The 71,685-nt window shown below is 45.8% G+C and overlaps 1 protein-coding gene and 1 long non-coding RNA gene across 5 annotated transcripts; both read right to left on the bottom strand.

Moving 5' to 3' along the window:
• Positions 1-24,288: 24,288 nt before the first annotated feature.
• On the bottom strand, positions 24,289-52,191 carry LOC125440348. 4 transcript variants are annotated; one of them, XR_007245675.1, is made up of 5 exons: positions 51,384-52,191; positions 29,719-29,883; positions 28,624-29,502; positions 26,929-27,011; positions 24,289-26,073 (listed from the first exon to the last, which is right to left on the bottom strand). It is a non-coding gene; the product is annotated as an uncharacterized LOC125440348 (long non-coding RNA). The 4 variants fall into 4 exon arrangements; XR_007245673.1 differs by having other exon boundaries at positions 24,289-27,011; XR_007245676.1 differs by having other exon boundaries at positions 24,289-27,011; positions 29,214-29,502.
• Positions 52,192-66,110: 13,919 nt separating this feature from the next.
• On the bottom strand, positions 66,111-71,632 carry HAND2 (heart and neural crest derivatives expressed 2). The gene is made up of 2 exons (XM_048508850.1): positions 70,432-71,632; positions 66,111-66,904 (listed from the first exon to the last, which is right to left on the bottom strand). Exons 1-2 carry the CDS (start codon positions 71,011-71,013, stop codon positions 66,806-66,808), a joined length of 681 nt encoding a protein of 226 aa, XP_048364807.1. The 5' UTR covers positions 71,014-71,632; the 3' UTR covers positions 66,111-66,805.
• Between the last annotated feature and the right edge of the window lie 53 nt (positions 71,633-71,685).

The following is a 71,685-nucleotide window of genomic DNA, read 5'->3' as shown; positions in this document are numbered from 1 at the left end:
AGAGGCCCCTGTTTTTTTGTATGCACATTCTTCTGAATATGAGCACAGCACCTAGGTGAGTACAAAGTATCCCTACGAATGGGATATTCTATAGAGGGGGTCCCGCTCCCATTCTAGGGCATTGGCTCATGCATAATTATGGGACCCTGTGGCACTACGAGAGGTTGTTTTTGTCAGAGTTCCTCCAAACATACATTTAGTTCTCTTGAACATCCCTGAGGACACAAGCCTCCCAATTCACAATAATGAGGGGAATGCCCCATGTTCACAAAAGGTTCCATGCACAGGATAAAGAAGTGCACAATTTGTTGCAGAACAATGTTAAAAAAATTCTAGCCCAGCATCCTCGTTTTGCACAGTTTTCCAACAGTTAGTGTTCAGAAGCATACTGTTTGTAAACGTGAAAGCATCATCTAGCCATCTGGCTAACAGTCACTGATAGACCTATGCCTCATCCATTTGCCTTGTGTGCTTTTAAAACCATTGGAGTTAGTAGTGATGACTACATGTTGTGGCACTGTATTTCCATAAGTTAATTACTCTTTGGGTGAAGAACTATTTCCTGGTCCCTCCCCCATAAATCTACTGCACAGCAACTGTGTTAAGTGCCCTTAGATTATACTTCAGGGGTCCCCAACTTTTTTTTTTTACCAGCAGGCACCTTTGGAATTGTGACATGAGGTGTTGAGTGCAACTCCAAAATGGCTGCTACAGGAGGGAGTACCAAACATCAAATGTCCGGGAGTGTGATTATGCATAACTCATATAGTAACTTTTCAACATTTCAGGGAGAAGCTCTGTTTAATAGGATGCTTTACATTGTTCAGACACAGCATACCTTCAGGAACACTGTGGAGATCCTTGGACTGTGGTGGCAGCTGCTGCCCAAACAACCTGAAAAATTCTGTACAGCCAATCAGAAATGTTGTAAGGCATAAGCACTACCTGACCATTTTCTAAAAACTCTGGTGATTGTCAGGAATAGTGTTGACAGGTGCCAGGGCACCTCCAGATACCACATTAGGAACCCCTGTTCTGAAAGTTTGGATTTATACCCCAGTTTTCTCAACAGCAAGGGTAGTTTCTACACAGTTCTTTGGTGACACTGATGTGGTAGCAGTGCAAGTTAGAGATCCCTTTTTTTAATCAGTGTATCAGATCCACAGAATAAGGGAAAAGAATGTAGGCCAAGAAGATACAATATTTCTCGGTTGCTGGCATTCATCCCACCCTCCTGTCTGTTCTGTGTGCCAAGAAACATATATCCTGCCATGGCCAAAGGTAGGTTATATGGAAAACCTGGCTGTCTGGATACTTAAGCACCATTGGCACAAACTGACTGAGGACTTGGATAGAAGCATTTGAATTAAATTTCATGGGGAATACTAAAGCAAATGACATCATTCTAAAAAAAATTATATTAAAACAGCCTGAATCAAGGTTTCCTGCATTAGTAAGGCAACAGTAAAAAGAACTAATGGAACTGGATCATAACAGTGAGCATTTGGTGTCCCCCCAAGGGGAACATACAAACCCAAAGTAATATTGGAGATGTGCTGCCACTGAAATCCATGGCAAAACTCTCACTGATTAGATAGGAAAAGTAAAATGACCATTGGGGGGGTGTGGAGTCATAGGACCCAATCCAGAAAAACACTTGGATGTGGTTGCCTAAGTTTTGGCTTCAAGGTGTGAATCAGCAGAGCAATTTGTATGCAAACTGAATAAATGCACATTAGGTATACTTTTCCACTATGCCTTCATAATAGAGGTCCATTTGACCAGGGTCACAATCTGACATGATTGGAAGTGGAAGGACAGAATATAAAAGGTCAAGCATCATACCACTCTGTTTACTCTTCAGATAGTATAAATCCAAAAAATCAGACCAAAACCCATTATCAGATCTTTAACTGAAGTGACTTCTACTGGGTCTATGTGTGAATCATGAGTTGGAAGGAAAAATTGTTACAAAAGTACATACATCCTGAATATTTGCATAAGGTTCCCTTTCAAGCATTTCATTTAGTTTGAATTAATTTGTGTACAAATGATATTTTCTGCAGCATTTTTTTCAGTTAGGCAGGTGTAGGTAGTATCAACCCATTCCAGAGCATTGTTATACTTGTTTCAACACTCAAAATCAGCTCCAGCTGGAGGAATGGACTGTCCCTTCCTTGAATATAATATTTTGAAGAAGAAGAAGAGGAAGAGGAGTTTGGATTTATATTTTGCCTTTCTCTGCTGTAAGGAGACTCAAGGTGGCTTACAAGCTCCTTTCCTTTCCTCTCCCCACAACAGACACCTTGTGAGGCAGGCGGTGCCGAAAGAGTTCCAAAGAACTGTGACTAGCCCAAGGTCACTCAGCAGGAATGTAGAAGTGCGGAAACACATCTGGTTTACCAGATAAGCCTCTGCCACTCAGGTGGAGGAGTGGGGAATCCAACCTGGTTCTTCAGATTGAAATCCACCTGCTCTTAACCACTACACCAGTGATGGTGAACCTTTTCGAGACTGAGTGCCCAAATTGCAACCCAAAACCCACTTATTTATTGCAAAGTGCCAACACGGCCATTTAACCTGAATACTGAGGTTTTAGTTTAGAAAAAATGGTTGGCTCCAAGGCATGCGTTACTTGGGAGTAAGCTTGGTGAAGCTTCGAACGGGTGAATCATGACCCTAGGAAGGTTTACTCAGAAGCAAGCCCCATTGCCAGCAATCGAGCTTACTCCCATGTAAAGGATCGCGCTTTAGTTCTTCCCATGAAAATCAGTGGGGTTTAACAGTGCTTAACAGGGTTACCTATACTGCTTCCCCAAAACTAGGTCTTAGGTTTAATGCTAATAATCTCCCTGAAATAATTACACTATTATCACACTGGGGGCCTGGTGCGGGAAGGGGGAGGGGTATGGGGGGAGAGGGAAGGAAAACTTCCACTTTCTGAAACCCAATAACCCCCCCCCCACACACACACACACAAAATAGAAGTAAAAAGGCAGTCAAGGAAGGCAATCCTAAGCAAGAATGTTGTGCAAGGGGTGGGATAACTTCAGGAAATCTAAATTGGCAGAGCAGCCATCTGATCTGTGGTTTTTCCTTCACATGTCATCATAGCACTTGACTTCCCATAAAAATGCAACAGGAACAGAAAAATAAAAGCAGCTCTAGCAAAGACCTTGCACTGCTTTTAAAAAAATCCTAAATGCATCTCAGTTCCTCCACTCTAGACTTTATCTGCCCAGGCGATTGCCAAAAAACTTGGGTCTAAGTGTTTCCCCGGTGTTTGGAAAGGCACACGTTTTGTTTGTTCAGTCCCTCGAGCAGTAGCAGCCAATCTGCTCCAGCCTCCAGCAGGTCCTGCATGCACCCACCCCTTTGCCCTGAGCTGCTCCACCGCCTCCGCCCCACCCCTCTGCCTCTGCCCCACCTGCTCGTGCAGGGGCCAATCTGGTCTAGCCTCCAGGAAGGCCCACACACATCACTCTGCGCCTCTCTAGTATCTCCGCCTCTGCCTCCTCTGCCCCCCCCCCCTTGGGCAGCAGTCACCTGGAGCACAGGCACCAGGCCCACCAGCTGAGTCCTCCCTGCTTGCCACGGTGCGTGCACATCATGCCCAGGCCAGCCTAGATGTGTGTGTGGGGAGGGGTGATTTCCCCCCCACATGATTCCCCCCCCAATGAGAGGGCTCTGAGTGCCACCTCTGGCACCCGTGCCATAGGTTCACCACCACTGCACTACACCATGTTTGTCTAATCCTCATTTAAAGTCACTTGCCCTTGCCTCTTCCAGAGGCAGTGAGTTCTATATTAAGTGAACTGTGTTAGGCAAAATATTTATTCTGCAGCGGTTGCTGCTGCAATCACAGTCATAAAATATAGAAGCAGATTAACTCAAAGAATGCCCTCAGTCTGCACAGACTTTTTTTGGAGGGAGGGGGGTGTTGGACAACTATGCATAGTACAGTACGAGTGAAGGCGACAGCATGTATCTATCTAAACAATCATTAGCTGTTCAGAAGAGATAATTTCATTTCTTGAAGACAGATTATTAAAGACAAATTAAGAGGTTACAGCTAATGTTAGCTTTGGTTTATGAGGTACTGGGACTGCTAGGCACTGTGATTCTCTCCAAGTTGGATTCTGTCCCAGGGCATTCATTAATGCCCAGCTTTAATTTGCAGTCAATTTCCAAAATGTCTTAAAATGCAATTGGATTACTTAGCTCATTTTGAATTTGGGGGATTTAGGTTTATTCTTTCTTGAGTGTTTGGCTGGGACTCAGCCCATGATTGTATCTACTCATGCCATAGACTTTCATACAAACTAACACAGGGAAACCTCACTGCTTGACCATATTCTATCAAAACTCTTGCATTTTGTGTTTCAGAGTTCAGAAAGATGCCATTTTATGGTTTTATTATTTGGGCCATGCACTTCTTTGCTAAGTATATTGCTAAGTATATTGCTAATTAACAGTTCAGGATAATGGTCTATTGTTTCATCCACATGAGCTAAAGGCTAAAAGATTCTCTCCTGGGAGCTGGGGGTTTATCTTAAATTTTTGAATGAGAAGATGATATCACTCCATCTAGGTGGAAGGAGTCAGACAGCTGACAAATTTGTAAAAGTCTGCAGTCTGAGACAGAACTGAAAATGGAATTTTTTAAGCTAGAGTTACTGGAATTGGTCGTGTAGTCTTGTATGGGGTGTGTGTGCATATGTGACAAGAGCTGTCTTTATTTGCTGAAATAGTGTCCATTGTGTCTACTTGTACATTTCTAGATAAAGAAAAAGATTATGAAGACACAAAAAATTCTAATTGTCCTTCATCCAATGGAAAGCAAACTCAATATCACTGGCCCAAGTAACTTCTCACTGCTTAGAGAAGCAGAGAGCAATATAAGCCCTGATACTATTGTTCCCTTCATAAGAAGAAGAAGAAGAAGAAGAAGAAGAAGAAGAAGAAGAGTTTGGATTTATATCCCCCCTTTCTCTCCTGCAGGAGACTCAAAGGGGCTTACAATCTCCTTGCCCTTCCACCCTCACAACAGACACCCTGTGAGGTAGGTGGGGCTGAGAGAGCTCTGAGAAGCTGTGACTAGCCCAAGGTCACCCAGCTGGCGTGTGTGGGATTGTACAGGCTAATCTGAATTCCCCAGATAAGCCTCCACAGCTCAGGCGGCAGAGCTGGGAATCAAACCCGGATCCTCCAGATTAGAGACACAAGCTCTTAACCTCATACGCCACTGCTGCTCCCTCCAAAAGCCTCCAAAAGAAGGATATGCGAAGAAACTTGAGAGCAAAGATGTCACCAGGGGACTAATATTGCACCATACCTTGTATATTATAGTCAGATGTGGTATAGGATGTTGGGGGATTAATATAGGTCAGGGTTGTAGCTATCTTTTCTCAATTATTTCTGACTTTCCTGCAAGTTTAAGAATCTGACATCAATGCTGTATGGCAGTGTACTTCTAAAGCTAAGGTTTCCTTGACATTGTTTGGTATGACAATTCAGAACCAGTAAAGAAGGAAAAATTGTGGAGGAGCTGTAGCTCAGTGGCGGAACATCTGGCTTACATACAGAAGGTCCTAGGTTTCATCCGCAGCAACTCCATTTAATAAGATCAGGCAGTAGGTGGTATGAAAGACCTTGCCTGAGACCCCGGAGAACTCTTGACAGTCAGAATGAACAATGCTGACCTTGATTTACCCACGGTCGGACCCAATATCAGACAGCTTCTTGTGTGCAAAATACAAGCCATGCATCAACGCTCTATAGGTTGCTCTCAAGTTGACCATGTAGGGTAACCAACATCAGACAAATGGGGCCAAACACTATAGAGATAAGTCACTGTGGAGGATCCCCTTATCCACAGATTTCTGCTGCTGTGCACATATTTTCAGCTGGGAACTAGAAGTTTAAGCCTGCGTGTCTTTCTATACCATTTTTGGGATAAAGATGAAAGGGGATTTGTGAATTAATCTGCCATTTCCTGTACATCATTGTTCTAGAATGTTCCGCTTTGGTCCTAGTGCCATGGGGACAGAACTAACTAAAGACTTGGGACTGAGGAGCGTTCTGGAAGGAACAAAGGAAGCCCAAAAGAGAATAGCCGATGGATTCACAAATCCTCCTAGTCACCGTTATCCTGAAAGAGGCATAGTTGTTTCTTTTTCTCTGAACAGAACACTGTATTTGGGGATTGTCCTTGTTTCTTCATTGTTGCTCATAACTGAGCAGAGAAAAAAACACTTCAGAAAAGGTAATTTATTGGGGGGGGGGGCTATTATTGTCCCAAATGGTGCTGTCAGAGATTCTTATGGCTCTTAACTTCTACATTTCCCCAACGTTCTTGCAGCAGTATACAGCCCAGTTGGTAACACATTGTCACTCCTAGTTACTTTGAGTAGGGGCCAGCAAGTCAAGTCCAGTGATCTCTTTTCCCCTTCCAGATCTTTCCCTTTCTCCCCTCCCCTGCTTTTGAGTTGACTGAAAGGCCTAATGAAATGGGGGCTGGTGGCGGTGAACTTAATTGTGTTGTGATAGGTGCACTAATGGAGCAAATGTGTTTGATCAAGAACACCTCGCATTTATGAGTGGGTCAAGTCTATTTCCCCACCTCTTTTCAGGGTAGACAATCTATTAGAAAGGAAGTTGACAAGACTTTGGGCTTTAACCCCCCCCCCCCCCCCCCCCGGTGCGCTTGTCCTACTGTGACTGCCATTGTAGGTTCCTGTTCTCAGTAAATCATCTTTTGGTTCATTATTCACTTCGGAGGGAGGGCTCGTACCACCCACTCTGTTTCAGGTTGGGCCCCTTTTCCTTGACTCACCTATTGTTCTGTATCTTTCTTAACCCTGCTCTGTTACTGCAGAACTCTACCGCCAGCAGGGAGGGTGAGGAAATGGCTCCCTCAAGAGCAATTTATCATGGTCATAAATGTTGTACATTTTACTGGGAGGCCATCAAAGGTCACCGACAAGTGGAAACAAACCAATCATTCCTTCTACTCAGTTTTGCTACATGATATTCTGTACAGACACATACAAGCACACATGTCTGTTCCTCAGCAAGCAGCATCCCGATGGAACAATCAGGATTGCTTTAAATACTTTATACCTGTTTTTTCTGCGCAAAGCAAAATGCATGGCTTGTACCTGGGATTTTATGGGTGACCCTGCTTCCTTGTCCCCTCCCCGCTCTGCCCCCGATGTATTGGTTTTAGTTGATTGGCCCATACAGACGTCCACAAGGTTGGGACCAGCCAGGTACTGTTCATTTTCACTTCCTATCTTTTCTCAGATGTCAGCCACTCTTTTTTTACACTGAACAAGCAAAATTGTAACTCCTGCAATTCATTCCAGGAGCTTTGCAGCAATACTTAATGCTCAGTGCTTTTTGTACAGCTTTTTGTGCTTTTTGAGAAAATGACAAAGCCCCGCACTAGATGGTGTGATGCTTTTCTATTGTATTTTAGTTGGTGACCAACTTCTGCACATTTTGCCTAACAGTGCACTTTCTAATTTCTTTGGGACATGGAAATGTTCCATGCTTCATTTCATTCATGTAAAAAAAAATTCTGGGTAAAAAAGCAACTGAAAGCAAAAGTAGATGTTCATATTTTTTAAGAGTTGGGTTTGGGATCAGGCTCAGAATGCCATGGTGGTAGGATGGCCAAGTAGTGGGATGCTGCTGGAGCGGCTCAAAATACCACTGAGGAAGAAGGAGGTGGTTCCTTCTCCCCCCCCCCCCCCCCCAAAAAAAAAAAAGCTTTTTCCTGGGGCTGAAATAGTGCTGGGTGGAATTATTGCCCTGTTTTTACTATGTGAAGCAGCAAAAACAGGCAAATAAGCCCCCCTCCCTGTGTTATTTCAGCACAGAAAAACTGTTGGGGGAGGGTATGGGAGCAAGAGTCCCTCCTCCCCCAGCATCCCAAATGGGCTCCTCTTTATTATTTTTTTAAAAAGTCATTCTTTACAGCTGCTGTTTAGCTGAGAAGAATCTTAATTCCCCAGACCCAGCTCTTTAGAAATCCAAACATTTAGCTTGACTCTGAATCTTCCCATCACTAAAGGAGATTTCATATCAGTTTATTTAACAACCTTATCTGTTTCCACAGATTCTTTTTTTTAAAAAAGTTTGCTCCTCCTTTGATATAGTTTTGTGTTCTCCAGTTCTTCAAATGGTGAAACATTCTTGGAGTGGCACTTGGAAAGGAAACTACTGGAGATTTATGGAACATTAATAATATTTGCTTTATGTACCAATGTACAAATAGAGCATAAGTAGAGAAAAGCAGGCTCTCCTCCAGGAAAGCAAATCTGTACCTCTCATTCAATCAGACAGAGACAAATCCTGCACCCTCAAGATGTTTCCAGCCAAACTCACAGCAATCAAATTCATTGGTGCCATCAGCAGACTCAAACTGGCCTTTGACACATGAAGCTGCTGTATGCTGAGTCAGACCACTGATTTATCATAGTCAGTATTTTCTGCTCAGACTGGCAGCAGCTCTCCAGGATCTCAGGCAGAGGTCTTTCAATCACCCACTTCTTGATCCTGCTGACTGGAGGTGCTGAGGATTGAACCTGTGACCTTCTGCATGAAAACGTGAGCGACAATCCCTCCACTATGCCTGTACCCCCTTTTTTTTGCAAATGTAACCCCCATGCTCAGAATGGGTTGACCCAGTAAGGGGTGGAGACTCAAAGCAGCAAGAAGCTGTAGCTCATGTAGTTTGGAGGAGACAGAAGGCCTGCCGGACTCAGGACCTTGGTTTTGTATAAGCCCGCCCAACTTGCCTTGTTAAAGGTAGCTGCAGTATGTTGTTGGGAACTACTGGGAAGAGTAGTTTATTTTACTTCTCTGCTGTAAATGTTGGAAGTTTGTTGTTTTAGGGCTTCTTTTTGCGTTTGTAATGGGTGAGAGTTCTCCTGAGAGCAGCTGTCATGGTAGAATATGTTTCCTTGACCACTTCAGGAGTCTTTTAGGAACTGAAGCCACTTGCGAAGAGGAATTTGAGACAGCAGTATCAGTAGACTAAATATAAGGACTTGAAAATGCAACCTGAACAGGACCTTGAAGTGTTATGTTAAATGTTAATGTTTGATGTTATATGTTAAGAAAGTAAACCATTTTGTTTTTAAAAATTGTTGTTGCAAACTCATTCCAAGTTTTGCCCCACAGAACCCACAAGCTGAGGTTACACAAACACACACATCTGCACAGCAGGGAGGGGCTACCTCCTCCAAGCTCTGACGAGAACTCGAAATATCCACAGTTTTTTGGTCAAATCACACACAGTAATTAAACGGTCATTTTGCAGCAGTGTCATAACTGAAGCAGCTGAGCCCATACCAGAGTCCAAAGGAGTTTCAAAGAGAAGTGTGGCACACAAGGTGAATTATCACCAAATCTGTATTCTGTTTCCAAGGACATTCTGTCCACACCTCAGAACTCCATGCTATAAAGTCAGAACACATTTGGTTGGAAGAACAGGAGACAATGACTGGTTCCTCTCTCAAGAGAAGATGTCCAGGAGAGGGAGTCCCTGTTTGTTGCAGGCATTTGACAGCTGATGCAATACTGCCTGGAGAGAGCTGATATAAGAAAAAAAATTGCATCTCAATATTGAGTTTCCCATTTTTATTGGCTTTGATACAAAAAGGGAAAAAACCAGCTGACAAAATGCACACTGAAATTTTCCTTCTGCCCACAACCACCCATCTGTGATCTACAAAAGTGTTTAGTGTCTGCAGCAGTTTTCCTTAAAAACCAGGGGAATGAGTGTGACTTTGTTCTTAGCGTATTCTAAACTTTATTATGTTCTCAGGATCAACCTAATGACCCCTTTTCCCACCATGATGTTTGCATTTACCCCCACTGCGTGGTGAAGAGCAATGTGGAACACACTCTGAGCAGGGTGTCTGATGACTGGCAGGTACATTCAACAAATTGGCTTAGCTGGACTGGCTCCTTGGTTAATATTTACATTAGAGTTACACAGTGATTCAAGGGCGCAGGCGGTGCGACATTCTCATGCGTATTGTTAATTTGCCTCTTTTTTTTTAAAAGTATGTTCGTTAACATGGAAGACGGGATATGTTACTTCGGAGCCTGAAGGAACATACCAGATAAGTTCATAACCTAAAATTACAATCCACTGCTACAGAAAAATCCATCCATCATAATTTCTTTCTTCATAAAAGAAACCTTGGATTGGCAATTTCCTTTACCATATTCATGTGTCTTAATGGCATTAGAAATAAGCAAATTCAAGTCCATCACTATTTGTGGAGTATACAGATACTGTGGATTCCCCCCCGCCCCACCCCACACACACATAAATGTGGGTTATAGATAAAATCAAGCCTTAACTGTTCCTAGAAGTTAAAGTGATTAAAACCAAGACTATCATACTTTTGTCATATTGTGAGAAGATGAGAGTCACTGAAAAAGACAATAATGCTATAAAAAGTTGAAGGCAACAGGAAAAGATGAAGACCCAGTGTGAGATAAATTGACTCTTCAAAGTAAGCCATGGCTTGAGCAAAGCTGTTAACAATAGAAAGTTTTGGAGGGCATTAATTCATTGGGTCATCGTAAGTGGGAAGTGATTTGACAGAATTTAACACACACATTGTGGAGTATTCAGGTTGTAAAGACCTGTTGAACATGCATGAATCTTCTTTATACTGAATCAGACCACTAGGCTATCAAGGTCAATATTGTCTGCTCTGTAACTTCCCAGCCTTTCAGGTAAGAGGTTTTGCTTAGTATTCTTTCAAAGCCGCCCTGTTCTGGAGATACCATGATGGATTTGGAATCTGAGACCTTCAATGGCGGCGAAGATGCTCTAGCACTGAATCATGGCTCCAGTGTTAAAACAGGAAAAGCAAAGTCAAGGTCTAGTACCTGGGAAAAACAAAATAATACCTATCTGGTAGGTGTAATAGAATGTGTAATATGTAATAGAACAGCCTGCAATAAAAAAGGTAAATTGGACCATAGTAAAATTACTAAAGTATATTGGCGAAGTTGAGGCACACTGTCTCCAAGAAGTTTGAACATACACATATTGACAAACTGTGCAGATAAGTCTATACTTGAGTATCAGAAAGCTAACCTCACTGAGTTGGGACTACATATATTACTGGATGAGAGGCCTCATGTGACTTTTGTGTACTCCACCATGACAGAAGAAAGATGGGATCTAAATGCCATTATAACAGTTGATAATAGCTGACCCTTGTCTATGAGGCCAATGATGCTTTAGATTGACTGCAGACTGTGAAGCAGAATTTCTTCTGCATTCAGCACTTCCCTATTCTATATATCTAATTCATAACTGTGTCCCCTATCTGTGGATTCTCAAACCTGCATATAGGGGGCCCATTTACGTCCTAAATACGAAAACTAAAATAAAAAAGTCAAAACAAAACAGGAGGTTTAAATTTTCCCAAAAATAAAAAAGCACTCCCTGTAGAGAATGCACTTACTCCAGGCTGTTGACTGACAGTGCAGCCCAGGAGCCTCACTGGGCCCAGCAGCAGTCAGTGTGGGTGATCTACCAATAGAAAAACAGAGAGAGAAGGAGAAAAGCCTCAGCGCACCTGCCCAGAGCAGTCCAGACAAGCCTCTGGGGTGAAGCCTCAGCACACTGCTCTGGGCAAGTCACCAAGAGTGGGATTGGGTAGGGAAGCCTGCAGAAAAAGGGGATGGGGTGAGGGAGGAATCAAGAGGGGCCAAAATGGGATGGCTGCTTCTGCAAGTTTCTTACAGGACCCCACTTGCAACATCTTCCCTGTAACTGTATATTAAAACTGCCAGTCATCCCCCTCACACACCCGGCAAGATTGGGGTGGAATTGGGTGGAGGGATGTGAAAGTTGCTGGAAAAAAATCCCAAAGCCTCATTGGTCCAGGGACCTGAGAAGCAAGGGCAAGGACAGCATCATGAGGCCGGCTTCCTGGGCCTTGTAACAGCTCAGGCCAAGGGAATGCTGAACTTCTGCACACTGTTATGTACAGGTCCACTTTTCTTACCTACCCAGTTGATTGGGTGTCACTTTTTGATAAATCCAAACCTGAGTTTACACACCCTCCGCCCCTTCACCTTCCTAGAAAGCCTTCTAGGAAGGCAGACTCACTCACTTTAACCCTTTACTTGACTTCCCTTCCTCTCTCCACAACACCTTGTGTGGTAGGTGATGCTGAGAGCATTCTGGGACAACACGGATGAGTCCAAGGTCACTCCGCAGGCTTCATTTGGAGGAGCTGGGAAAGAAAACCAGTTCACCAGATAAGAGTCCACCGCTCATATGGAGGAGTGGGGAATCAAACCTAGTTCTCCAGATAGAGTCAACCTGCTCTTAACCACTACACCACACTGGCTCTGGAATAATAAGCATGCTCCATCTACCTCATTTTATTAATTGGGAAGTTTTTTTCAATAGCACTCCAGAAAGCCAGATTTGCTATCCTTGTTGATCAATTCAACTTTCATTTGGTTTGCTGCTCTGACTAATCAGCTGAAGTCCCTAGAGTATATCCACAGGTATCTAAATGCAAACATTGGACTGTATTTTTGTTTTGGGGAAACTTACAAGTGTGAGGCTGAACTTGTAAAAGTGGGGAAAGACAAACATTCAGCACGCTGGTTTGCTTTGTAACCAATAAAGGGTATAGAGATTGGAAATATGCAATGTGTGGGGTTTTTTTTTCAAAGCTCCCCTATTGTTGACATCATGGCTGTATTCTAGATAACCTCCAAATCACTGGAATTTTCTTTTACAAGAGCAGTTCATTTTTATTTATCATAGAGGGACTGAAGACACACTGAGCTGACTCAAATAGATGAAGATGGTGAAAACTTGTATGAATGGAGCAGAACTGTCGAGTCAGTTTTGTCTTTACAAGAAGCCAAAGAGAGCAACTGTTTCAAAAATAGGATTACTCCCAGCAAAGCTTTTGAAAATATTCAAAATACTACATGATTTTAAAAAATGCTAATCATCTCACCCTTTTAAATACTACACTTTATTTTATATACAGTATGTTTTATTTGCATTTATAAATACCCAGAAACGTCATTCATGTTCTAGACACATTAATTTCTCTCTCTCTCTCCACAACTTTCTTAATTGGAAGAAAGTATGTTGCTTCTGATTTATGAACTTCAGTAGTGCCAGGGATCATTTTAAATGTTACCGCGGCGCTCAAGTGATTTAAAGCAGAGAGTATGAGAGCAGGTAAGTTGTGTCATGGTACGGTACTGGTAATATCACATACAATACATTTCCTTGTAAAGGTCACAAAAACGGTTCAGAAATGTAGGCTCAAAAGCTAGGAGCATGACTCATGGTTCGGGTGATAATCTCCAAATAGCACGTTGCAAATGACAAATGAAGCATTCTGGTACTCTGCAGATCAGGCTTCCCAGTTGGGAGCATCATTGAAAAGGACGGGCGAACTAATCATGGAGAAGTATGAAGTGGAATGTAGATGTGCAATAGGAATGGGTCTTCTATTCTTACGCTCTAAGTCTGACACTCATCAAACAAACGATAGGTTAAGACAGATATGGTTTCAGAGGGTAGCCATGTTGTTCTGCAGTTGAAGATCTGGCTTTGAGACTAGTTGCACCATAGAGACCAAGATTTTCAGGCGTAAGCTGTTGAAGGTCAGAGCTTCATATCTGATGAAGGGCGCTTCAGTTGGGAATAAATATAAACACAGACTTTTGAGGGACGTCTCAACAGTAAAAATCTCGATCTACTAAATACAGAGTGGAGAATCAAATGATGCATTCTCAAAACTTGTTCAACAGCACTAGAGACGGGGTTTTTACTAGACTCCCTTTCATTGCTTTCTCGGCAGGAGGAGAATTTGCATTGGTACCCTTGTGAGTAGAAACCAAAAATTTCAAAATAATCTAGCTGTTCCCCCCTTTGAAAACTAAACTGATTTTGCTTTGGTCAAAATCCCTTTTATGGTGGTTTTGTACAGGTTTTTTTTCTGGGTAATTGCAATAGGCTTTCCAATAGATAAGACTGCAAAGCACTTTGTTGCAGGGCTCCTCTGCAAGCTAATTGAAAGCAGAGTGGTAATACCTGAGCTGCCAGATCAAAGGCTGTTACCAAACCTCAGATCTTTCCAAGCTAGTACAGGTATACTTTGCTGAATCTCAGTTAGTCAGTTCAGATCAAAGAAAATGAAAAGAAATCTTGCAATGATTAATTTGTTTGCCAGTAAGCTAAACAGGAGATGCGTATGTTAGCGTTTCAGAATAGAATAAAAAAGATTTTAATCTATATTGTGTCTTGGACCATGGATTACTTTGTGTGATTCCCCTTAAACATGAGAGTTGTTACGGCTGTAATATGTCGCAGTTGGGGGAGGAGTCTGAATCACTGACCTCCTCCCCTTTAAAAAGTAACAAATAGGCTTATGATTTGGTTTAAGCTTTTTTCTTCAGGTGTTTGAACTGTGATGTTGTGCAGTGCAGGCAGCATCCTCCCTCATTCCTCCAGCTCTGACTCTGGAGGCTGGTTTTGGAAGTCAGAAGATAGATAAAAGTGGCTGTGTAACTTGCGGTTCTATCCCTCGGAGATCCTACAGAGTGACTGATAGAGATTTTATAATGAGGATCCCAGCAGAAAGCCTGAGGCTGTTGTTTAAAAGTGCAGACATCTCTAAGGCTGAGTGCGTACCTTGGTTGCTGGCTGTTGTACTCTGCTTTCTCCATTATCCTCCCCCTCCTTCTCCAAACAGATCTCAGCTGCCTTTCATAAAATGCAAATGTGATCCAAAAATCCTATCAGTCTGCTTGGCCTGAGAGCTGGCAAAATGATATGCAAAATAGACAACGCATGCAAGTAAAGGAAAGGCCGTGATACATAGGAAATTATTCAGACACAACCAACCTGAAAGGAAGTCAGATAAAAATATTCCGGGTGTAAAAGTTCTGCAGAAATGAAGATAGATTTCATGGACACCACTTCAAGTGCTTTTCTCCCACTGTTGGTGTGCTTTTGTGAAGAACTGACTTGCCTTCTTAATGCATGTATATCAGGCTTTTGAAATGGATCTGTAGCCATGCAGAAAGATAGATTTTCAATCTCTTTTTAACTTTCCTGCTTTCTTGTTTGTGTGGGTTACTGTGAACTGATGTATTCTATCTGAAACACATTTTCAGCCTTCACTTTAACACTTTTTCCACAGAGTTGCACATTTTTGAAAACCTTTCCCCCCCACACATTTTAACCTTTTAAGTGTGAAGGGAAAGCCTTGGCAGTTTCACCAGTGCATATTTCCTTTACCCCTTTCTTGTAGCCCAATAAAACTGACAAGCTCCAGGAAATTCTTGTTAGTTTCACGGATGCTGGGGAAAGATCTGCCATTTTGCCTTGCCTCTATTTTTGCTGCAGTGCCAGTGGTGTGAGTTTGTGTTATTATTAGTGTTTATGTTGAAGTTGGTAGAGGAGATACTGTAAATACTTCCCAAGATAATTTCTATTTCATCGCGAAATGCTGAGCTACTCTGTGCGGCACAGTTGTTTCTGGTCCTAAAGTGCTGATTCATGTCTTTAAAGGAGCAGCAGTGGCGTGGGAGGTTAAGAGCTCGTGTATCTAATCTGGAGGAACCGGGTTTGATTCCCCGCTCTGCCGCCTGAGCTGTGGAGGCTTATCTGGGGAATTCAGATTAGCCTGTACACTCCAAACAGAACAGGCTGGAAGACCTTAAAATAGTCACAGCTTCTCGGAGCTCTCTCAGCCCCACCTACCTCACAGGGTGTTTGTTGTGAGGGGGGAAGGGCAAGGAGATTGTAAACCCCTTTGAGTCTCCTACAGGATAGAAAGGGGGGGATATAAATCCAAACTCTTCTTCTCCTCCTTTATGACCTGAGAAATTAAACATTCAGAGGGACTATCTCTTCTGGTATCACTGGACTGTGATACATGCTGTAAGCAGCCTTTGGCATTCTTTTTAGCGGGAAAGTTACAAATATTTTGGACAGTTAAATGTGCTAAGCTACATTTGGAAGAGGAAGGAATATGAATGGTGACTTCCTGAAGGAATCTAATTCATTGCAGTTTTGCTATGGAAAACAATACAGTAAGATTGATAAGGTTTTTCTGTACAGAAGCATAGCCTTCAAGAATTTTAATTAAATGATATTGTGTTAACTTTGGAGACATAATTCATAATTATCTAATGGAAGTCTAAAAAAGTAAAGCTTTAAAATGAATTGATCCATTCATAAAACATTGCTCCATTAAATTTTAAATTTTAAATATATCAGCTCTGACAGGATAGTTACTGAAGGCCAACCAAAATGTTACAAAACCATCAGTTAGATTTGTACAATTCTTCCTCAGGTTGTATGTTACATTGAACAAAAATAGCAAAGAAGGCATTTTCAGACATGGTAGAAATGTTCCAGTGTAGTCCAAAGCATAATTTCAGAAATTCAGAAAATATAATTTTCTAATTAAAATAGAAAAAATGATTTTTCGCAGATAGAGGGCCATTTCTTAAAATACTTGGAGTTAGTAAGGTAGCATCACAGTATCTGTGTGGGAAGAGAAAGCTGGTATTACAGGTTTGCACTGAGCAAAAACATAAGTGGGCTACTAATCCAATACTGAACTGTCCCAACTGCCAGTTTAAATCGATGTGTGAGGCTTTTATGTCTGTTTTAAAGTGGCTGGTGCTGGCTCATATTGTATTTATTTAAAACATATTGTGTATAAAAAGCTGTCTCTTGAGTCCATAAAGGGACAAAAGTGGCTAATAAATATTTTAATTTTGAAAAAATAATTTTATTTAAATTGCAAAGTCATGTAATGTTTAGGGTATTGCTGTGGGGGGCTAGAATGTTGTGTTGTGTGCCCCCCCCAATGTATTTAGAGCTGCCAGTGGGAGACTAAGGCACCTTCCACACATGCAGAACAATGCACTTTCAATCCACTTCCACAATCGTTTGAAAGTGGGTTTTGCTATTCTGCACAGTAAAACCCAGCTGCAAAATACATTGGAAGTGGGTTAGAAGAGGGTGCATTACTGTGCATGTGCAGAAGGGGCCTGAGTGCATGGGGACATGAGGGTGGTCATTGGTAAGGACATGATACCACTTCCAGGAAAACCACAGAGTTTTCACCAGTTGATTCCTAGAAGGGGGGACAGATGAGCCCAGCCTGAGTGGGTGGGGTGCCACACTGCTGCTGCTGCAGGCTGTGAGGGTGAGAGTAGAAGCTGGGGAGCAGGACCACTTCAAGACATGTAACTAGACCAGTGGTTCTCAACCGGGGGGTCGGGACCCCTTTGGAGGTCGAATGACACTTTCACAGGGGTCACCTAAGACTCTCTGCATCAGTGTCCTCCATCTGTAAAATGGATAAATGTTAGGGTTGGGGGTCACCACAACATGAGGAACTGTATTAAAGGGTCGCAGCATTAAAAAGGTTGAGAACCACTGAACTAGACAATCCGATCCTTCAATTATGCATGAGAGAAGCGAGTCAGTTTTGTTGGCACATTCAAGTAATGTTACTGGCACTGTCCAACAGGAGCCTGTAACATTTGTGTTACCACAATTTACACAGCACTGTAAAGGGATGATTATGATATGACATCCTACATTTAGAGAAGACCAGTTTCTTCATATAATTAATCATTGCCTTTATGTAAGTTCCTACTCCTTGTAGTTTCAATTATACCAGATATTTACAGTATGTGCCACTAATATAGCTTTACCTTCTATATTTATTACAATACAATTTATTGCATGCAGCTGTAGCATGTGAACTATGCTGCAGAAAACAGAGGGAATAGGTAGAGTAGATTTGCACTTAGAAGTCTTCCCAAATTGCAGGAGAGTTGGAATGATCTTCCGCAGAAGCCTCCACCAAAATCTGTCTGGGTCAAATGCTGAGAATGGTGCTAGGGAAAAGCCCTGGCAGCAGAGATCAGTAAACAGGTTCATGCCTTCGACCACCCAAGATACGAATCAAGTAATTTCCCTTCTGTGCAGACATGAGAGTGAGGTTGAACCATCTCCCTCACCCTTCAATCTGAACTAATCTGAAAGCTGGGGCACCTTGCTCTCAGAGGACACCAGATTTAATTGCCTGTTCCCAAGGCAAGCCAAGGACCTAAGAGGAGAGGAAACAAATTCCTTAAAAGCTACAAATCCCTGCACTCCTACTAGGAGCTGAGTTAAAGAGTATAAGAGTATCATTCCCTGAGTAGAAGTTTTGGGGAGTTGGTATCATTTTCACTGTATGGGGTGCATCAGTGAAGACAGTTTGTGAGCTAAAAAACCCTTCATTTGCTGTCTAACGTTCCCCTCCACAAGCTCTTTGAGCAGCTGCACACACCCCCTCCAATTTACCTCAGCATTTTCCCTATATATGGCTCTGTTGCCATAGCAAATTTTGGCTAGAGGCAGATAACAAAAATGTTCTGGATTAGAATCTTCTTTTATTTAACTTGACAATGAGAGAAAAGAACTGGTTTGAAGGTATGCAGCAGCAGATCTTCTTGGGACCGTCTTGAGTAGACATACTCATTTATTATTCAGGATTATTGGAGTTGTATTTTGACAGCCCTTAAGTTTAAGATTTTATTCAACACTTCCCAAAAGCACTCCCTTTCCATAACCAGTCTTTCTGCAGAGGCTACGTTTATTTATCAAAAAAACTGGTTTAAAGTGGGAATGTTTGGCTTAAGGGATTAATAATGCATCGTTGGGCACTAACAGAACTTTCTTCTTTCAGTCATGAAGGATAACACAGAATTGATAGGTTTCAATTATGTAATTGCTGAAATTGTAATCTAATGTTTCATTTATTACATTTTTATCCCACCCCTTCCCCCAAAACACAGAAGGCTATACATATCCCAACTCCCATTTATTCGCATGAGAGTGTGCATGAGTATAATAAAGTTTAAATATGGATCTTTTTTATCCCAGACCTTGTGCTCTGACACTTTTACAATCTGGCTCCCTATATGATTAGGTGGTATCATGGCACTTTGGATATCATGAAATAAGAAAACACAGCCACCAGATTAAAACAATTACGACTTGCACTTTTACACATTCATGGGGGACACATGAACAAACTGAGTTTCGAACTCTGTGTAATGCATAAAAGTCACCCAGGACTATTTGACTGCAGTCTCCCCCTTCCTGTGCTGTTCTTTTTACTCTTGAGAAACGAGTCCACCAGAGTGTGTGAAGGTACAGGCCAAATCTGGGACGCTCACATCTACAGATGTGGTTTTAAAACAAACAAACAAACCAAACCACCTTCTCCTGGCTGTTTCAGATCTTCAGGTTCCAGATCCAACACGCATTCTCTGAATTGTGTGAATAAAGGATCTGTTTTCCACTGAGCTTCATTGAGTGATAGTATATTTTTGCAGTCAATTAGATGAAAACTACACTTTTCTTCTCCAGACTTTCTGCGTACCTGGAAGGAACCATGAGGTGGTTGGGGAGGAAAATGACTGAGAGAATATAACTAAAGGAGTTGCCAACTCCTATGCTTGTAATGAAGGGGATAAGACTAAGAAGGAGAATTAGGGGGTTTGGAGGATGGCAGAACTTCAATGAAGTACAATGCCATAGAGTTCGCCTTTCAAAATGCACCCAATCTCTATCCACATATAGGATGGGTTAGAACGGGAAGTCATAACCAACCATATATAGAACAGAAACAAAATACCAGATTATGCTAAATATTCTACAAAAACAGGGTTGTTGGGGACTCTACTATGGTTTCATTATTTGGCATTTTCCAGTGCAAGAAGATGTCTATCATGTTCCCTCCATCATGCCCAAATAAAGGTGCAACCACATGTAAAGCATACAAACAATGAGCAATAAACAAACAAAAATACAATGTAATACATATGTGTTAGCTAGATGGCAAGCACAGAATAGTCATTGTAAACAATGAACACAGCGAGTCCTGGTACATGCAGTCTCAAGGCAGGACAGATATAGCATTCTCATGTGCAGTGTGCAAGCAGGTAGTGACACAGGTAAGTAATTTTGGAAAACCCATTTCGCTATCCAGCAGCTTCATCAGCAATGTGTATATAACAAAAGCTTTCCTGTAACAGGGATACCAATGTCAAAGCATAGGAGCTATGATTACAATATAAGAAAATATCAATTAGCTACTGTGAGTTTAAATTATACATATATATTCATAATATCATGTAGCCTCTACATTAACACTTATATATAAATTTAACTCTTCTATTTCCAGTTTCTGCAAAAATTCATGCATTCGAAGACACATGCATCAGGAGATTCTCTGCTTTATGGCTGGCTAGCTAGCACATGTGTATTGCCTTGTCTTCTTGTTGGCTGGCTTGCTGTGCATTGTCTGTATGCTTTACATGTGGTTGCACCTTTATCGCACATATAGAATGTTTGGACACTATTAAACCAAACTCTTTCTTATCTTCATTGTAGTGTTGGTTGGCATTTTTGTAGTGTGTAGTCCTGGTGTAGCTGGCTTTTTGGGAGGGTGTATTTTTCTGTGTTCTGCTACATCCCTCTTCCTTCTCGGTATATACATTAAATGTTTTACATATATATCTAAAATGTAAGACTTTACAGATGCAGGAAATGCTAAATAAATTTAATAATCAACTTCAGAAAAAAATTCTTCATTGTCAGTTTTGTCAGGCCCCTGATAGAACCTACCAGCTGAGGGCATTGACGTTATTTCCTGAAAGCCCCTTTCCACTTTGTAAATGGGCCGTGGGTTGCATTAGGGCAAAGTCGCGTCTCTTTCCTCTTTTTGCATTCACATTACATCGATGCTTGAACAGCGATTGGAGAATGTGGAACAGTGCGAGGTTGCAGTTTAAGCTGCTTCGTGGAGGTGCATCTGTTTTAATTTACCACCCACCAATGCATAGCTACACAGGCATGCACAAATGAATCCCCACAACTGTCTCATGATATGACCCTTTGCACCCACGTGGCTATGCAGATGTAAGCTGGGAATTTTTTTTATTAAGGAAAGCATAGCTGAATAAAGGGCCTCCTGCCTGGCTGTTCGCTTGCAAGAGGCTTCAACCTGGGATTTTAAAAAAGACTCGTGGATTGTGTGATTCTTGGAAAATCCAGTTTGGGGGCAATAACATGGAGCAGACTCACTGTAGGGACAGGATCTGTGCAAAGTTTCCCCTCAAAACTGTTTTTTTTTTTACCGTCCTTAACCCGTGTTTATTGGTCCATGCAGAAGGGGCCTCTGTTAGAATGTGGGCGCAATAGTTCCTGCAAGTGTATTTTTGGTGCCAACTTCCTTCTTCCCCAGAGTATGGCTCCCCCAAATCCAAGAGGCAGCCTTGGCTTTTCACTACCTCACTGGGGCTGGAGGTGCTTCAGAAGAAACCAGGAGGCTTCACCTTCATATCTGCAGGGAGCACAAATACAGCAACAGCTGTAAGAGGACACTTTGCTTGACACTTCCCAATATTTTATGGTTGGTTCCAGCTCCTCCTGTCCTGCCCCAGCTGTTTTGTCATTGGCTGTGGCTCCCAATAGCAACTGTTATGTTTTTGTGCCCATTCAGTAGTGCTCTCAAAATCCCCATAGTGCCTATTGACTCAACAGGATCACCGCCTCTTCCCCCCGAAAGTATAATCATAAGTCAACTAAAAACATGGTTTAACTTATGTGGTGGAGACAGTTTATAGTGACGTTGTGTTTCCAAAATAAGAAAGAGAGAAGAATACTGGACTGTTTAATGAGGATTTCTTGGAGTGGAGGGGATTTTTGTGCTGAAAGCCAAGGGATAAAAGTATTGCTTTGTATGCTGAAAAATACATGTAATTGCTTGTTATAATAGGGAAAGTGGAATATTTGACTGTTTTAAATGCTTAAGCCTTAAGTACTGTTAGTTTAATTTTTATATGGCATTCTGATTAGCAGTGCACCACTTCCCACCTGCTTGAAATCCTTACGAGCGGTTTGTGGTCTGAGGACTGGATGCCAACTAGCCAAACACACTAATTTGATCTGGAAGTTGTAGGGGTGGGTTCATTGGAAGCTGCTTCGAAGAGAAAACCCTTTTTAATTGGAAAAGTGTGATTTATTTTCCTAAGAAATTTGATGGGAATATAAACCCAAGCTTTTGGGAGACCCTGCACTGTGAAAATGTTTGCAAAATGATGTCAATGTATCAGGAAAAGGTTGAGGCTTTCATAAAGAGAAGGTGCGTGGTTTGAGTCCCTCAAAAATTTGAATATGCCTCTGAGAATGTCAGGCCTGCTACCTGCAGCTGGAAGAGCCTTGCTGTAAACTTCCTTTCCTCGGTCCTTCATGCCACATAATCAGTTACATGGCTAACTTATTGCTAATTAATGCAGAGGAAGTAGTTCTGCATAATGGCACAAGTTGTTTGCAAGTTTTCCTTGCCATTCACTTTTATTTTAGATAGCAACTCTACATGCCCTTACCTGAAGAAAATAGCATATGTGTAGACACTGGGTTTATTTTGTGTTAGGTGGAGGTCAACACAACCCATTTGTCAATATTGTTATTCTCCTACCCATTATGTACTAAGATGCAACCTTCTCTTCCTCATAATGTTCTTGGTCCCTATGCTGGAAGACCTCTGCACAACAAAATCAACAACTGTTAATTCCAGGGCAGTAGATTACTATCTTTCCAGAGTCCAGGCCTCAGCAATAGTTAGGTCTCCTCATATGAACATAAGAAAAGCCATACTGGATCAGACAAAGGTCCATTAAGTCCAGCAATCTGTTCACACAGTGGAAAACTAGGAAGCCCACAAACAAGACGACTTCAGCAGTATTATCCTGCCTGTGTTCAACACCTGATATAATAGGCATTCTCCTCTGTTCAAGAGAACAGGTATGCATCATGACTAATATCCATTTTGACTAGTAGTCATGGATAGCCCTATCCTCCATGAACATGACAACTCCCCTCTTAAAGCCTTTCAAGTACTTCCTTTTGTCTGCTTTATGTCTCTCACCTTCACTTCAGCAGATGACCCCACATTCAAATACTATAACAGCAGAATAAAAGCTTCTCCCCTATCTCTGTCTCCATTCCATGCATAATTTTGTAGTCCTCTATCATGTCTTCCCTTACTTGTCTTTTTTGTGAGCTAAACAGCCCTCAGCATTTTAACCACTCCTCACAGGGCAGTTACCCCCTGATCATTTTGGTTGCTCTTTTCTGTACCTGCTTAAGCTTAGCAATATCACTTTTTAAGTGTGGTAACTAGAACTGTACAGAGTATTCCATCTTACTGACACTTTCAACAAAACTCTAAAAGATTAGTGAGACAGGATCTATCTTTGCAGAAGCTACACTGGTTTCTGCTCAGTAGGGCTTGGCCTTCTATATGCTTGACTATTCTGTCTTTAATAATGCTTGCCATCAATTTACCTGGAACAGATGTTAAGTAAACTGACCTGGACATTGCATTGGCCATTCTCCACTCCTCTGGTAGACAGAATGATCTTGGGGACATGTTACATACCATAGTTGGAAGTTCAACAATTTCCCATTTGAGTTCTTGAAGGAATCTAGGGTGAATGCCATCTGGTTCATTTTAGAAAGAAAGCGAAGCTGCTCTAAGTTATGCTCCTTCAACGCAGAGACATAGCTTTATAAAACAGCACCTAGGGTTAACCCTGGATACCATGCCCCCCCACCCTGAGAGCTGCACCTCGTCCCAAACTCCACATGGAGATCAAGGTGGGGTGAGTCTGGCCTGCTCCTGAGCTCTGTGAGGAGTTTGGGGATGGGGTGAGCCCAGTTCGCTGGCATTCAACTGCAACCTTGCCCAAAACTCCACTGGGAGTTTGGGGATGGGGCAGTAGTGGTGGGGGCCCCAGCCCTGCAATGTACCCCCAAGGATGTGGTGCCTGGTGCTCCAGCCCCCCATGTCCCCCCTGACACACCACTTCCTAAATAGCTATAACTGAAACTTGAAACTGTGGACCTATTATGATGGTATTTTTGCAATGCATGTGAAGTTTTCAAATGGTCAATCTCATATTTGAAGCTCATGGGACCTTCTCTTTCCAGAGTTTTTTGGATCCCAGAGAGGAGTAGCATTGGCTTTGCAAGTAGCTATATTATTTCTTGTCTCTCATTATCTCTTTATCTGTATGTTACTAATGGGACATGCACAATGGTAAAGATAGAACAGATCCTTGTATGCTATCAAATATGGATTTATTTGAGCAGTTTAATTGCCAGACTTTTATTTGTTTCACAATTATCAATAGATGAACTATCAATAAAACAGTTCATAAAAACTACAATTTCAATATTAAAAATTACAATAAAATGGTAGCATCATGTCATCAGATCCTCAAGAACATCAGATCCTCAAAAATTACAATAAAATGGTAACATCAGATCCTCAAGAACAAAGCAACCAAAGCATGTACTAACGACCTAGACTCTTGTATGAATGTTTGCTCATCCATCTGTTCTCTTTTCCACCGCTTGTCGGAAAGTGCTCCTAATTTAATTTGCATATCCATCAGCAACCTCCCTCCAACTGCTGGTCCTGTTCTTCATCAACCCAGCATGATATGTTTGACTGAGGCATGGGAAGTCTCATTTTTCTAACGTCTGGAGATTTGATCTTCCCTTGAACACTCTGAATTTGCATTCTTCTGTGCAGTTTGAACTGCGGAAACTTGCAGCTTTGTACTTCTCTCCCGAACGTTTCTAATCTGCCAGCGGAACTCCTTTTCCTGCAGCGCTGCCTTCAATAGAAGAGCCCACTCGGGAAAGAAAATTACAGTAAGTGGAATCAAAATGTGAACGGTGAAATCAAAAGCTTGCAGTTTTGCAGTAAGAGTCCCTGACCCCGGGTTTCTGCGTGGGCCATACAGAAATGAAGCTAAAAGACTTTGGTAATATATAGAAGCATTGATCATGTGAGGTGTGATGTACTCAGCCTCTTTTAGCATTAGCATCATTGGTTCAATGAGGTGTAGAAGTAGCATTGAAAGTACCACATAAACAGGGCAACCCACAGAACTGTGCTTGCCATTCATTTCTTTGTTCTTTTTGCTTCTGTGTTGAACAGTGAAGAGGCTGTTGCATCACATAGTTGCTCATTGATCAGCCAAGACGAGTAACAACTTTAGGCATGAAATTCAGCATTCCCACATGACTGGGGTGTTGTTGACTGTAAAATGTGAATCATTGCATGGAAAAAAGATCCTTAAAGTCTTCTTTCTAGCTCCAAGCACTGTTTTTGGATGTGCTTCAAAGCATCTGTTATTTGGTGTTTTCTTCTATCCATGACATATTTTCAGCATGCTCCTTCATCTTTTCCTCGCCCACACACATACTTGTGAAATTGAATTATTATATCTCCACTCAGCTTTCAGAGGTGATAGTGGCACTCCCAGAGGAAAGCTGGAGATTTAACAAAACACACGCACGCACACACACACACACGTACACATGCAAAGCTTCCTTGTCCATATGCACAATGTTACATTTTTACATAATTCAACAGCTACGAATGCCAGTGACTTTAAAGGCTTCTCCACATATGCTCCTCATCTTTAGCATAATGTAATAGAAGGGTGTATGTTGCAAACCTCAGATGTCCCGAGAAAGCACTGCTCTGCATTTGTGTGATAGTCACAAATATCTTTTTCTTCTCTTCCACTCCTCAGGCATCTCCCCCGCTACTGAGATTTAAATCATAAGCTCCTTAGATCAGGAATCTGTTATTAAGGATGCTCAGATGCTGGTTCGGCTCATGTCCTGTTTGCCATTCACAAACAGGGAGCCAATATTCAAGGGTCACTTCAACTATCTGTTGATCAGTGTATGGCTCTTCTACAAGCTAGTTCACTGTATTCCTTTCTAACAATGCAGTACAGCATAAATGGTATTTTCCTGAAGCAATGGCCACCTTTTTCTCTGTTGCCTTTGGAGCTTTTTTTTTTTTTAAAAAAAACAGTGATTGCTACTGAGCTATTGCAACCTAGTGCTCTAACAATGTGTTGACAGGATTGCTGAAGTCCCAGCTTTCATATGAAAGAAAAAGGAAAGAACCATACATTGTTAGATTTTTGGATTGTTGGATTGCAATAGCACAATAATAATTACTGATTTGTCAAAACAGAAACCTCCAAAAACCTTGTAGTGACATGGCAGGTGAAAAATGCTGGGGAAATGGTGGCTTGATGTGCAGACGTAGACACAAATAAATAAAGGTTGCCCCCCTGCCCCCAATCCTATTCTTCAGTGTTCACTTAAGCAGTCCTTAGTTAATGACAGCCAGTCTGCTTGGATCAAAAGAACTTTGAACACCTATAGTTCTCAAAGACCCCCCCCCCCCAGTTTTCCTCTGCTCATCTGTAGTGGTGGATGTACATGTGGAAAACCATCATATGGAAAGGAGCCAATAGTGTATATCCACCAGCACCTTCATTTACCTCATTTTACACTGTGGCAGGCCTGCCAAGGTCAATTCCCAGTTAGCTGTGCCTAGTATTGTAGTACACAGATAAGAAGTAATGTAAACAAGTAGGCTGCCTATATGAGACATCTCCCCAGTCAGCTGTCTGACTTCTTGTTCGATGCAGAGAGGGGCTATGCAGAAGGTCCCAGGTTCAACCTCCAGTTAAAAAGGGCCAGGCAACAGGTGACATAAAGGACCTCTACTTGAGTCTCTGGAGAACCACCGGCCGTCTGATCAAATAATACTGGCCTTGATGGACTGATGGCCTGGCTCAGTATAAGGTCTGTGTGTGTGTTTGTGTGCATTTAGAGCTTGTCTATTAGCCTGTATAAAATCCTTTCCCCTTCCTTTCCCCTTAGTCCTTCATACTCTGCTGGTGAGGCAGGATCTCTGCAGGGGCTCATAGAAAGTCACTCACCTCTTTCGGGAGTCTTCAGAGAGCTGAAGGGATATTGTAAGGTCTTTCTTTGTTTTGGTTTTATTTTGTAACCATCAGCTTGCCTGTAACATGTAAGGAAATGTCATTAAATGCCATATTGAGTATGCACAATGTGTCTCTGCTTGGGCACCCTGGTCGAATCTGAGAGCAGACTCTGGCTGGCCCAGCCTCAGAAAGTAAGACACCATAATAAACAGACTGTGTGATTAGCTCACATCTGGTTCTCCCCTTTGAACCCAACAAATTCAGCTCTCAAACAGATTTGACACAAAAATGGTTTCATCCCTACTTGTTACTCTATAAAATGTTTTGTACATTCATGATGTTTGCTATTTTCTTTACTGTCAAGTCACAGCCCATAGGTTTTCAAGAAAAGAGATGTTTGGAAGTAGTTTGCCATTGCCTGTCTCTGTGCAGTGTCCCTGGACTTCCTTGATGGTCTCCCATCCGAGTACAAAGCCAGACTAACCCTGCTTGGTTGCTGAAATCTGGCAAGAGTGTGCCAGTTCAGGGTGTTTATGATATATGTAGGTTTCATTTGTTATTCAATACATACCTATTTGGGGAGTGAGGAGTGAGGGGGAACTGCGCCCACGGCACGCGTGCCTTGTGCCCCTACCATGGTGCCCTCTGCCCCCACCCTACCCCGGAAAGCCCCCGCCATGCCCCCTCCGCTGCTCCACCCGAGACATTGCGCCCCACCCAGCCCTGTTGACGCTACACCACTGGGTGGTTCACAAACCTTTGCTAAAGCAATAACCCTAGGTATGTTATTCTGCTGTGGCTGGGGATGCTCTGATGTCTAGAGGCAGCTTACACAACGTTTATGGATTTTCTTCACTTACAAGGCTTCTTTAGCTCTGTTAGTGGAAAGAAGAAGAGTTTGGATTTCTTTCCCCCTTTCTCTCCTGTAGGAGACTCAAAAAGGCTTACAATCTCCTTGCCCTTCCCCCTCACATCAAACACCCTGTGAGGTGGGTGGGGCTGAGAGAGCTCCGAGAAGCTGTGACTAGCCCAAGGTCACCCAGCTGGCGTGTGTGGGAGTGTACAGGCTAATCTGAATTCCCCAGATAAGCCTCCACAGCTCAAGCGGCAGAGCTGGGAATCAAACCCGGTTCCTCCAGATTAGAATGCACCTGCTCTTAACCACTACGCCACTGCTGCTGCAATCTTAGATTCACCAAGAGACATGCATGAATCTATCCTTCACACTGAAGTGAAAGGGAAACCCATTCATGCAAGAATTCTGTGCAGGCACTATGTTTAGGGCCTGAATTTAGATCCTTTTTACTAGTATTAAACCCATACATCAGTTGTCTGAATGCTACAACTGGTAAAAATTTTAAAAAATTAAGCTGAGTGATAGGACTAGAAACAATACACTTAAAACCATAGCTTATGATTTTAGTCATTGTCATAAGTTTTGAGCAGTGACATCTGGAAAGTGGAAATCACTCCCCTTTCCTTGTTCACTGCCTCCCCACTAAGATTTAGTCAACATAATTTTTATTGTTGACACATTCCCTTTGCCAGTTTAGAATATGGATATACAGGCATCTAAAACACAACTTGTGTCTGGGAAAACATTCTATCGTATGGTTTGTATTTTTCAGGATTTGAAACATTGACTATTAAAACAAATAAACAAAATGTGGCATTTTTATTAAAACTTACCGAGGATACCACTCCCTTGAAAAGTTCTTGTGGTCTCTGGTTTTATCGAGAAACATGTGCCATGTTATTGAAAAATGCTGCATTCTAGCTGTTCATAACAGCAAAATGTTTTCCACATCACAGTTCTCATGGCAAAAGGCTGGCTTTCTTTGAGAGGAATGCATAGTATGTGTGTGTCTGTGAATTATACTACCATGCTGCTCACACATCTTCCAGGTGATATACAGAAGTTTTCTGAGCCGCTAGTCCATATGAGCTGTTCTTTTTGGCTTGTATGATGGACTCATTAAAATAAAAGTTGCTGAAACTGAAGAAGGCAAGCTGTGATCTTGAAGCCTTCCCTGAAAATCAAACTAAATCCTAAAAATGCCTGCTCAAAAATGTTGAATTGTTCTTTGTAGGTTTGCTAAACTGAGAGCAAGTGTTGCTACCTGCTTACATTCTCTGCAGAGCTACAAATCTGTTCATGCAAAGCCTATAAATTAAATGAAGCCTCATTTTCAACCTGAGAAAACAATGTTACCACAACACATTTTGTCTACTCTAAATCTGTGAACCACTTAAAAAAAGGATCCAACTGCTTTACCCACCCATGTCTTTCCAGTATTCACTTAATGGAAATGTTGGAACTGTGAACTCTGTTTTGAGCTCTTTCTTGCCACTGAGCAGAACAGTAATGGTGTGTTTACAGCTTTGAGCCATTCTGCTTGATCTGGAAATGGCTAGAAAACACGTTTGGCCAGTAAACCCCTTCAGTCTTGCCATGTGTGTTCCACATTGTGCCTGATGGATGCTTTGATGTTGCTTCCCTGCACAGGCATAAAGACATGAGGACAGAGTTTTTTCCCAATGCAGTGGTTTGCAAACTTCCATAGGCTTCTGTTGAAGAAGACAGGTTGTAACTGTATAATGAATCAGAGACATTAGAACATTAAAGGTATATGGAGGCTCTCCCCCCTCCCCCCCCATGCATTAGCACTCTGCAAGCAAAAAAAGAGAATCCAGTTGAAGGGTAATAATTTTACTACATTTATTCTTGCAATTTCCCTCTTTGATAGATTAGACTCTGGAATGATGATTTTTGTTTTTTTTTACCAGCAAACATGTTACAGCTTCAGTCAGCTGGGAAGTTTTCTTTCCATTGCAGAAGACTTTCCAGTGGATTGGCCTGGACTTTGATCCACTCCTTAATGAGCAATGTCCATTCCTTTAACTACTTTCAAGTCCAGTTGTATAACGTTCAGTGAGATGGTTCCGTTCCTGCAGAAATACAAAGGAATCTTCTAGCACCTTTAGGGCCAACACTATAGGGCTGGAGCCAGCCTGAATTTTCTAGTGGCAAAATTGAACTTTCCTGTCTCCCCATTCCACTACAGTCCATCTCCAGGATATCTTGCTCCTGAGGTATAAGGAACCGTGAGAAACAGTGCTGCATTATCCATAAGACTGACTAGGCTGAAGCCTAGAAGTCCCACAAGGACTAGGGGCCAATCTTTTTTACTTTTTTTGCTGAGGCAGTGTTATCAGCTCCCTGGGACTCCAATGCTTAAAGGCACTTTGCACTCAGCTGAGGTTTGTTTTGAGGCAAGGGGCGGGGGGGGGGGGAACAGCAGGCCAATAGCACACTAGCATCAGGGTTGTAACATCATGCTGCTTTCTCCCTTATTACACCTCCATGAGAAATACAGTCTAGTCATGACCTTGATCGCGTGTGCTCAAAGGTTCCCACAAGCTGTTGGGACCAGCCAAAAACAGTTATTATTTATAATTTTTTAAAAAAAGAACAAATGACAGCCAACACGTAAAAGCACAAGTCAGGATTTCAAGAGACAAAAGAAAAGGAAAAAAGATTTCTCTGTAAGAAAAGAGGTCAGAACTTCCGGTATGAAAATAGCTCTGGGTGGACCTGTCCGGAGCTGCTCCAGATAATGAAGCTCAAATGTGCAATCCTGAGGACTGCTTAAGCCTCTCTGGATGAAGCAGAGAACAGAAAACAGCTGCATGAGTCACCCAGGTGATCTCCTCTAAGTGTGATCACAGGGAAAACACCAACTGTTGTGATCCCATGGAGTTGGGAAGCCAGAGCAAAGCGGCATTGCCATCTTGGCTAGTTTGAACTACTGATCTTCCCATGGAAAGAAAAACATTCAAGCTGAGTACCTCTGAAGAAATGAATGAAAATTGAAAAAGATTCAAAGGGGAAGTCCAATCACCACTGCCAATAGCCTAAGGGAAAGTATAAGATCTTCCTAAAAGGTACCCAAATGATGGGAAAAGGGAAAATTAATGATGAGGAACCAAACACTGATATGATTTTAAAATAAAAAGGGCTTCCAGTAGAAAAGATGTTGGACAGTATTAAAAACCAGAAAGACTCCTCATCCTATCTCCTTCCCAACTGGCATGCTGCCAAAACAAAGACCAGAAAAGAAGAATGATATGTCACCAGCTTGAAAGAGAAAGGAAGGGAAGTAGCCTCTGTCTGTGTAAAGACTTGGGTCCCTTCTGCACATGCAGAATAATACACTTCCAATACACTTTGCAGCTGTGCTGAATAGCAAAACCCACTTGTAAACAATTGTGCATTATTCTGCATGTTCATCAAGGAGTACCTGGAAGTCCCAGGCCCAAAAAGCATCAGGCTGGCCTCTATGAGGGCCAGGGCCTTTATGACCCAAGCCCCCATTTGGTGGAACAGGCTTCTGAGGGGACTTAGTGCCCTATGGGACTTGAAGGAACTCCACAGGGCCTGCAAAACGGTCCTGTTCACCCAGCTTTTCCATCTGGCCAGCTGGGGAAACTATAAAGTACCGGTATACCATCTGTTGCCTCAGCCTCTCATGGGCTTAGTGGGAGGGGTGGGCTGGCTGCCATCTTGTTTTATCTGTTTATCTGTTATATGTTTTATTTAACGGACCTTTTATTGAAATATTGTATTGCCGTTGTGCTTCTTGTACGCCGCCCTGAGCCCTTCAGGGGAGGGTGGGTTACAGTATAGATGTAATAAATGAAATGAAATGTGCTGAAGGGGCCACAGTTAACTTTAGCAAGCTGTGGAATCAGCGACGTCTACTGAACAAAAATGGCAATTACAAGCAAGAGCTCAATCATGGAAATTACAGAGTTGTCAAATAATTTGAAAATAATAACCACCAATCTGCAGAGTCTTAGGCCCCTTCCACACATGCAGAATAATGCACTTTCAATTCACTTTGCAGCTCAATTTTACTGCGCAAATCGCAGTAAAAATCCACTTGCAAATAGCAAAATTCACTTGCAAATAATTGTGAAAGTGGATTGAAAGTGCATTATTCTGCATGTGTGGAAAGGGTTTTAAAGTAGAAGTGGACTCCATGGGTGATGCTGCTAGTATAGATGCATAACTACATCTGTCTTTTAATAGTAATTAAAAGTATCCTGACACCTGTGTATTGCAATAAATCATATTGACTTCAGATTCAAGAGACCTGAAAAATGTAACAGATTTTTTTTAAGGGACCAAAGGAAATCGATTCTCACCCTGCCCTTTCTTTCATCCCTTTGCCAGGATGATGAGTGCTGAAAAACTGTGATCTCATGGTCAGGTTGGTCTGATGATGAGCAGAAGGAAGGTGGAAAGCCGCAGGGACTGGAAACAGACAATTATCTGCACAGGCTTCATATAAAACCTTCCCACCTAATTTATGATGTGCTTCTCCAAGCTGAAGCTGCCATCCAAGCCTCATGAAGAGGATGAAAGACAAAACCTGTTCTACATATTGGGGTAAACCACTTACAGTCTGAGTCTATACATCATGTGTTTCATGGAAGATCAGCAAAGCTTCCCTATGCTAAGGAGGTTTCTGATTATAACTAACTAAAGTGGCTCTTCATCTTCATTTTTTATGGGAGATTGCTGTTCAGGTTTGCATGTTCTGTACAGACCACCATTTGGGAGATGGGGGTGGGGGATAATGGTGGTGAACAAAACCTCTTGCAGGTATCACTGGCCTTCTCTTGTAGCTTCACTCACACATTTTAACTAGTTCCATTTACCATCAGCATCACAGATACACAATTAATACAATACAATAAAGTACTTCGAAGCACATACAGGAGTATTTTTCCTTCACGACAAAACAAACGTAGATTGTCCTCGTACATATGGAATTAAAAGTCCAGGTGTTCCCTTTCAAAAGCCTAAGCAAAACCCTTGACTTCCTTTACATTTTTCTGAAAACACATTTTATTGGTTGTTGTTGTTTTTGATTCTTTAAGAATATAGTTGTGGTGGTACTCCTGTAAGGACTTCTGACAGCTGCCTTTTTATTTTGTGGTTTGATCTGTCAAAATTCTGTGAGGCAGAGAATTACCGAATTTTACATTAGTTTATCTAAAAGAGGAAGGTGCTTGCTTCAACTGGAATCATTATGGGTCCTTTTAATTAACCTGATAACAGTTATGTACATAAATAGCTGTTATATGAATTCTTTTATGATTAACTTTCATTTTGTTGTTTAAAACTAAATTATATAATGGAAAAAAAACATTGGGAGTCATTTGTTATGTGCCATTTGGCCTCAATGGATAACTGGAAAGAGCATCAAGGAGAGACTATGTTGATGGTTTTCCAGATCAGTTTTAAGAACCATTCTCTTGCATAGGAAGATGGATGGCTCTGCATGCAGTAGAGTACAGCATGTCCTCTAGGACTCAGCTGCTGAACTGAAAGGCCCTCCTATTCCTCTTGTACTTCTTGCTTGGTTTTTTAAACAACAGAGTTGGAGCGTTCAGCAATGGAAGTTTCCATAGCAGTTTCAAGAATTGAAGCTTTCACTAGCAGAAGTTGTGTTCGGTAAAAGAAATCTGGCTTTTAGGCTTTCTTACGAACGAAAACTTTTGTTCTTTTCTTCTGAAATCAAAAGCTTGATGTCTAGAGTGGTGTCTAGAGTGTCTTGGTGTCTAGAGTGGATTCTGCAGCTCATATTTATAATGAATTGCAATCATTATAAATGAACTCATTTATAACAATTGCAACTCATTATAAATATGCTGTGTGGAATCACTCTATAACAGCATTCTGGAATCTGAAACTGGCAAATTCAAAATTGATTGTTCTTAGGGGATTTTGCAGGCTTTGAATTTTTTACAAACACACACACACACACACACCATTATTTATTTTCTCCTGTTGTCATTTCATTCAAGTCAAGATATATTGGTCACAAAGAACAGAAGGTGGACAAAATAATGCACTTTATTGACACAATTTAAATTTGGGTTGTATATTTAGTTTCATTATATTCATCAGTTGCCTTGATGGAGTTCTGTGAAATTCAAGAGCTCAGCTTGCTCCTGTAGCAATCTAATTACGGGATCCATTTTGTCCCAGTCCTCAAGGTATAGAACTTGACTGCCATGAGGAGCAGCCACAGCCAGCCAGCTGCTGTGTCCTGTGTGACCCAGCTACATGGGGCAGGAATGTCAACAACCACATACATACCTGAATGCTACTGGCAAAGGTGGCTTCACCCTACTTGCAACCCCACTGGCACCTGCTCTCTTTCTTACTATCTTATGTAATGGATCAGCTTACTATCTTATGTAATGGATGCTGGCTTTAAATGAGGAAGAGGCAAGTTCAAATCGCTCCTCAGTTACCTCAGGCTAATCATGATCAGATTAACTTTGCCAAGTTGCTATGAAGACAAAAGCAAGCTATATATGTTCAACCACAAGTTTTACACAAAATTATGCCAACATTTTACTTATTTCTTGCCGTATACCTGATCAGCCATGATGGTGGCTGGCTTTCAAGGAGAAAGAAGTCTCCAGGCTTGCCAATCTGCAACTCTAATTCTCAATGAGGTAGTTTACAATGAACTACACAACAGGTCCCTGCTGGCTGCAAGTCAGGCTGCAAGTTCTCAGCAGTTAATGCACATGTGGGAGGATGTACCACTTCAAACTGCACACAGAGGCTAAAAGGAGAGAGAGAGAGAGAGAGAGAGAAATCCAAGGTAGAAAACTAGATGTAAGAGGCAATGTGTCTCTCCCTGACACTTTAGCTTTCTATGGGAAGGTTTTTGCTGTGTTTGCTTGTTTGTTTAGTGAAGAACATTTAATCCTATAGCCCCTTCCACAGCCTGAAGTGTTGACCCCGCCCCCTCGCCCCAAACCCCCCCCCCCCCACAGGCCTTGACGCTATCCTAGGCAGAGTTGGAGAGCTTAAACAAAGGAATTACCACACACTCTTCCCTAGGCTGAGCTGTTAACTCTGAGCCTTTTACTGCAGTCAGCTCCTTGCTGCCATAAACCCTGATTTGCAGAGGAACCGCATGAGGAGATATTTGTTTTGTTTTGTTTCCCCGGCGGAACCCGTGTCTTCTGGTATTTGGAGCAATTATATCATTTTCTATGGGGACGATCTGTCATCAGCTTCTGCAAACAGCTTATTCGTCTTCATTAAGGCTCGGGCGATATGTCATTCCGGAGAGAAGGAGGGAAAGAGGAAGCCAATTTGGCTGGGATGATCAGTGAGCGGGGTCACGCTGCTAACGGAAGGCTCCGTGGGTGTGAGAAGGGGTGAGGCGTGGGCCCGGGCCAGGGGTGAGCCTGGTGTCAATAGACTCTCCACCCCTGGGAACCGAGCAGCCCCCACCCACCCATCCATCCCTCACGCCTTCGCAAAGCTTCGCTGCCGCCCAATCCAAAGCCTGGAAAGGAGTGAGGCTTCCTTATGAGGAGTGAAGGGGGCTACTTCTGTGTAAATGGGCGGGAATGGACTGCGGCAGCAGCGTTCAAACAGAAGAAATAGGCTGCAAACCAAGTCCCTTCGCTTGGCTAGAGCATGAATCCGGTTACACCAGCGTAGTGTAGTGGTTAAAAGCAGGTGGACTCTCATCTGGAGAACCCGGTTTGATTCCCCACTCCTCAAGAATGGTGGACTCTTATCCTGTGAACCAAGATTGTTCCCCCCACTCCTACATTTCTTGGCCTAGTCACAGTTAGTTCAGAACTCTCTCAGCCCCACCTACCTCTGGTGTCTGGTGGGGGAGAGGAAGGTAAAAGAGTTTGCAAGTCCCTTTGAGTCTCTTTACAGGAGAGAAAGGGGGTAAATCCAAACTCCTTTTCTTCCTCTTCTCTTTAAACAAGCCTGAGATCCCAAAAGACAACCTCCACACGCCCCGCCCCGCCCCCCCCAATTGGACTGCCTTCTTCTAAGGCAGGGGTAGGGAACCTGCAGCTCTCCAGATGTTCAGGAACTACAATTCCCATCAGCCTCTGTCAGCATGGCCAATTGGCCATGCTGGTAGGGGCTGATGGGAATTGTAGTTCCTGAACATCTGGAGAGCCGCAGGTTCCCTACCCCTGAATCTAAGGGAAGTCTGATCCCTGATTTCAAGACCATTGTCAGACATGCAGAGAAAGGGCAGCGAACCCATGTTACAAGGAATTCACCCTTTCGTTCCACGGGTCTCTTAATTCTCATCCCGATCCCACCACCTTTTGAAGTGTTCTGTTATGTTAACATTTCATTTTATGCCTCGATCCTAAACTAGTGGGACTCATTTCTGAGGCACGCACTGTTGCACTGTTGCCAGAATTTCGTAAATCGCAGCATCTCTCTCTCTCTCTCTCTCTCTCTCTCTCTCTCTCTCTCTATATATATATATATATATATATATATATATATATATATATATATATATATATATATATGTACATATATATGTACATATACACATACATACATTTTGAAGGTACAAAATGAAGAAAAAGGCCGGACAAAACAACTGTTGGTTCTGTAAAACTTCTAATAAAAAATATAGCTACCAATTCACAGACAGTAGGATCAGAGTTATCTAACAAGAAAAGAAGTCTACGGGAGTCTGACATTTCATTTGCATACTTTCATCTGTATACTTTTGCATACTTGGGGCAACAAAATAATTGGTGGGTGAGAGTTTCAATTAGCCCTTCGTTGCAGGTACGCACCCTTTTGCTAATTTCTAGGTTGTTAAATCTGCCACATAATATGGCAGAGGGGAAGACATTGAACCGAGCAAGTGTAAGTGCTCTTCTTTGAAATTTGTTTTTTAAAATGCAGAAAATAAGCCATCCTATTCTGTTGGAACGGAATTAGGAAATATAAGGGTGAGCATGTTTTCCTGGCAGCCACGGTTAGATCCCACAGATGTTGTGGCGACAGGGTCTTTTGAGGTGATTACTGGAGTCCATCCAATGCATTTCCCATTCAAATCGCTCTCTGGAGAACCCCTAAGATCTTCGGAGTTGACAAACTCTGTGGTTTCGAGCCCGGCTTTTGGCGGAGCCAAAGTCTTCTCGGTTCTCTGCCGCTGCTCTTCTAAAAGCGAACAGTGGGTGGCGCTCGAGTTCCCTCGCGTCAACCCGACAGAGGCTTAGGAGCCGCGTGTTGCGGGTTGGCAGAAGTCTCTGGCAGAGACCACAGCTAAGGACAGCTGGGAGATTTATAAGGAAACAAAACACAAAAGGCAAAGACTGCAGTCCCAGCAGATAACTGTTATTAAAAATTGTTAAAATTTTTCTTCAGATTATCTCTTTCTCCCCCTCGCCCTCTTCTTCCGCTTCTCCTTCTGCGGTGTGGGAGCTGAAATTCGAGGAAATGTTGTTCTTGGGTCAACTTAATATATAAAACCCGTGAGAAGAATATATGCAGTGGACTGGGATTTATGCAGGCTGCGATAGCAGCTCGGGTTTGGGGGCCGGCGGGGGTGTTGATGGGGAGAGCGCTTTGCATTCATAGGATGCAGCCTTCCCTCGGCTGAGGTGTAAGTTTGTGAATTATAGAGGAGAGAAAGCAGAGCAAGACCAAACGGAATAAATAAATCAAAATTGTGAAGATTCTGTACGCTTTGGAACCATTTAAGAATAAACCCTTCCATGCACTCATAGACTGTAAAATTGTAGACGGAAGCGCTTCAGGGTCCAGGCACGTAGAGAACTGAGCAGGTCTACTCGGAAGTAAGCATCATTTTAATCAATAAGGCTCTCTCACAGGAAAGGGCCCTTAGGACAACAGCCTAACACACTTGGATTGTTGTATTTATTTCCAGTTTTAAAGTCACATATTATATGTGAATAAGATCTCCTTAGAACACTAATTATTTATTGTGCACTGGAATTTGTACTGGCTTATTCTAAGTTTTATGGATGGTCTATGACTCCCGTAAATAAACTTCTTCACTTGGAAGAGGCCCTTCACTTGATGTACATACAAGGACTTGGGGTGGAAATATTTTTGCTACGTGTTGGGAGGATTCTTACAATTTATTATTCTGTGTAACACAGAGATCGGCCATTGTTTTGCGAGTTGACCGGTTCTTTCCCCCACAATCCTTACATTTCCCAGGGAAACTGTTCTGAGATCTCTGCCCACCTTTCTGCCCCGCCATGGAGACATTCTTCAAAGAGATCCAGCAAGTTTCGTTTCCCCATCAGCTCGCAGCTGATTCATCGGGAAATTGTCACCTCAGTTCAGCAAACTGTCACCTCAAAACCCTGTGCAAGACACTCCCATATAAAGTCACATTTTACGCCAAGAACTTCCAAATAGTGTCTCGGGGACAGTTTGCCACACCAAGGGCCACGAAGCTGGAATTCACCTTTTCTTAAGATCCACCAATAACCACACGATTAATGTGTTGCCTTGATCCTAAGAACCTCGCAAGCTTCAGGCTAATAAAACTAGCCCACTATAACAGCCGGCGTGAACCTTTTGAAAACAAGTCAGCGGAACAGCCAGCAACTGGAACATAATATGATTAGGAATAGGAACATCTGACCCAATCTCCTGCACTCCACTTCCGCGCAAGGATGAAACGGCGGAAGATGCGCCTTGTCAATTTCGCTTGCCTTTCTGGAAAAAAAAATGCGGAAGATCTTACTTTATTAATTTCGCTACTCAGCCAGACTAACTCGGGCTATTTGGCGTCAGGAATGACCCAACCAGAAGCCCGGTTGCGTCAATACCAGTCGGACAGTCCCAGGATCAGGAAACGAGCTGAAAGTGATGAGCTGGAGAAGGAAATCCAAATCCTCTTTTCAGTACTGTCTGCCAGGTTTTCCTTTCATCAAATCTCAGCCAATCAGGGCGGCAGATGCAAAACCGAAAGGAGCTATTTGGGGGGGATGGGGGTATTCAGCTCAGAGGTTTTTATAAAGTTGCCTCAAGTGTGTGTGTGTGTGGGGGGGAGTTCAGAGGATTGCCGGTCATTCTCAGGGGTGAACATTTTCTGAAGTCTAACTTCCTCGGACCCAATCCAGTGCATCGACTCACAGGTTCGCCTTTCTCCTTGGCCCCTTCTGCACATTCAGAATAATGCAGTTTCAGTGCACTTTGCAGCTGGATTTTACTGTGCAGAATAGCAAAATCCGGGTGCAAACAAGTGTGAAACTGGATTGAAAGTGCATTATTCTGCATGTGTGGAAAGGTCCAAGCTTGATGGCCTTATCAGAGTATGTCCTGAATTGGGGACACTTTGCACGGTGGACATTTCAGTGTCGTGGATAATAGAGACCTTTGTTCTGGACGCATGGCCTGATTCTTGTTTGGAGAGCTGGCCTGGTGGGCTTAGAAGTGCAGAAGCAGCCCCGATTTAGATCCCCATGACTGGCCAGCTGCTTGGATCAACTCTCTCCTACCGGCATCGTCAGTACAACTGAAGCCCCGAGCAGCCTTAGGAGTCAGCATCGCTGGGCGAGTTGGGGTTTATTTCCGAATAAACCGCAGCAGATTGAACTCGGCTGGGCTGTTTCCCAAACCAGTTTAAAGGCATTAATTTTTACCTCCTCGTAAACTGGTGTAGCTGAATGGGCGCTCGCGTTGTAAAAATGACCCCAAACACCCACGCTTACCCTTCAAGACCTTTTATCTGCTGCTACTCACGAGTCAAGTCCCAGCGATTTGAAGCGCAGGGCCTTTGGCTAAGACCTCCACCCTCCTTGAATATCTTGGGTCGCTCCTTTGTTTCAGGGCCTCTTTGACTAGCCCAGGGGTAGGGAACCTTTAACACTCAAAGAGCCATTTGGACCCGTTTTCCACGGGAAAAGAAAACACATGGAGCCGCAAATAATTTTTGACATTTAAAATAAAGATAACACTGTATATATTGGGTTTTTTACCTTTTACTCCGCTCATTCTGAGAAACGCATGGATGCGCCTGCCCTGCTGCCTGCAGGGCGGGCAAGGATGGGGCTGGCGGCTCAGTTCGTGGAGCCGCAGTGCAAGGGCAGAAGAGATTGCTCACATGCTGACTCTTTGAGCCAAGCCAGGGTTCCCCTACTCCCTGGACTAGCTCCAAGGCTTCACGGCCAAGAGGCACGATGCATACACCATCTCGGGCGTGGCAGTCAGCCTTCGAGCAGGACTTGACGGAGGCCGCGCAAATATGCCAGTGGCAGAGATCTCAGTCCCCCCACGCCTTTCAGAGCTAGAAACAAACTTCAGCTTGGAGCCCACAACGGGCCTGTGTGAAGATCCCACTCACATTTTACTTACAGCGGCCCTTTCCGCACATGCAGAATAATGCACTTTCAATCTACTTTCACAATTGTTTGCAAGTTTGCAATCCACTTTCACAATTGTTTTGCTATTCCGCACAGCTGCAAAGTGCATTGAACGTGTATTAAAACTGCATTATTCTGCATGTGCGAAAGAGGGCAGCATCCCTAGGGAGTATTTCTGCCTTGCGCGTCCTTTTTCTTAGTGAGCGATTACTGCCCTTGAGGTGCGCTCTGCCCGCAAGAACAGGATCAGACCCAAAGAATGGCCCCAAACCCATCCGATGCATGCCCGTGAGCCTGAAACACCCCACCAACGTGCTTGCAGAAGGAATACAAAAAAGGTACCCCCCCCCTTTTCAGTAGTGACACCCTGATCCACAAACCGAGCAGCCCCTGTTTCAAAACCACCTGGAAGTTTCTGCCAGGACACCCCTCTACTCCCCTCCACCTCTGGCCTATGACTGTAAATAAACTTAAGGAACTGTTCTCTCCTCCCATTTCAAGGTTAATATAGAATAATGTATTTCTCCCAGCTCTTCTACAGGGCTGGTTTAGCAATTCTCCTATGTCGGATAGAATGTGTCCATATTGTCCAACTCTTATCGAAACACCTGAACATATTTTCCTCAGCTGCTCAAAATGCAAGCTTTTTAGGGATGCTTTGTTACTAGGGACCATATGTAACAGTTCTCCAAAAGCGAGTATTGTAAAACTACTGAATAGTAATGATCCTATGGTGCTAGGGAAAACAACCCAGTTGCTATTGCAAGTCCTGATAGTAAGAGGTGTCTAACCTATTTTGTCTTGATTTATTTGTGTTTCCCTGCTGTGACTTTTCTGGTATTCATGCCTATAGAAGGTTCTGTTGTTGTTATTGTAATAAAGAATTTGAGGAAGGCTTTTGTGTGTCTCAAAAGCGGGAAGGGGTTGTCTGATAAGGGTATAGTCATATTATGTTGCTTGTGTGTATGTGTGTGTTTCCTCTTCATGGACTCAGAAGATTATTGACATTTGTTCCGTTTGTGAAGTGACATTTAAATGTCACCAAATCCAGTTTGGTGGGTGTTTGAGTGGAAACCAACAAAAGCCGGTCTGACCCTTGGAACCGACCAGTCCTCAGCCTTCTCTCCCCCCCCCCCACCCCATTATTATGGCATTATCTTCCTGTGGGAGTTTTAAACCGACTGCAGGTATTCTCTGTCTGATTTTCACACACTCTTCTTTGTGAGCTGGATAGCCCGGAGGTTGGTAGGGTGCGAGCCGCTCTCTTCACCTCACTGAGTCCTCCTTCCTCCTGTAGCCCTGCAAGGGGACATATGGTGTCATATGTCCTGGGGCGTCCGCCATTTAGTCATCTGGGGGGCAGAAAATCACTCCCACACTTCTAGCCTGCTGCCTGGCTGGCTCTTTCCCCTGGCTGGCCTGGTGGTGGGCCACATGTGTGCTGCCTGGAGGGGCGCACTGCGCAGACTTGGGAGCCCAAACTCTCTTGGGCACAGCTTGTAGGAGCCACCCCTGGTCAGGCCAGTTACCTGGCTGGAGGCCTCGAAGGGCCTGCTGCTCCCTGACCCAGGTCAGAATCCTGCTCAGGTGTGGGGCTTACTCCCAGAAAAATGTTCTTAAGATTGCACTGTTAGTATGATATGATGTTGTGATGATCCTGACTTAATTGGCCTATTTGATATTCATTTCTAGTTTTAAAAGTCCATACCTCCATTTAATGGTCCAACATGGTGTGTATAGAATAACTGTTACCAATGCAACATGTCTCATTTGGTCCATACAACAAGCCGTGGGAAATGGCATTTTGTTCTATCCTACATGTTACGGTTTTTAAGGGGATAGATCCCAGCTCCTTCTCACTTGTTTGCTTATGCTTGTATAGTACAAGAATGCTGGGCTGCAGCTTTTCCAGAGACTGGGAGATATATGGGCGATATCATTTTGAGATCGCTCGAAACATTCACTCAGCATGTGAGTTCTGGTCTCCATATCCCTGCATAGCCAAGTAGTCTATAACGACATCTTTAGTAATTTTGTACATTGTTATTTTTTTGCCACTTATCAATAACAAGCCACAGTTACATAAAAGTTTAAGTACAGAAGGGTATTGTTTATATCCACATTTTATTGAAGAGCCTATCTAGATTGTACCGTTAATTCCAGTGGGCCTCATATCCAGATTAAGAATGAGGATTTGGAAACTTGGTTCAGGCATGCATGTGGTTTATGTTTGTTTTTGGGTGTTTGCAGTTGCTCCTAGTAAACTTGACTGTGGCAGCTATGAAGTATCAGTAACATTAACACAAGTTGTAGTTCTAACAATATGCAAAATTGTAAATTGTATTGCACAGCCAGTCATGAATCAAACCACTGAGAAAGTTAAAGAACACCTGGAAATGTGCATGTTTTTGAATACATTTCTGTGCTCTTCTTTATAATAGAAGAAAATTAGTTTTTATGGCTTCTGTATTGTGAGATTTTTTCATGAGTTAACTTTCTTCTTTTAATGAACTGAAATCATTCAGGATTCTTTGTAAAGTAATTAAACGGAAAGCTGAGTGAAATGGCCCCTATTCTTGTGACAATTCTTGCAACTTCTGAATAGGGGCCGCTCTTTAACAACTTTTAGTGATACCGCCAAGAGTGTAAACATGTCCATGGAGTTGTCCCATTGCTAGGGCTTCACTGCCATGCTGTGCTGCAGAAGTTTCATTGTCCCCGCCCCCCACCTTCAGCATAGCAAGATGGTAAATGCCACCCCTGTGTTGCTTAGGCAACCAGATTTATGCTATTTTGTTATAATGCATTTTGAATGCAGGAGATTGTTGTATTGTGATATGACAAAAAAGATCAGTTGCCTTGGTAATGGGTGTGATGGGGGGGGGGGACTTCAGTTAGCTTGTTTTCTTCTCACTGGCTCTTAACCACATTTAGTTGCCTGTGTGGCTTCATGATGATGTACTGTTTGCTACATGTGATTGCCCAGAGAGTTAGTGTATCTTGCACCTTGGAAGTTTCCCTTCTGTTAATGTTAATATATGAAAATTGGCAAGGCTGTAGTAAAGGGTAGAAGGGACTTCCATACTCACTTTCACCCAGTGGAGCACCCTGTCCTCCCCAGATGAAAGCATGGTGACTTGCCTACCTGGTGTGAAGATTGTGATCATCACATTCTGTCTATACCAGGGGTAGGGAACCTGAGGCTCAAGAGCCGCATGCGGCTCTTCTGCCCTTGCACTGCGGCTCCACGAGCCGAGCCGCCGGCCCCATCCTTGCCTGCCCTGCAGGCCGCAGGGCGGCCGCACCAACTGCTCGCGGTCGGATGGGCCGCGCTCGCGCCATGGCTTCCGGTCACTCTGTTGGAGGCGGGGAAGCGGAAGGCAATGGCAGGGCCGAGGCGCATCCATGCTGCCTTCTCAGAATAGAAGAGCGAGGAGTAAAAGGTAAAAAAACCCCAAATATATATAGTGTTATCTTTATTTTAAATGTCAAAAATTATTTGCGGCTCCAAGTGTTTTCTTTTCCCTTGGAAAACGGGTCCAAATGGCTCTTTGAGTGTTAAAGGTTCCCTACCCCTGGTCTATACTCTGTCTTAGAAAAAGATGTTAGTACGGGCAGCTGAGGTGTAGCGGCCGAGAAAATTGTATGCTTCTGCATTAGATTATAGTCTCAAATGAATATGAGAATTATCAATCATTTTTTACATGCTACTCTTGTCAAAACCATTATTTTGTGCATTATTGAACATGGTACTTTGATACACAAGCATTTATAGTTCATTGAATGTTGTGCAGGGAAAAAAAGCAGGGCTAAGAAGGCTCTAGGACCTAGCTGGAGCATTCTATAACAAAGAAGGTCCGGCATGTTGAGTTCTGTGGTGAAGGAATATACAATCCTACTAACATCTTTTTCTGAGACAGGCTATAGATAGCTTGATAGTGCTAAGGAGGAGTTAGCAGTCATGCTGGCCACCAGTGCTGTAGAAATGGAAAATGGGGCCCAGGGAGAAATGGCAGCTGCCCCCTTCCAATAGCCCTCACCTACCTTTTTAAAGCTAAAAAAGCAGCCTGCTCCAGTCCATGGGGGCTGCTGTGGGCTGCGGAGGCTGCTGCGGGTCGGAGGCAAACTGAGGCAGCCTGTGGGGAGGGGTGGGGAGCAATTCTCCACCCCCCATGCCTGCGCCTGGGGCGTTTGTTTCCATCCTGCCCCATGGGCCGTGGTAGCTCCACCAGTGCTGGCCACCATAGGGAAATATTATTGTGTAGCCCTGGAGGAAGAAGGTAGGTTATTAGGCATAAAATTAAAGACCAGAATCTCAAAGATGGCATCCTTAGAACTTATATCAGTTCCATGCACAGATCCACTGGATAGACATAGATCAGGGGTCTCAAATCATGATGAGGAGGTGATGCCAGGAGGAAAGGCTTAGATTTGTTAGGCACTGGGGAACTTTCTGGGACATGCTGATACTGTGTAAAAAAGATGGGCTTCACTTGTATTCTCCTGCATTGGCAAGTTTGTTGGAGATGCAAAATGCCCTTCATTATTGCGTGAAAAGCAGTTGTTCCACAATGGAGTACAGACAACCAAAGAAAAAGGAGAGTGGAGCAGAAGGATGGAAGAGACGAAAGTTGGCAGTGGAGGAGGCAAAGAGATCAAGCCAAGTCCTCTTGACCTTCCTTAAGAAGCCCCAATCACCTTCTTTAATGCACTCTGAGGAGTCACTAGGTCCTTCAACAAGTTTCTTAGTAGCACTGGTTAGATCTAGTGTAGCATTCTCAGAAGCAGAGAAGGACATGAAGATGGCTACATCAGAGGGTGTTGAGATGACGGAAGATGAAGAGACTTTACCTGGGGAGACAGAACCTGTGGAGAAAACCACTTCCATGCTCTAAATCCTCCTGGACTCCCCCACCCCATCCTCAGAAGACTTTGCTGCAGGCAGCCAAGAGTGTGTGGGGAGGGGGAAACAGAATAGGGTGAAATTGGGTGCAGACAAATAGTTCTGATTGACAGTCCTGCAGTCCAATCTCAAGCATGTTTGTCCTGAAGTCAGCCCCAGTGTCCTCAGTTGCACCTTGAAACAGCCAAGATTACTGGTACTCCTAAAGAGCTGCAGCAGTGGTTTTTTCCTAACATGGGAAAGGTGGCATGAAGATTTTGGGGCTTCAGTTGCCAAAGTGTCTGGGTTGTCTCTAGTTGTTGGTCCCTTTGGCCTAGTTCAGGTTTCTTCATTACATCCAGTGGGGGAGGGGGAATGTAATGATGTTTTAAGTTGACCCTGGAGGGCGGGGTTATTTGTTTGCTTTGTTTTTGTTTATCTGTATTGCATTTTGAGGACATTTACATTTTATACATCTTCTGAAGTTAAAAAATGATAGAAAGAAGGAGGTACTGGGAGACAGAGGGTGGTTGTTCATGTGGCTTTTAGGACAATCAGCTTCGTGGTTCTACTCAGGCGGGAAAATAAATTCTTTGGAACTGAAGAAGGATCTTGATGCTACTCTGACCTTTCCAGGCTTGGCTAAGTGACTAGACTGACAGAAATGAAACCTAGAAGTGGGAACAATACGAAATAGAAATAAATGATATCAAACCACACCCCAAATATGGAATTGTTTTTTTAAAAAAACCCAACCCATCAAGACAATTTAAATAGTGTTGAAAGATTTAACGACCTCCAGATAGGGACCTGTTCTTTGTTTCTAAATTATGCTTAGCCTGTGATGTTTCAAGTGGCCAGGTGACGTGATCGTAGCCACGTGATATTCCTTTCCAGTCCAAGATACAACTGGGAGTAAATTCTACCGGACGTAAACGCTGCTAATCCGCCTTAAAGTATAGTCTGTGATTTGAGAGGTTACGAACTGCAGGTAGGAAACTGACAAGAACGGCATGAAAAAAACAAGAGATCTGTCGGGAGGAGACGAGAGAGGGTTATCTCGCCTTTCTTTCCCCCTGCAGAGGCCATCTCCCGTCCTGCTTAAGAGCAGCACGCATTTCTCAGGAGTTCTCCACAGTTCACACGATCCTGGAGTTCTCAACAACGCTTCAATCCACAGCATTTTACAGTGACAAAAGGCAGTCAGCGCTTCTGCTCAATGCACAGCTATTCTCCCGCCTCCTCCCCGTCTGCGGGGCGAAGCGGTTCCTCATCTTCGTATTGTTTGGATTTACAAACCAGAACTGAGCTAGAGATGGGAAGATATTGGATTCCGAGCTCGGCGCTCAGCCAACAGCTCCAGAGAGTTGATTTCGGGTCCGCTCGAAAAAAAATCAACAGAAATATTGGGAATTATGTCCAAATAAATATGCACAGCAGCGTGACTGGAAACTGGGCTCCTTGAATGCGCAGATGTTCGTTTTTCCGCGAACTAAGGTCCAGTTATAATGATCACAAACGCTTTCCCCTTGGGCTCCATTCTTTGCCCGCCTTTAACTTGCACGTAGGTTTCAAATGGAAATAGATTTTTGACGACAACAACAATATCAAAAAGTTTTGCTTTTATAACAGCACCTGTAACTGTCCCACGACCTGACCAAGTTTTATCAGCGCGGAGTCAGGACTTGCGTCAGCCGGCCACGACTTGATCCACTCACAAGGCTGCCCGGCATTTAGCTGATGCAGACCTCGGTTAAGCAGCTACCGTCACAACTGCGGCCTCTCTCGAAGGGAGCTGGTGAGCAATGGCTTCCGCTTAACCTGCTGCTCACTGGACCAGTTGGGATTCTTAGCCGCTTGCCTGAACGCCCAGGTCTTCCTGAAGTCAAGGGCAATTCTGGCAAGCTCAAGATATACAAATGGTTTTACAGGTGTTGTCTAGCGGACTGGGACTTTAATGTCTGTCTGTCTAAACGTTGTTTAAACGTTTTTTAGGTCAGCAATGTCGGAGTAGAGGGGATTTCCTGTCTTGGCTTGACTGTCTGCAGCACAAGTAAGGTTCCCTGCTCTGTGCGGTGAATGGAGAAAAGGAGCGGGCCTTTACTTTACACTGTTGGTTTAAAGATGTTCTGTTTTGCAGTTTTCTTCTTTACACCAACTTATCGGCGAGTTCCCCACACCACCACCCCTCAGCCTGCCTGGTGTGGGAATGAGTCATTGTGTGGGACGAACACAGAAATTGGGGTGCTGAATGGCTAGTTTAGGCTCTTGACCTCTGCACAGCACCTCACCGTCTCCAAATCGGGGCCCTCCTGCCTTCGCACAAGCAACGCATGCAGGCAGTGAACGTGTGAATCAGTTCTCCACGGGGACAGCGCGGGAGCTTGCAATAAGGGGGGCTCTTAGAGCCCGTTTGTGTGAACAGGAAACTGAGCCGGGATTACTTCCAAGCAGATGATTTCACATTAACAAAAAGGGAAGGGGGATCAACTCCTCCGAAAGTCAGCCCAGTTAATATCCACTTGAAAGATCCTACTCTTTCAGTTTAACGGGCACCTTGATGTTAAGCACTCCTGCTCGGATTAAATGCCATTAATTTCGTTGTAGCTCGAAGCCCCGTGTGATTTCAAAAGGATTTACATCCGAGCACGTAAATCCGAGCCCTACCCGCGGCAGCCCTGCTGCTGCAAGCTGGTATTTCCAGCTGCTTCACTTGCACGGACTGCCTGTCCCTCTGGGCTCAGCCCGTCCACAGAAAGACCTTGGATTTAATAGCAGCTGAGGAATAATTACTCAATCGCCCTGTCGACCGTCAGCCTTACTGTTACCCGAGGAAATGGTCTTAAAAGGCAAGCAGCTTGGTCTTAGCTGCCTTGTGGACCGGATGGTACCGACTTGATTTCTTCGCAATGCCTGCAAAAATGTTGGGAGGGGGGTACAGAATGTGGGCCTACACACAGCCCACACGTCACGCACAAAAAGCTTTAAAGGTCGCATTGTAAATTAGCTGTCACCTCCTTAAGGCAAACCAAGATCGTTCGGGATCCTAGAACCCTCCGGGGGGGGGGTTAGAGGGGTAGAGTGGGAGGAGATTTCATGTTTTGGATCTGTGAAGAGGCTGGACTGCTAAGGGGATGGTGCGGCGGTGCGAGGCTGAGCCGGAGGCCCGGGGGATAGTCGTTGGGGTGGGCTCCAAATTGTTTACTGTTTCCTTGGGAGGCCACCAAAGACCCCTGCAGGCTCCTTGGAGCCAGGGACTTTGATGAGAGCCCGGCTGGACTAGGAGCAGAGCTCTCTGGCTCTGACCCGTCGGCCGGAGCCACTTGGGAGGTCTGCCCGCTTTACGCAGCCACCGCTAACTACTCCCAACCAGAGACTTCATAGCCCAGCTCAGGGTCACAATTAAAGGCGAGCGCTTGGGGAGAAAAGGTTGGAAAGGGGGGGGGGGGCTGAGAGGGAGAGTCTAGCAAGTAAAGCCCTTCCATTCATCCAAGGCCAGGCAGGCCAAAGCCCTGCTCCGCCCCACCCGACAGTTTAGAGGGAGCTTTTTATGGCAAAGGAGTGTATGGCAGCGTCTATGGGGCTCCTGCCTCCCCTTTCAGCCATGCCTTTTGCAAGCGACCCACGGCAAGAAGGTAGAGTAGCAGACATCCTCTGAAGCAAGCGCTACTGAGTGCCACAGACGCTGGATCGGGCGAATTGAAAACAAGATGCCCCAAAGCAACAGTTTGCCTGCGGGGCGGGAAATGACCCCATCCGCCTTGTTTGGGGCCGGAAGCGGGTCTCCACAGAGAGCTACTTGGGCCTCAGTCCGCAGAAGTGTTCTTAGGGCTGCACTGTACAAGTCTGATGCGTACCTTTATCTCAGACACAAAAGAGACAAAGTCTGCTTGGCGGCAGCTTCGCACAGGTTTTGTGGAAACAGTCAGTCACGCACATGCACCGATATTCTCCTGATTTGGACTAATGCCAATGACTTGGGATGATGCTTCAGCTAGGGAAGAAGCTCAGCCCCTATGTCCGCTGGGATCGCTCCAGATCCGGGCTCATTCAGATCTCATTCGGGATGCCAATAAAGCCTTTCTTTTTTGTACTGTGGAAGGCTTTCACGGGCTGTATGGCCGTGTTCCAGTGGCCGTGTTCCTAAACGTCAGGAGAAAATGCTACCGGAACGCGGTCATACAGCCCGGAAACCCCACAACATCCTTTTCTTCTTTGCTTTGTCAATTTTACGACTCGCCCGCAGCAAAATCCCCAAAAAGGCCCGATTCTGCTTTCCTTGTTCAGCCAAAGAAATGAGTTAAAACTCTTGAACATTCCTCCATTTCCTTTCTTCTACCGCGAAGCGAACCAAGCTAGAGAAACGGGCATCTCTTCAGTTTACTTGGGGGTGGGGGTGGGGGTGGGGGTGGACCGAAGGAAAGATAGACACATCCAGGGGTTGAAAATGAACTATATATAGACTGTGCGATCTTACTATGTTTCTAAGTCAAGCCCACGGAGTACAAAAAAGAATTCTGCACAACTTGATCTGCCGCCTCCCTCCTTTAGTTGAATTGGGGGGGTGGGCATTTCTGACCTGGACAACGGGGGATGGGGGTGGCATTTTAAACCCTGAGCTTTTCTGCAGTCAGTGCCCCACTCCAAGCCCTGTTGCCCGGCGGCTACACTTGAAAGCCCGGCTGGCTGCTTGTCTGAGTGTCCGATCAGGAAAGTCCAGCGTGACAGGGGGCTGAGTTTTTATCCCCGAGTAAGCGCAAAGAAGAAGCGTTCACGACATAACTCTAAAGTTCTGGGGGTGCGAAAAGTACAATGAGGCGGCACTCTTACGCACATTTCCTAGGGACTAAGTTCCACTGAACTCGGGGATTTCTGAGTATGCATGTTTAGGATTGCACTGTCAAACAGCCATCCGATTACTTGGAAAAGGTCCCACTGGATGCCGTCGGACTCCCACCCCCCCTCCGCCCCACAAATAAAATGTTTCCAGGGAGACCTCAGCGTATATTTGCAACGGACGCCCACTGGACTTACTTTCAAAGGCTCTGAGGATTGGGGAACCAGAGGAACAGTGCAAAAGAGGGAAACGATTCCGCAAATCTACGCGACAAAGCCAGCGCTGAAGTTCGCAGAGTCGGAGCGCTGAGAAGGTTTCACAATTAAGAATACTTCCTAAATACTAAGATGTTTCCAAGGCGTTGTTGGACTTCGAGTTCAGTAAAAAAACAACAACCCACCACCCTGTGCTTCGGGGTCGCACTCTAAGGGGGTAGGACCTGCTTCGAGCAAACTCGCTCGAAAAAAGCCCCTCGTTAGTCTGGATAGGATAGGAGCAATGACCCGCTACACCTTCACAGCTGCTGGATTGGGGTGCTTCAGCAGCCAGATGAAACAAAGGCCGGGCTCCTCTCAGCATGTTTACTTGGGAGTAACGACATCATATGATGTTTTTCTAATCCACGCCCTCTCTGCCCCACCCCCTAGATCAGGAACTGCAAAATACTCCTGTGGTGAGAACGACTGCCAATCACGACTGCAACCCAAAGCATGCACATTTCCAAAAGAAGAAAAAAAACCCAAAATGATGATAATAAACATGACTGAAATCAAGAGGGTTTACTCTCGAGTAACAGCCGCATCCGGCTTTCCCAATTCTCAGCCTGCACACGAGGTGGTCCTTGAATCCTTCTAGGAAACCCCACTGGAACAAGCGCACGATCCCAAAGCCGGCCCTCCCTCTGGATCTCACTTTGGGGGGACTGGAGCTGCAGTGGAGGCGACTCCCCCGCCAATCCGGCGGGCAATTCGAACCGAAGCGGGGTCGGGGGGCTGCAGTCAATGGGTTTTGCTGGATTTTAGGTCAAGGACTCCCTTAGTCAGTGGATTCCGAGGTCAGCCCTCGGCTTTAGCACTTGCTCTCCCAAGGAGAGAAAACAGACATTCCTCCATGTGGCTCCAGTTTCCACGGGGCAGAAGCAAGGAGCGAGCCCCCATCCAATCCGGATTTGCATTTTCAGAGCTCCTGTTTCTGGATGCTGCTGCGAAACTGGGTGATCTCAGGGATGAAGTGGAGAGACCAGACTCTTAGGATCTGTGACTTGTGGAACCCATTCACCCGATCCTCCCCCTCTTTTTCATGGGCTTGGCTCTGAGCTCTTGCTCCGGAGCAGCAGATCAGAGCGCAAAACACGAGCCCTGGGGGCTGCCTTTCCTCCCCCCCCCTTCTCCAGGCCAACCCCCTTGGGCCTGTGCAGAGCCGGTGGCGGCAGAGGGCGGGAGCCAGGAGGTGAAAGGCCGCGGGCAGCCGAGAGGAGCAGCCGGGCAAGGCGAAGGGGCGGGGGGTGGTTACCTGGGATCTCCTGCAGGTGGCTTTCCCGGGCGGGCGGCGATCTCGGGGAGCAAAGCGGGAGGCGGCGGCTGAGCCCCTGGACGCCGGCCGAGTGGTCCTGCGGGGAAGGCTGCCTGAAGACTAGACGGCGCGGGAGGACAGGCGGGAGGGCGGAAGGAGGCCAGGCCGAGCCGGGGAAACTCAATCTGCCTTACAGTAGCGCTGGAGTCTGGGATCTGTCACGGCTGACAAGCAGATTCGGCTGGGCACACCAGCCGCCTGCCTCCCGCCCTCCAGGCCCGCAGCCCGGGAAGGGAGGGAGGGAGGGAGGGGGCGGCTCCGAGGCCTTGCTGGGCGGGGGGGGGGGGCGCCCGGGCTGTTTGCGGACGGACAGCCCCATCCTCAGAAGAAGGCTGCGGGGACCGAACCCCCACCCCGCGCGGATGGTCCGGGGCAGCGGCGTCCTGGCTCCGGGCCGGACAAGGCCATCGGCTTCAAGACTCCCGGGAGAGACTTGCAGGAATGCCTGCGAAGACCAGGCGGCTGGATGAAAACCAGATTTGGGGAAAAACAGGGGGCGGGGGGGGGGCTCTTGCGGGCCGGCCGCTTCCCTGCCTCATTCGAGTCCAGGCTATTCCTTTGGGCCAGGAAAGTCGATCTCGGGCAGGGGGGCTTCGTCCTCCCGCACCCCGAGTCTTCTGCACATTCTCCGAGGACCTCTTTCTTGGCTGCCGACCGAACAATAAATCCCGCCTGCGATCCCTGACTTCCGGCGGCGCAAGGAAGAGTTTTCGAGGCTTACATCTTTTTTGCTCCAGAGTAGCCCAGTGCAAGCTCATGGGAAGGGGAGGGGTTCAGGTGACGAGGCGGCTCAGCGCCGGAACCTGTTGGGGATGCCGCCTCTTAGACTGGGATTGGATCAGTGCTGGACGAGAGTAAGGCGATTCTGGAAGGAGTTCCGGTGGAGGCCGGCTGAGAGCGTCTCTCCCGGGCCAAGACTTAATCTGGGTCAACACAGCAGGGGTGTTGTTTATCTCCCTCCAGTTAGGGGCAGAGCTCCTCACTCGGCCCAGCATCGATCCCAGCTGGAGAAGCCGGAATTCCACACTCCTCTCACAAAATTAACGAAGGGGAGGGTAGCCATAGCTCCAGTATCTTCTCCTGCGAGATCGAGACCAGCTGGGCACTGTTGGATGTAAAGGACTTTATGCTGTTTCCTGCCTCAACCTACAGAGGGGGTTTTACTAGATAGCCAGTGGCTAGATGGGGACCTAGGGATTGACACCTTTACTCTGTCATGCTGGTTCTATCCCTGTGATATTAGACTGATACTCTCAGGGACTTCCTTCCTTCCGCCTTCTTCTCAGACTTCTCCATCTTACTTTCACCATGCCTAGAGGAAGGTTGGGTGCTCCATGCATCCATCTCCATCCAGCTAGAATAGGATAGTTTAGTGAACCTATCTACCTACCTTTCTATCCAAAATGGAGTTCACGAATAAATACTCTTTTTATTAGATTAGAAACTACAAACGACTCCAACTTTCTTTTTTGCCTAAGCTCTCTCTCCCAAGCTCACACACACAAGTGCCCTGGTAAGCTTTCATTGTGTTTAGCCTTTGTACGCTCTGCTCGTTGTGCAACGGGAAAACGCACTACGAGGTGGTTTCTCCCTTCACGCCTGGCTCCTGTTTGGAAGCCCATCTGACCTCAAGACAAATCAGCGGCATTTATTGGCAAGGGCGTGTCTATTTGTGGGGAAGGTGTCGGGGGTGGACTTGCTCAGCAGCACCTCTATGTACAGAAGTTGCACAGTGTATTAAACAGGCGGCGAGGGTAGCCTTGAAAGGTTTCCTAGGATGGGCTGATTCCTTGACGCTGTTCGTTCGGAAGATCCGGAACGCTTCGAGGCGGACTCGCAGGTGGCTGGGCCGGCCGTGCTGGGCTCTGTCGCACTTTAAATGCTGGGCGAGACCAGACTGACCCCACCCCGCTCAGTTTCATTGGATCGCTGCTGCGCAGGTGAGGCACGGCTATGTCACCCTGTGCTGCAATTTGCATATCCAACAGAGGGCATTTATTTGGTTTTATACAGAGCCCCGTTGCCAAACTAGTTTGGGGTTGCAGTGCCACAGATGAGGGGGAGGGGAAAGGAAGGAGTTATATTTATTTGAAACATTTTTATACCGCCTTTCCAACCGATCAGGGTCCCCAAGGCGGTGCATATAAAATACACTGAAACACTGGAGATTCTAGGGATAATTATCACCCCCTTTTCCTCACTGTCATCGGTTGCTTCCAGGCACAGCTACTGTGAAGGATTCCTCCATTCTGCTGGAAAGCTCAGCGGAATCTCTTTTCTTCTGAAGCGCCTGGACAGGCCTGACTACCCCACAGGTAGGCAGGAGAATCTAGTTTTGCAAACGAAACTGAAGCGGCTTTCTCGTTGGTTCCAGGAGGCATACCAAAGGTAGTTCATAACAGAAGCAGAGCCCATTCTGTCTGGCGGGAAGCAACTTCATGGTGGCTTCAAAACAGCAGCTTCAGGTGGCATCGTCTGGAAGATTTGGGTTTTGAAACTGGCCAAGCAGAGGGGTCAGAAAGCCCGCCACTATTTTGCCCGACTAGGGATCAGGAGCCTGAAAACTGCGACTTCTGCTTCCTCTCTTTTGGGTGCCTCACCCAGAGTCTCTATTGCACACCCCCACACTGGCCCCACGATTTTTGCCCTTTTTGGGGTGAAAGGGGCCTACCATAGCGATTTGGGGCTAAGGCTGCCATTTAGGTACAGTATAAGGACCCTTGAGTAAAGGCTATAGGAGTTTAGGCTGAACTTACACCGCAGGATCTCATCTTATTCCTTCATCCTCGCGAGTTCACTGGGGCTTCAGTCAGCATCGGCACCGTTTTCCCCATCCCGCTGTCAAGTAACATCTGATTTATGGAGACCCCTAGTGGGATTTTCAAGGCAAGAGACCATTGGAGGTGGTTTGCCATTGCCTGCCCTCATGTCATGACCCTGGTATTTCTTGGAGGTCTCCTGTCCAAACACTTGCTGTGGTCTACCTTGCCTAGCTTCTGCCGAGACAACTTGCAAACTCCTTTTTCCTTCTTCTCCCCACCACAACAAACACCTTGTGAGGTAGGTGGGACTGAGAGAGTTCTGAATGAACTGTGAGTAGTCCAAGGTCACCCAGCAAGAATGTAGGACTGGGAAAACAAATCTGATTCATCAGATAAAAGTCTGCCGCTCATGTGGGGGAGTGAAGAATTAAACCTGGTTCTCCAGATTAGAGTCCACTGCTCTTAACCCATGCCAGTGTAGAAGGAGTGAAATCCAAATGGAATCTGAGTACAGTTGCATGGCTGTAATCCTCTGATTATTTACTTTGAGAGAAGTATCATCATACCCCATGAAACTTATATCCCTGTGAAAATGATGTGGAAACAGGATTATATGGGCATAAGTGACTTTAGGGTACAAGAAAGGACCTTCTTTCTTTCTTTATTCTGGATTTTAAGACTTATTTTGAAAACACACACCTTTGGGGTCTTTGACAAGCTCTTGTTGGCTGTTGCTGGATTTTGCCCCTAGGTTGAGAAAGTTTTCTCATTTAGACACATAGTGGAACCCCAGTGGCTAGAGCCTCTAATTTTCTTTGTGGCTGATGGAAGTCTCAAGTCCTTATGCAAGGTTGTGCCACTTGTGCTGGTCCAGGGCTTCTGTCTGGACACAAAACCAACAGCTTCCTACACTGCACCCATCACTGAGGAGGAAGTGCCATTTGTGGCAAACCTGCCCCAAGAACAGTTTTATCAGAGAAGGCTTCAGATGGCCTAAGCATGGCTGTTGGTTCCCTCCATGGACCAGGAACAAAAAGAAACCTTAATGTGAGAAAGAGCTCAGCCAGGAATCTGTTCTCAAAGAGTAAGACCTGGGGAACTGGAGGTAGTAAGCAGGACAAATCTTGCAGGTGAGGGGAGAAATGTGAGGGCCAACATCATCATCAGAGGAGCTTTGCAATAGTTTAATCTGTGCTGGAGCACTGTGACATATTGGGCCTAATAGCTGAGAGCACCAGCTGGCATTTTTTGCTTTTTTGAGGGGAAGAGCCCCCCCCCCCCCAGCCCTTACTGCCCATCAGAGTAACCCTTGAGAAACAGCTGGGCACCCCTTCCCCCACCTGGCCTGGATCCTCACCTGGCTGATATAGCACCTGGACTCCATTTCCAGGCTATTGAAAATATCTGAAATATCTTGCCAGGACCTCGCTGATAAATGTTTCCCATTTTAATTTTAATTTTGCCATTTTTTAAAAAAATCACTGCTAGATGGTTTTTTACTTCAATGTGGGGTAGAACCGGAGTTCTTCCAAGTCTGCCTGGCACTTCTTTTGTCCTTGAACCTGTCCTCTCAGTCCACTGTGATGCATTTGACTTTAGGGTGAAGAAAGTGGGACCACAACACCTAGATGATGCTGGACACTGAGGCTTTAAATATCTTTCCCTTCCAGACACTTACTGATGCAGAATTAACCAATGGACACCGAAACAAGATAGTTGTGGCTACAAGCTGGCCTGCCAGTATGCAGGAGGCTGATCCCTTATTGCCAGATTCATCCTCACAACCCAGAACCAAAGCCTCAGTGGCCCCATTTTGCAGATAGAAGATGGAGGAAAGATGCAGGTGCCAAATGGCTTACTGAAAATAGTGGAGTTTAAGTACTGAAGCTCACTAAGTTCAAAGGCTGAACCTCGATTTTAAACCATGTTGCTCCTGAAAAAAACTGATTTTATGACACACACCCCTTTTTGTGAAAGGCAAAAGTTCAAGGAGGTACAGTCTTTCCAACTTTGGGATTCAGAAATTGGAAAAGCTGCACTTGTTGAATTTCTGCATTTTATGTTGAAAGTGCAGAATTTTGGTTTAGAGAAAATATGCAACACCATGTCTGGTTGAGCTGTTTTCATGCCTTTCTGGGGAAGATCAGGCCAAAAACTGCAATTTATCTGATATTGCTAGCATCACCCCCAAACAACCAGCCCTCTGGATTGCATATAAACCATTATACTTCACAACATCTCCTGGTCTGCCCTTAATTATATTTCTTTGTTTAGCAAAGTCCTTTTTCTTCTACAGAATCCGGGCTCCTCCCCTTCCTCTTCCCTTCCCCATCCCAAACCCACATCTGCGATTGTGAAGTTCAAAGAAAGCACCCTCTGTGAAAGGGGGATGGCTCAGGATTTCTTGGTTTCCGTTAATATATCTGGTTCATGTTGATTTTGCGACAGGCAAATACAAGTTTTTTTTAATTCCAGATTAACCGTGGGAATTTCCATTACACGTTCAAGGTTCCCGTTAGTCTAGTTTAGCTATCTGTGTTTCACAGAAGTAGGAGGGAGCATACACTGCCCAATCTCACTCTTTTCAGTCACCGTGCTGGAATTTGTCATCTCCAAATATGTATTTCAAATTGCATGAACAGAGAGCTTTCCTAGGTGAGGTGGGCCCAGCACTTGCAGTGTAGTCCTAAAGAGATTCACATCCCTTTACACATAGCAAAGCCAATGGGGTTAGAAAGGTATAACTCTATTTAGGACTGCACTGTGAAATTCTCAGGGAGATACCAGGGCTTAATCCTGTCTGGTAACCTTCAGATTTGGAAAGGTATGTCCTGAAATCAATTTGGGCAGGAAGGATTCTGAGTAGTATCTACTCAGCGGGTCCTTGCCTGAGTGTGTGAACTTTGTTCATGCTTGAAGATCTCTCTTGCATGGCTTGCATAGCTCCATAATATGCTCACCTGGTCCCATCTCTGGTATTCAGTTTTGGGGCTAAGCCTGTGGACACAATAAGGTCTGGTTTACGTTTCTTTTCTCCAGTCAATTTCGTTTTACTTTGTCCTGTCAATCAAGGCATCATTGGGACAGATCTACTCAAATTCCCACACTCCTACAACTCTTGAAGATATTTCCTCCACATTAGCTGACCATAAAGAGGGACTCGCCTTCCACTGAGTGTGTTTCCGATGGGCATAATGGAAGCACAATAAAATCGATCAGGCTAACAAGCTGCAAAAGTGCTCTTGGACTTTGACTGGGATGGACAGCCAGCCTTCCCAGTGTATCCACATTCCAACTGGTGACCCGAATTTCAACTAGCGTTGGGAAAGGAGCTCGGCCATTCCACCCCAGTCTTGAGCAGGATGGCTCCTCGGCGTCTGATCTGACGTCAGAGTGTCCGCAGAGGCTCTCATTGCAAGATAGAAGGGGTGGGAGGGAAGAGCTCTAATCACTGCCAGATGTCCTTAATAGCAAATATCAAGAAGCCTTTGGTGCCTCAGAATAAATTTGTAATCACTGCTCTACAAGCCCAGCATTAAAGCCAGATCATCACCCAGACCAATACGAAGGGGTGGAAGAAGAGTCACATCCAGCTTACTTTTGGGGAGAGTGAGGGGGAGGGGTGAGGGGGATGAAAGACCCTCTCTCAAAGTAGCAAGTCTCCCACTGGACAGTCCCCCTTCCAGTCTTCCTGCTTTCCCAGTATGTGAATATATAATTCAGATAACAACTGCGCTTTAATCTCCATTGGAATGGAAATGCGGAAACAGCTGAACCCTTATCGCCCTATTGACAATGGAAAAGATTGGAGTCTGCTTTGGGAAAAGAGAACATAGTTAGTCATCTGTAAACATGCTGCCTTCGTAGAGTACAAAGCAGGTACAGTGGCAGAAATTCTTTCCCTCTCCCCTGCCAGCTGGTGATTTCAAATAAATGTTTGGTAGCCCAGCGCAATTTTTCGGCTGTCAATAAAAGGGCTGGCTTTGAAGTAAAAAAAGAGTGCCAGGTTGCAATGCCTTTTATCAGGACTAACCACACTAACACAAGGCACAGGGCAAGTTGTTGCAAAATCCGTCGCCATGTGTTGTACTTAGGAAGAAGTGTAAAGGGCGTTCATCAAACATGTTTTAAAACTCACATCTGGAGCTTGAACTAAGCAATCTTTCTTCTGATTCAACTGGTACGACAATACGGCTCCCGATTTTGGATTGGGCAGCAGTCTAGCATTCCTGTCTTTTGGGCTAGCGTTCGCTGCCACCCGAGGGCAGCTGGATAGCAAGTCAGCCCTGGAAATCTTCGATCCTGACTTCTAGACAACACCAGCTGCCTTCCCACTGGGTCAATCCACACGAAGTCAGCAGCTCAACCGGAGAGGTCGACCTAAACGCACCACCAAATGGCTCCTAGCTGCAGTCTGACGCCATCTCCAAGATGATTAAGTGTCATTATCTGCTTCCAAGGAAAATGTCTGCAAATTGGACAGGCCGGGGAGAGCTGGGGGTGAGGGCGAGGCTAAGTCCTGTAACAATCATCTGCCTTTAAAAGCTCACAACGCTCTCGAAAAGGTCAGCCCTGGTGCCTGAAGGAAGGTCTAGTAGTTGCTCAAGCTTTATTTCCCACTCACGTTACTATCATCTGCTGTGTTCCAAATATGTGGGGAAAGTAATAGAATGTTTCCTTTTCACCTTGACCTTCTTATCTGGTCGCCTAAGAAGATGGCAGCTATATCGGTAAAGGGACACGAGGGTTTACTTCTTCAGGGCCAGAAAGATTTCCTGGATGCCCTTTTTGACTGCAATTGGAAAGAGACGATTCTGTAATCCCAGGTCACGGTAACTGGCCACCTCCCCCTCCCCTTAGCAGATAGATGTACATCGTGCTGCACTGACAGTGCTGGGCGAGATACTCTTCAATAAAGAAGAGCATATAATATATATACTATATATGACTAGGGAGTTCAACCACATGCTTGTTTTGCTCAGAAGCCCCACTTCGTTCAGTTGCGGCTCACCCCTGGCAAAATTGGTACTGTTTAAATAGAACCTTATAAACCTGGGTGCAATTAAATATCTTCAATCCACCCCTTGGATTCAGTAAGGACTTTAATTTGGTTGTCCATTTGCTTATTTGGAAGTAACCGCCATCAGATTAGCAGGAATTTATTTTCAAATAAAGTTACTCAGGACTATAGCAATGACAACAAACTATAATAAACTACAAGAACGGCTATTCTGAGATTGGCAGGAAAAATGAAGCTAAATACTGTGAACAGACATGATTTGGCGCTCTTATGGTCTTCAAAGCCCAGGCCAAGCAACCATTTCCATTCTTATTATAGCTGGTTGGAAGTAAAGTCCCAATGAAATGAATGGTCTTTCTTCCAAACAGAAGTTCTGGGGAAGAGAGTAGTTCTGGATATTGTAGAGGGGAACTGCTCCCCTGTAAATAAATGTCAGTCTAACTGAGGCCCCTTCTGCATATGCAGAATAATGCACTTTGCAGCTGGATTTTACTATGTGAAGTCGCAAAATACACTTGCAAACAATTGTGAAATGGATTGAACGTGCATTATTCTGCATGCGCAGAAGGGACCTGAGGGAGAACTGGATGGTGTCCAAGTACGTTAATTTCACTAGATTATGAATCCATAAAGAAAGAATACCTGAAATGAAGTATAAATATATAGGCACTTGGGAAGAGCCATACAATCCAGCTGAGCTCCTGGGAAGAAGAGCAGAATAGAACGTGATAGGCAGAGATCGTGATAGGCAGACAGAGATTTTGACACTGAAAATAAATGGGCACAATTCAGACAAAGCGAAACCATTTATCCCAACAGGTAAAATAACTATTCAGCCAAGTACCATTGTGTTCAATGTGGATTACATTTGGAAGCAACCCCAAAGCACTGGGATTACAGGGACTTCAGCTGAATTGTGTCCAGTAGGTCACCACCATAAATCTTAACCCTGACTTTAGAGAGTTTCCTGATAATTACAACCTCGCCTTACAATGGTGTAACTTCAAACGAATCAATCAAATAATCTTGCACGCAATTGCTACTATTATGCAAATACATTTGAAACGTCAACTGCAAAGGAGAGGGAAATAGACCCCTCCTTCCCCAAAAACCTGATTTATTTTGTAGCCACTGTTTTTTGAATAAGCAGTATCTGTTTCCATGGCTTCACATTTCTACAGCTGCACTCATACACATCTTCGCACATTTTAAATAGACCCCAACCGATTTCGAATCCTCAAATTTTGGGGATACCCGTTCTTGTCAATTAAATATATTAAGGGGCTAAAGTTGATTGCAGCTTCTTAACCCCAGCAGACAGCGTCACTGTGCATTCCACAAGGCAGCCAAAGACCAGCACCTCCTCCAGTGCATTATTTTGGAGGTAAATTCCAGATACTTTGATAGACCCCACTTCTGAGGAACCAGGCCGCCGGAATCGCACAATTACTCTCAGCAGACTCTCTTTTTGGTCTCTCTGTGTGTGCTCTTGAATTCTACACCTATGGCCATACTGCTGAATCTATAAAAATGGTGAAGACAACCGGTGGCTCAGTCGTGCTTAAATCCAAAGGAAATCATTCAAAGCAATGTGTTTAGAATCCAAGTCGCTGTTTGATCGTCCAAAAATTTCCCTAGCTCTTTCCCTATAAAGGTTGCAAGATGCTATCCTGACAGACAAATCCTAAATATAGTTACACCCTTTTAGGTAAATTAAAGTGGAGAGGCTTAGGAGGGCGTAACTCTTTTTAGGATTGCAGCGCATGATGTATCTCAAATTTTCTTCCTGGGGAAATAAATCCTATTGAACCAACGGAGCCTCAATGTTTACAAGGAATACTTTAAGGATGGCAGAGCAGGAAGTTGTTCTTCCAGATCCCATCTATAGCCTTACCAACATCCCCAAGACACTCCTTAAAACAAACAAACAAACAAAACAGGGAAGCTACCCAGCAACTTTTATTTAAAGAATAAGGGAGAGGCTACTCCAGATAGTGAGCTACTCCTAAGCTACTCCAGATAGTGATACATGATTCTTTTCGGGCTTCCATTAAAGAAAGAGAGAGGGGCGGAGCTCTGAAGCGCATAACACCTTTCCAAAATCAAAGCATTGTTACCCTTGATGCCTGCACACCTTTTAAGGAGGAGGCAGAGCGCCAGGATTCTCTTTTAAACTCTGCAGTCAGTTCCCCCCACAAGTAGCCCTCAGCCATTCGTTTGCAGGCCAGGGCCAAATTAATGACGCTCCTCAGTTCAATACTGAAGCGTTCTGACTTCGAATCCAATCCCAACAAAAGTGAATTTTTATTCTCTCTCAAGGAAGTCTGCACGGGATTGGATGCACCCACTCCCCCCTCCCATTCTGATTCACCGGACTGGGCTTTTGGCTCTGAGCTGGTCCTGGAACCTGGCACACAGGAGAGGATCTCCATCCCTTCTTTGCACCTCATCCTAAAGGGATTTCGTGGAAGGAAAGTCCCATGGATGCAGATGGAGGCCTTTCCAAATACGTCCTAACCACTGAAACCCCTTTGACCTCACAGGGACTAAACTCCAGGCATGGGATCCCGGCGCCAGGATCAGGGGGTTGAATCACCCCAGGGGGGGTTCAATCTCCCTGCCATCGCACTGGGTTTATCTGGGACTTGGGACTCAGTCTAGGGACTTTGCCCTCCTGTTTTCGCCCACCGAAGGCAGACGACTCTCTCCTGGTGGGGGGGGGGGGGAGGGCTCGTCCGTTTGTTTTCCTGCCAGATTAGGTCGCGCCAGCCTGGGAGTAGACAAGCCAGGGAGCCAGCCAGCCAAAGGCAAGGATCCGGCCCTTTTCTCAGGCTCCGCTCTCTATCTCTTCCCTCCCTGTGGAGCTCTCTGCTGCGCACTTATCAAAGAGGGGTGGGGGTGGGGGTGGGGGTGGGAGATGGACCAGGCGGCGGAGAAGCTCCGGCTTGACCTCCGCAGGAACTCTGGAGCGAGAGCAGGAGAGGTGGCGATTCCTTTCTGGCCAGGCTCTTGCCAGATCCCAGCCTGTGGCTGGCCGGAGCTTATCAGGCGCGCAGCTCCAGGCCGGCGATCTGGGGCCAGGGGCTGGTGACATCCCAATCGACCATCAATTTACCTTCCACCACCCCACTTCCCCATTTAGCTTTTAACGTCAAAAGCTACATTTTTGTCGGCTCCGGCCTGTCTAGGGCTCTTGCGATTTAGCTCCAGGAATGATTGCTCCTGAGAAAATAGCAACAGTCCCATTACCGAGCAATTAAAAGGGATTCCCCCCCCCCCCCCAGTTAACCCATCCCACACCAAGGGTCGGTCCCAGGCCCTCGCGCCAGTTTTTTTTTGGGGGGGGAAGAGCACATTTTTTTTTGCAAAGCTCACTTGGTGGGGGGCAGGGGGAGAAGAGGAATATGTCAGAAGACCGAGATATCTCATAGGCCGAGATGAGATGAAGCATATTGACTTGGAAATAAGTTTCATCGAAGACTAGATGGGATTTATTTTCAAGTCCTTATCGGGGTTGTTTGTGACAGCGGGCTTGTCTAGCCAGTACATCCCCACCGAGTGAGCTTTGTAGAAAATGTGCATGTAAGAGTAGTACCCTGCCACATTCTTACCTCACAAAAATCCCAAGAGCCTCGGCTGTCAATAAGCCTCAATGAGATTCATTCACAAATAGATACCAACACATTCTTGGCGGGAAAAAATGTGAATCCAGTGGCACCTTTAAGAGTTTTTTCTTGGTATAAGCTTGTCGGGAATGCAAAACTTTGCTGGTCTTAAAGGTGCCCACTGGACTCAAAACTTTATTCCGCTCCCTCAGATCAACACGGCTGCCCACCTGAACCACCCGTCCCCGTTATTCAAGCAAGAGATACTTTCCAAAAGTTCCAAGTAAGCGTGGCCAGTCTTTGAAAGAATGAGTCCTGCCTATTCCGTTGAGTCTACAACATCTTTTCAAAATGCAGTAAGGAATACTTAGTAGATATATAGATCCCAGCTCAGCTTAATGCAGAAGTCACTTTCTGAAACCGGTTCTCTGCCACGCCCTGAACATGCATCTCTTGGAAGCAAAGCCTCCTTATGGCCATTGACCTGACTTACAAGAAAATGCATGTAGAGCCCGGTGTGTGGGTGGTGGGTGGTGGGTGGGACAGGGGTAAGTGGGGCAGGGGTGGTGGTGGTGGTGGAGATGGCGAGGAAACCTGGCTTTCTGGAATTTGCTCTCTGTGAGTGCTCAGCCAGACACTGACTTCTGTTCAGAAGTTTGAAAAATGGCAGTTTCAAAGAGGACAGAGTTGGAGTAAAGGGGGGGGGGGATTTTTTAAAAAATAGCTAGGAACACATATACCCAGAGGTGGGATCCAACCAGTTCTCACCACTTCTGTAGAAGTGGTTACTAATTTTTTCTGAGTGCCGGGAAGGGGTTACCAAAGCAACCTCCCTGCCCAATAGGGACTTGAGGTGCGTGTGTGCGGGGCAGCCACTGTTTGAATCCCTCCACCATGGGAACCTGTTATTAAAAATTTTGGATCCCACCATTGCATATACCCCCTCATCACTACACCCATTCCTGCTTTTCAAAAAACCCAGCCAGAAGGCAATGTTGAGTTTACTTTAGGAAATGGTATGGGAAACAGAATCGGGCGCAGTAGAAACAAGAGTTTTGGGGTGTAAGCTGTTTCCAGAGTCAAAGCCCCTTTCTCAGAGACTCTCTGCCTATCGAAATCCCCTACCCTAAAAATCTTGCTGGTCTCTCAGGCTCCACTGGGTTCGAATCCGGATCTCCTACTGCAGACCAGCCCTCCTGAATCTACAGGAAACGGGCGTTCCCACGCAGGATTCCACCCTCCACGCCAAGCCCAGAACGATGGGGGGGGGGGGGGTAGCAGGCCGCGGTGGGTATGCTGGTCACTGATACGTGGAACCTTCGACCATTGCTGCTGCCAACATCTATCAGAACCCGGGCTGGGCCCAGGCTGGCCACTGGCGCCCAGCCACCGGAGTGCGGTTGCATTCAAAGGCCAGGCTCTATCAACACTACCCCTCTGGCCAGCCCCGGCCCAAGCCCCCCGACCCTGAGCCTGGGAGAGGGCACGTCCTGTCGGCCCGGTTGTTTTAACCTCGCAACCTTCCTATTGTCCGGGAGGCCCGGGCCACCGTGTAAAATGCCTCTGCTTATCTTTTTATGGGCAGTTGGAAACCGACCCGCTCTCCTTGTCAGAGTCCGTCCGGAGCAAGACACTTACAAGGAGAGCAGCGGGCGGCCCATCTGGGGCAGGGTGGGGATAGCCCATTTATATGGCGTCCCCCCCCCCCCGGAAGGTCATACAAGAGAGTTCGAGGCAAAGAATGTAAAGCCCTTTTCTCTTAACCCTGAAACCCTGATCGAGACACACGCAAACTTTCGGGGGGGGGGGACGGCGGAGTGGGGAAAGGGCCCCGCTTCATGGGCGTGCGGCCACGTTTATCTGCCAAACCCAAGGGCTTCCCCCACGCCTGCTTTCTATTTTATTTGATGAGGCCACTTTCAGGCACGGGCCACCTCAAGAGGGGAAGATCCCGGTCGGGACTGCGGGGCGAAGAGACTTGGAGCAACCGGGGCGGGTTGAGCGGGCGGTCGCGCTCTGCAACTGCGGCGGGGAGGCGCCTGCCAGCGGCTTCCAAGGCGTGGGGGTTCCGCCGAGGAGATGGGCGGCTGTTTGGCTGCCGTGCGGGTTCCGGGGGCCAGAAGCCAAACTCTCTCTCCCCCCACTCCCCCGCCCGCCGCAGCCGCCTTAGAACCATTATCGGGTCCAATTCTCCGGCTCTTGCCAGGGCACGATTAAAAACGAGCTGGTCGCGGGGAATGGGAAAAGTGCGGCCCAGGAGAATTTTTCTGGGAACCACAAAGTTAATATTAAGGTCACCGTTTCTCATTGTAAATCTTACCCCCCCTCCCCCCCCCTCTCTCTCTTGCTCACCCGTTCATACTTAACGTAAAACTACTGGTTACATAATCACTTCTACAGAGGCTCTAAAGCTTCCTTGGCTGCCCCCCCCACCTTCAAAACCAACAGGCAGGGGGGCGGAGGCCGCGTCATAGGCCGCTCGGCCCAACGCTCTGCCGGAGCGAGTGCCCTCGGCGCGGAAAAGAATGAGGGCGAAAGCGGCCAGCTTTGGGAAGCAGAAAACAACGAGAACAAATCAGAATTAGCTTTCTTCCCTAGTATCCTTCCAAACACTTTGAAAGCGACCTTGCAAAGAATTCCTGTTTCAGTTTTTTAAAAAAAACTTTTCTCCAGAAAAACACAACCAAACTTTGCTTCTGATTTGATCCAGCGCTGCACATAAGTAACTATATATTCGAAACAAATAAATATTATTTTAACCCAATGCAAAGGCAGTCTTTCCTCTTCGTCTGGGTGCAAATTCCTTCGGAATAAAAGTGCTTAAGATCAGAGCTACCCACCCCTAGAAATATTCTTGCCCTCCATGTTTCTCCTACACGTGGTCAAGTCTTCTTTCTCCAAAGGGAAGCTGGCGGCTCCAACCCGTGCCCGTGTTTCCTCGGAAGTAAATCCATCCCCCCACCCCCCAGTTCTTCCAAATAACCACGCATAAAATGGCACCCTTTGGTGGCGCTTGGATTACAAAAAATGCTATCCTAAGCAGGTCTACTATGATATACTCAGGCCTATTCAGTAGCACTTACTTCGAGAAAGAGTTGGTAAGAGCACCCTATTCGCTTCCTTCGACCTGGGGCCTACGAGGAGACAAGGTTTCTATGTATAAGAAGGACCATTCACTTTTAGAGGGACCGTTCACTTTTAGAGGGACCGTTCACTTTCAGTAAGAGGGACCATTCACTTTTAGAGGGACCGTTCACTTTCAGTAAGAGGGACCATTCACTTTTAGTAAAAAAACACACACAGTGGTTTATTTGAATAGTTACAGCGTTTACACCTTTCAAAATATTAATTCCACTCCACGATACTTTGCCTAATTCTAATGGTCTTCTCTTCCTCGAGGGCCGAAGTGCACATGAACAAGGGGCTGTCTGGGGGGAACCTTTTCCAACTAGGGGCAGGCCAGGAGGAGAGCAGCACCCACCCAGCCTCCGGACTCTACCCAAGCAAGGAAGCCTTGGTAGGGAGCAGGGGGACTGCTTAGCCCTGGCCTCCCATCCCACATGCTGGACAAAGAGGGCAGGTCGCAAAGAGAGCTACACTTCACATACACGCACCCACACACAGCGAGTTTTTGTTGCTTTGCCTTTTCCTCTTGTTGTCTCGGGTGTTCTATACAAACAAAGCCAAAGAGCATCCACGACAAATATATATATATAGATAGATAGAGAAAGAGAAAACGACGGAGACCACATTACCCCTCACCACGCCGGAGTTTTCCTCTTCGTCGATTCAAATATGGAATGCTTTCCTTCCAAGATCCACATTTTAAAGGGGGAGATTAGGGGAGGGAAATTGCACATAAATAAACCCGACGAGTCCCACGCCGCCGCCTCCGCCGCTGCCGCCGCCGGGCGTCCCTGGCTCAGCAGCCCGCGGGCCCCGAGTCCTGGCCGGGCCTCTCTGCGGCGGCGCTGCTCACTGCTTGAGCTCCAAAGCCCACACGTGCTGCGGCCAGCCAGTCCGCCCTTTGGTCTTCTTGTCGTTGCCGCTCACGGTGCTTTTCAAGATCTCGTTCTGCGGAGAGAAGAGGCGAAGAAGAGGCGCCGGGGGGTTAGAGCCTGGCCTCGGAGGGGGTCTGGGGGCGGGGGCGCGTCGGAAAGGTCCCGCCCGCGCACCTTTTGCCCCAGAGGCAGAGAAACCACCAGCCCACCCTCAAGATCTCCAGTCGGTTTCTGAACCGGTCGTTTTGCCCAGGCCTGCCCAGAGGCCTCCCGGCACTGTGCACCTTCTCATAGGGCAAACCTGCCGCGGAGTTGCCTGCTTCTAAACCCCGTGCAGTCAGTGGGTTTAGGAGAGGCTAACTCCGGATTGCTCTCTGGCCGAGGAGTGCCGCCTTTCGGTCTGCTGAGGCTGATCCTTCACAAAGGGAAATCATCCCAAAGCACGAATGAAATCTAAGCAGCCGTTATTATGGGTAGGACACAGCTCCGGTTCAACAGTTTTCGGGATCGACCTGCCCCACCAGTGGGAGTACAGATACACACCAAGAGGACGGTCCTTAAGTACGGCTACTCGGGATCCTACTCAGCTCTGGTCTTTGGGGCTTACTTCCCCGGGAAGTGCTTTTAAAATTACGTTGCTGGGATCGAAGTCTCTCTATTTTGGGTGCTAGAGCCAGAATAAAAAGCGGGCACACATGAGGACTTTCTAGTACCTTCAAGAGACTGACCTCCGGCCACACTAGGCATGCTCAATGTGTATGGTCTCCCAAAAGAGTTGAGGCAGTGCGGGGCTATATCTATATAAAATGCACAGGCTGTGGAGAAATGGCTCTCAGTCCCGATAAAACAGCCTCCACATTACTGTGCATAAACATTCCCATCCTTTCCCCCCACATCTGTGCCGCGCGCTGCAACCGTCCCTCGCCGGGTGACAAACACGTTCCTTGATCTAATCCGCGCCTGTGACACAGACTAGTCCGCGGGAGGGGAAGCGGCTCCAGCGAGTCTTCTTTGCAAATGCAAAACTCTGCATTTGTCGGCCGGGGATTCTCGGAGTGTGCCCGCTGGAGCCTGCCGACCTTCCCAAGACATCGTTCTCAGGAAAAGCTCTTTCTCCTCCCAAGTGTGGGATGAGAAGTGTCGTGGAAATATATGTATGGTGCAAGAGGATCTCTGAGAAATTGCAGGGGTTTTAGAGCCTGCATTCTTTGGCTTGGAAACAGGACCCTGAAAGAGTAAATTCCAAATGAAAGTATTTAGGAAAGGAACACTGGGCGTGTAATTCGCAACCTTGTTAGACCCTATTTTGTGACGAGGCTTTTTTTTTTTTGTATCTGAAGAAGCTCTCGACATTTTGTGACTCTCTAGTGTGGGACTGGACTGGAATCTCACTCTTCTACCCACACGAAACGATATTTCCCTTGTATGCGCATTCAGCTTCGTTTTCGACCCAATCCACTCGTGTTCTCCCATCGAAATGCTATTGTACTGTTTTACCGTAAGCTGATTCAAACCTATGAGCAGGTCCTTGGAACCTAACTTGGGATGGAATTGGATTTGGATGTGTTTTTGAGAGCCCGGGGCGCCAGAATTTTCTCCTTCTGAGACGAAAGCTTCCCAGTCTTTGCTAATTTTCTCTTCGCCCTCATCCTTTTCAAGCACAGAGTTTCCTGAATGTTTTATTCTGCACGTGAAGGCTAGCATAAAAGCAACAGGGAAAGATATTGTGCATTACTAATAGAGGAAAGAAACGATCCTCACCAGACGTTTGCAAGAAAGTTGCTGAGTAAACTTCAGAAGATGCACAAAATTCCCTCTTGCACCCTAAGCCAAATAAGAGGTGAAAAGAAACAAGCCGGTTGTGATAATGCAGGCTTGAAGGCAGGGTGATAATAGTAAGTAAATCTCAATGAGAATTAATAGAAATCAGTACTGAGTTGTGCTTGACGAGGGATCCCAGAGACAAGAATCTGCAGCCTCACAGTCGCAGAAATAAAACTATTAGCAACAAACACTATCAACGTGCAATCGGCAAGGCAATTTCCTCCGGCGCTTCCAAGCGATGGCTCTGCGCCTGCTTTAAGATCCGCAGGGCTTTGTGCTTGTGGGGAATTTTCAGAATATTAATGTCCTAATTTTCCTTTGAGAGTTATGTGAAGGACAGCAAGACCTCCGCCTGAGAAGGGGTCTGCAGTATACAGCTAAGGGCCTCAATCCACAGTGTACTACATCTGGGGTAACCCTAAACCAATTGCATTGTGGATTGGAGGCCTAACTCACTGAAAAAAACAGCCCACAAAATGACCACAGGGTGCCTCAGGCAGTTGAAAATTGGAACAAATTCTAAAGAATTACACTGTAAACCTATGTAAACCTATGGATTCAGGCAAGCACAGCTTTGTTAATTTTGTAGGGCTGCAGCGGGGTGGGGGTTCCATTTCTCCCGCTGCTACCTCTCAGACCCCAAACAATTCCTTGCACATTGCCTTTGAACAGGCCTGCCCTTTGGGCATGACGGCTGCATACTATGGAGCAGTTCTATGGAGCAAACGAGCCTGCTCAGGACACTTCCTGGGCACTGAGGCCAGCTCCATTGACATCAATGGCGTTTATCATGCAAGGCAAGCGGGCAACGCTGTGTTTAATTCAATCGGACTTCCTGCCCAAGTCATTTTTTAAGTGCCCTGTAAGGATTTCAAAACACCCCCCACCTCTCAGTTGAGGGGTGTGGGGTTGCTGCTGCTGGCCACGTTTCTCCCTAGAAACCCACTTTCCTTTTAAGAGAAACAACCTTCCTTCCAAATAAGTGCACTCCTTCCACAGCAAAGAGCATAAGACAATCAGTTCTCTGCTTTCTGGAATGGAAACAGGTAGCCCAAAGATTCACATGTTAGGCGCAGCCCTTTCCATGAAGAAAACTGCGGGTTCCAGATTTCAGTAACCCGGAACAAGCGCCTAAAATGAGGAGGTCCTCAAGAGCCCTCTACTAGGAAGAAAGAACAGGATTCGCACTCAAGTGAATGTACTTAAAATGTTGGTGCTAATCCTCTGCCTGCAGAACACTAAGGCCTCTTCCACACATGCAGAATAATGCACTTTCAATCCACTTTCAGTGCACTTTGCAGCTGGATTTTACTGTGTGGAACAGCAAAATCCACTTGCAAACAATTGTGAAAGTGGATTTAAATGCATTATTCTGTATTTGCAGAAGGGGCCTAGGTAGAGAAGTGACACTCAACGATCCCTCTCCCGTGCCGTATTTCGCTTGCCGTTATGCAACCCGCTTTCCTCCTAACAGTCCCAGTCAGAATCCCCTCTGGAGTGTCCTTCACTTACTAGGCCAGGCTTCCCCAGTGTAGGCCGACCCTGAGAGAGGAGTTCAATGCGGCTAAAAGAAAGGCATCGCGGACTGGAATCCATCGCACCCTTACCTGGGAGTAAGCCTCACTGACCTTAAGAGAGCTTACTTCTGAGAAAAACAGGCACCACATGGCTCTGGGAAAGCAGGCCAGACCCAGGTGCGCCTGGGGTAGCCCGGAGGTGCCCGCGTCGCCCGTCTCCCTCCCTCACTCTCTCCCTCCTCCCTCGGTCCCGACTGACCATCTCCTTCTTCCTCTTGTCCTCCTTGAGGTCGGTCTTCTTGATCTCGGCCTTGAAGGCCTCGGTCTCGCCGTTGGCGTCGTCCTTGGCCAGGAGGTCCATGAGGTAGGCGATGTAGCTGGTGGCCAGGCGCAGCGTCTTGATCTTGGACAGCTTCGTGTCGGCCGGCACGTTAGGGATGCACTCGCGCAGCTCGGCGAAGGCGCTGTTGATGCTCTGAGTCCTGCGCCGCTCCTTGCGGTTGGCCGTGCCGCGGCGCTTGACCGGCCGGGGGCCAATGCCCTCCAGGCCCGGCGGCCCGCCGCCACTGCCCGGGGGGGCCACTCCGGCCACGTAGTGGTGGGGGTGCTCCAGGCCCGGCGCCCCATTGGCGTACTCGGGACTGTAGGAGAGCGCCATGCTGTAGTCGGGCGGCGACATCTCGGCCGGGTGGCTGCTGATCAGCCAGCCGTGGAAGTAGGGGTTCTCCTCGTGGCCGCAGCGGCTGGCGGCGGCGGCAGCAGCAGCGGCAGCGGCGGCGGCAAAGGGGTAGCCCTCATGGTGGACCACCGAGTGGTGGGGGAAGCCCCCCACCAGACTCATCGCCGGGCCCCCAGGCGCCCAGCAGCCCCTGGCTCTCGGCTGTCCAGCACAGAGCGCCCGTTGGCCTCAGCACGAGGGGGTCGCCATAGGCTGCCCGCCGCGCAGTCCCCCGAGGCCCCCGCAGGCAGGATCAGGGTCTCCCTCCGCAATCATGCGGGGACCCTGCGAAACAAGCCACAAAAGGGAGCTGCCCCCTCCCGCACCAAAGTAGGGCTCCCTGCCGCACAGATCTGCCCCGGCTGTCCTTCCTGGGCGACCGTCTCGTCCTCAGCGAAAGGTTGGGGGCTTGCGGGAGATCTGCACTCACACCTCCATTTTCTCCAGTCGGTCCTCCCCAGCCGCCCCGATCTTTGCCGAAGAAGGCCTGTGCAGCTGCTTCTCCTCCCTGGACGGGCGAGGAGTCATTGCGTTAAAGCAGGAGGGCGCCCATTCTCCAGTCTTCTCCGGACCGGTGGGGTGGTCTGCTCCTCTGGGAACTCCGTGATCAGTCCTCTTCGACTGAAAACACCTCTGAGGAGGAGGAGGAGGATGAAGAAGATGGGGGGGGGGGGAAGGAAGACTCCGATGGCTTTCCGGGCTGAGCAAGGCGCAGGGCACTGCTCGAATTTCCTAGTCTGATCTCCATGTACAGCTACATCTTTAGGGCAGCTCGGGTTAATATATGTCGTCAGA

Source organism: Sphaerodactylus townsendi, linkage group LG10, assembly GCF_021028975.2.
Source record: "Sphaerodactylus townsendi isolate TG3544 linkage group LG10, MPM_Stown_v2.3, whole genome shotgun sequence".
NCBI classification, from domain to species: domain Eukaryota; kingdom Metazoa; phylum Chordata; class Lepidosauria; order Squamata; family Sphaerodactylidae; genus Sphaerodactylus; species Sphaerodactylus townsendi.
Note: the sequence above shows the minus strand (reverse complement) of the source record. Positions and strands in the feature narration are given on the sequence as shown.

Excerpts from the sequence above, each read along its gene's own strand:
- HAND2 (XM_048508850.1), bottom strand. The coding sequence starts at position 71,013 with ATGAGTCTGGTGGGGGGCTTCCCCCACCACTCGGTGGTCCACCATGAG. Across the intron at positions 66,905-70,431 it reads ACAAGAGGAAGAAGGAGATG|AACGAGATCTTGAAAAGCAC; the intron begins GTCAGTCGGGAC and ends TTCTCTCCGCAG.